Here is a 70,258-nt window from a genome sequence, read left to right on the forward strand (position 1 = left end):
CCCGGCATTTCTGACAGACACTCACCATTGTAGGGTCACCTTCGGGTGTAAATATGTCGTATCTTTTCCTTTTGGACTGTTGTAGACTTGCTCTGAATTGTGTCTCACATACACTAGTACTTTGTATGCTTTTAGGTTTTTGATTATTCGTACTTTTATTTTACTATCTTAATAGCTTCCGCACGCGCACATGGTTACGTCACCTTCGTGTGACGGCCAGCATGCCCTGATCTCGGTCGGGGTGTGTCAGCTTGGTATCAGAGCCTAGGTTTGGCAGTCCTGTGTCTTTGTGAGTATTCTAATAGTTGGTGTCTTCTGTCAGAATCATGCCGCCTCGTCGGGAACCACGTCGCTCAGATGAGCCTAGTTTTCCCGATCTTACTCAGTTGGGGGAAGTGATTGCGACAGCCCTTCAAACAGTGATGCGCCCTCCCCAGAGGACTCCTCTGGAGACTATGTATAATTTGAAGTTGGATAAGTTTAAAGGTAACGAGGGTCACGAAGGCGCAGAACGTTGGTTAGAACACATAGAGAAGACTTTCCGTGTGTTGCATAACCAGGGGAACCTTCCTATGGAAAGGTGGGTCGAGACAACGTCATGGTTTCTGGAGATGGAATCTGCAGCTTGGTGGGAGCAAGAACTTCGTATGTTGACTCCAGCTCAGAGGACCGATTGGAATGTTTTCAAGGATGTGTTTCAAAGGAGATTTGTACCCCCTGAGTATATCGACCGTAAGAAACAAGAATTCACTGAGTTGAAACAGCGAAAGATGACAGCTAACGAGTATTATCGTAAGTTCATTGATTTGTCTCGTTACTATCCTGATGTCGCTGGTAATCCGGCGGAGATGCTTCGTCGTTTTCGCTTGGGCACTAAGAAGAAATGGCGTTCTATGGTGACTACTACTCACTGTGAGTCCTACCAGGAGTTCTATGAGATATTGTTGAGGGTAGAGGACTCTGAGAATATGTCAAGTGATAGTGACGAAGAGAAAAACGGCAATCAGAAGAAAGACGACAAAGGAAAAAGTCAAGTGTCGCTTGGGCCTCGCCAAACTCAAAACTTCAAAAGGGGTGGTGCGAGTTCAAGTTCGTCTAGTGGTGGTTTCAGTGCCTCTGGACAAGGACGTGGAGGCAGGTTTTATGGAGGTGCTCGAGGCCAGAGACAAGGTGATGGTGGTCGAAACCGACTCCCATTTTGCCGTAGATGTAATAACCGACATTTCGGCGAGTGTAGGCGTGGCAACGGTGCTTGTTTCACATGTGGGCAGATGGGACATATAGCTGTGAATTGTCCCCAGGGTCAGCAGCAGAAGCCGCAGCAGACCTTTATGCCGCCACCTGCACCGATTCGGCAAATCCAAGGTCCGAGTAATTATGGTCAAGCAGGTAGAGGTGGTGCCTATCACTATCAGGGTGATGCTGTTCCCTATGCCCCGGGACCGTATCAGTACCCCCAGGAACCGTATTCACAAGGTGGTTATCCCCCGTATCCCAGCAACTACTTACCGTATCCTCCAGCTCCGATGGGTGGTTCTCAGTGGTACCAAGGAGGACAGTATCAGCAGAGTGAGAATGCTACTAGTAGTGCAGGGTCTTCGAGACAGATGGGTCAGCCCAGTCAGGGGCGTGGAGCTCAAGGTCGCGGTGTTCAAGCGAGCAGAGGTCGTGGCGGACGACAGCAGGGGCATGGGCGTATTCACAATGTTTCCCTGCAGGATGCTCAGAACAACCCGGACTTGATTATGGGTACGTTAAATATTCTTGGTTATTTTGCTAGAGTCTTAATTGATTGTGGAGCTACACATTCCGTTATTTCTCATACATTTGCTCAATTGACGCAACCTCGCCCCACACCTCTAGGGTACGATTTAGAATTCGCTATGCCTAGAGGAGAGAGATGTGTTGTAGATTGTATGTACCCAGGATGTCCAGTGATAGTAGAGGGTGTTGTTATGCCAGCTGATCTTATCCCGTTAGATATTGTCGATTTTGATGTGATTTTGGGCACGAATTGGTTGCACTTCTATCGTGCCAACATTGATTGTTACGGGAAAGTAGTTACATTTCACCGTCCTGGATTACCTGAGGTTACTTTTGTGGGTGAGCAGAGTGGGGTAAGACATGGTGTTATTTCGGCTTTGCGAGCGAAGAAATTGTTGACTAAAGGTTGTCAAGGGTATCTAGCTCATGTGGTGCTAGAGGAGGCCGTTCCTAGCAGAATTGAGGATGTGAGAGTGGTTAGACACTTCCCTGATGTTTTTCCTGAGGATTTACCTGGTTTACCCCCAGATCGAGATGTGGAGTTCAATGTTGAGTTGCTTCCAGGTACTAATCCTATTTCATTAACTCCTTATCGTATGGCTCCCGCTGAGTTAAGGGAATTGAAAGTGCAGTTACAGGAATTAGTGGATAAGGGATTTATTCAGCCTAGTACTTCACCTTGGGGCGCTCCAGTGTTGTTTGTGAGGAAGAAAGATGGGACTTTGAGGCTGTGTATCGACTACAGACAATTGAATCGGATGACGATTAAAAACCGTTATCCATTGCCTCGTATCGACGATTTGTTTGATCAACTGAGAGGTGCTTGTGTATTTTCTAAGATAGACTTGAGGTCTGGGTACTATCAGCTGAAGATTAGTAGGAATGATGTTCCTAAGACGGCGTTCAGGACTCGTTACGGTCATTACGAGTTTCTGGTTATGCCGTTTGGGTTGACGAATGCACCAGCAGCATTCATGGATTTAATGAACCGGGTATTCCAACCTTACCTGGATAGATTTGTTATTGTCTTCATTGACGATATTCTGGTGTATTCTAAGTCCAAAGCGGAGCATGTTCGACATCTTACTTTGGTGTTGAAGAGGTTGAGGGAACACCAATTGTATGCTAAGTTTAGCAAGTGCCAGTTCTGGTTAGATCAAGTCGCGTTTTTGGGGCACATCATTTCTGCTCAAGGTATTCTTGTTGATCCTCAAAAGGTTGCAGCTGTGGAGAGTTGGGAGCAACCACGAACCGTCACTGAGGTAAGAAGTTTCATTGGTTTGGCGGGATATTATCGGAGATTCGTTAAGGATTTTTCGGTAATTGCCTTGCCACTGACGAGGTTAACAAGGAAAGATGTTAAGTTTGAGTGGAATGATAAGTGTGAGCAAAGTTTCCAGCAGTTGAAGCATTGTCTTACTAATGCACCTGTTTTGGCACTCCCGGACGATAGTGGTGATTTCGAGGTTTATAGCGATGCTTCCTTGAATGGTCTGGGATGTGTATTGATGCAGCATGGTAGGGTGATTGCTTATGCTTCGCGGCAGTTGAAACCCCATGAGATGAATTACCCTACACATGATTTGGAGTTGGCTGCTATCATCTTTGCGTTGAAGTTGTGGAGACATTATCTTTACGGGGAGAAGTGTAGGATCTTCACAGATCACAAGAGTCTTCAGTATCTCTTCACCCAGAAGGAACTTAATCTTCGTCAACGGAGGTGGTTGGAGTTGCTCAGCGATTACGATTGCACGATTGATTATCACCCAGGTCGTGCGAACGTAGTGGCCGATGCACTTAGCAGGAAGTCACAGGGCCGTATTAATGCGTTGTACGCTAGTCGTATTCCTCTTTTGGTGGACTTGCGTGCTACGGGAGTAAGGTTAGAAGCAGAAGATCGAGAAGTGGCATTACTTGCTAATTTTCAAGTTAGACCAATCTTGGTTGATCGAGTGCTTGAAGCTCAGGTAGCTGATGAACAGACTCAAGAACTAATTCGAGCTCGAGATCAAGGAAGGAGGCGAGATCTCAGAGTTCGTGATTCTGATGGCATGTTGATGTTAGAAGGTAGAATGTTCGTGCCTAGTAATGCAGATTTGAAGAAGGAAATTCTCGATGAAGCACATATCTCGGCTTATGCCATGCACCCAGGGGCAACTAAAATGTATCATACTATTCGACCATTTTACTATTGGCCGGGTATAAAAAGGGAGATAGCTGAGTATGTGAGCAGTTGTGCTGTTTGCCAGCAGGTTAAAGCAGAAAGAAAGAAGCCGTTTGGATTGTTGCAGCCGCTTCCCGTTCCAGAGTGGAAATGGGAAAATATCACTATGGATTTTGTGTACAAGTTGCCGCGTACACATAATGGCTTTGATGGCATTTGGGTGATCGTTGATCGGCTCACTAAGTCGGCACATTTCATTCCCGTGAGAGAGAAGTATTCTTTGAACCGGTTAGCAGAGTTGTTTATCTCAAAGGTTGTAAAGTACCATGGTGTCCCTGTAAGTATTGTCTCGGATCGTGATCCACGATTCACATCGAAGTTTTGGGTAGCTTTTCAGGAAGCTTTGGGTACGAGACTACTTTACAGTACGGCATATCATCCACAGACAGACGGACAATCCGAGAGAACTATTCAGACCTTGGAAGATATGCTGCGAGCATCGGTGTTACAGTTCAGTGACGCTTGGCACCAGCGGTTAGATTTGATGGAATTTGCTTACAACAACAGTTTCCATTCGAGCATTGGCATGGCGCCATTTGAAGCCTTGTATGGTAGATCTTGTCGCACTCCGTTGTGTTGGTCAGAGGTTGGCGAAAGAGTCTTGGTAGGTCCGGAAATTGTCGAGGAGACTACTCAAAATGTTCAGGTAATTAGGTCTAACCTGAAAGCAGCTCAGGACAAGCAGAAAAGTTTAGCAGATCGACATGCTACGGACAGAACGTATGAGGTCGGAGATTGGGTATTTTTGAAGCTTTCACCGTGGAGAGGTGTTGTGCGGTTTGGAAAGAAGGGGAAGTTGAGTCCCAGGTACATCGGACCGTACATAGTCACAGAAAGAGTTGGTGAGGTAGCTTACAGGTTGGAGATGCCTCCGGAGTTGGCTAAAGTGCATAACGTTTTTCACGTGTCTATGCTCCGACACTATGTTGCCGATCCGTTGCATGTGATACCTCCTCAACCGTTAGAGATAAATCCAGATTTAACGTATGACGAGGAACCGTTAACGATCTTGGATTGGAAAGAAAAGGTTCTGAGGAACAAGACGGTGAATTTGGTGAAAGTCTTGTGGAGGAATCACTCGGTTGAAGAAGCTACTTGGGAGACAGAAAGTAGAATGAGGGATTTGTATCCTAGATTGTTTTTCGATCACTAGGGGTTATATAAGGTTGTTTTGAATTTCGGGACGAAATTCTATTAAGGTGGGTAGGTTGTAACATCCCGTCCCAAATTTCATTTTAACGTACGTGTGAATTTACGATTATACCCCTAATTCGTTTTATCCCATTAATGTGTGTTGTGTGGTGTGGTGGGACCACACACACTCATACATTTTCTTTTCTCCCGGGATTCCCTCCCTCATTCCCTCACTCTGTCTTTCTCTGTCTCTCTCTCTCTCTCTCTTCCTCCCCGAGTTCATCTTCTTCTTCTTCCTTCTGCAAACACACGGACTACACACAAACATACCCAAACCATCACTCCTCGAGGGATCCAAGACCACCATTGAACTCGTGAGGTGGTGAGGAGCACAACCATACCATTTTCAGGTAGGAAGTCCGACGTTTTCACGTCCATTTCACGAGCTCAGTTTTAGTTACTATTCATGCAAATTTGATTTACTTAGTTTTTGGAATTTCTGAGCTTGTAGAAGTGTTGGTGAAGTTCCCAGGAGCTTGGGAGTAGTTCGTTGAGTGAAGTTGGACGTCGGGAAGGCTAAGTTCGTAGTTGGCCGAGTTTTGGAAATTTGGGCAGGTATAATCTTGTCAGTTTAGGCCTTAAAACTTGTTGGGTCATGTTCTACTAGCTTTAAGGTGCATTTTGGTGCAAGAAACGTGGAAAAAGGTGCAAAAACGAGCGAGAAAATGCGAGTTACAGGTTTTCCGGCGACGGCGCCGGCGACGGCGACGGCGACTGGCCGGAGAAGAAAGGAGAATATTCCGTTAAGTTTAACGGAATATTCCTAACGGCAATGACGGCGTCAGTTAAGGTTAACGGAATATTCCGTCAGGTTAACGGAATATTCCTGACGGCGTCTGTTGACACCGTCAGTGTGCAGTGCACGTGGCTGCGCGTGGGGGCGCGTGGGTCCGTGACTGTTCAGGCGCGTGGGGGCGCGTGCGTGGTCCAAAAATTATTTTAAAAATATGGATGTGATCCTGAGGTTGTGTAGATCACGTTGGTATATTCAATTGTCCAATTTGAGCAATGTATGAGAAGTTATTATGAGAAGTTGCTTAGGTGCTTTTAAATTAATGTTTTCGTAACTTTGTTGCGTATAGGTGATTCGTTTTCCGAGGACGAGCGTACACATTCGAGGCAGGGGGGCTACGACCCTTCTAATTATCAGTGAGTGGGCTTTTGTTTTCCGTATATACCTATATACATTTATATTCCCAGAAATTAAATAGAAAAGGTTATTTGAGTTATGCCATGCACTATATTATTATCACTTACGCATTATCATATACATTGGTAGTGGCATACATTCATATTTGTGTATTTGGTGCTGTGGACGCACAGGTAAGTGCCAGGTAAGTGGTATTCTTGTTGTTATGCAATAATAGTTTGAGATGTTGAAAGAGCTCATAATCTGCACCCCCGGTGTTAGTGCTCCCGCCCAGGGCCAGGGCACAGTCCTTCACGTGATGTTCACCAGCACCACACGCTCGCCTTGGATCCAAGTTAGGTGCAAGCCTTGTCGGACAGACTACATTAGGTGGTTCCGGCTCGTAGGTGACCCGCGATTATTCGCACAGTCTTCACGTGATCGTAGCACTAGAGCGTATATATTACACCCAGTCCTGTCGGACAGACTACATTAGGTGGTTCCGACTCGTGTGCAGATTCAGATGTTGAGTTGAGATTGGAGCTCTAGATGCAGCGGTACATGTCACGTTAGGTGACTCCCGACTGCCAGATTATATGTTATTGATGTGAATTACGCTTGAGTATTTATAGTTGATTATGAGATTCTATTGTGGCATATTCTCAAGCATGAATGGCATATGTGGAGCATGATTGACATACCTATACATACGTTTATATGTTCATTTTCTGGGAAGTATACAGGTTTTACGGCGAGGGGTTAGAATGTATTTTGCTAAAGAGTTTTCAAAGAACTTTGTTTTTGCCCACTCACGCTTTTGTTTTTGCGCCCCTCCAGGTTCTAGTGGTCTAGCAGATTCAGTGGTTTATCCCAGAGGGCGTCCCGGCATTTCTGACAGACACTCACCATTGTAGGGTCACCTTCGGGTGTAAATATGTCGTATCTTTTCCTTTTGGACTGTTGTAGACTTGCTCTGAATTGTGTCTCACATACACTAGTACTTTGTATGCTTTTAGGTTTTTGATTATTCGTACTTTTATTTTACTATCTTAATAGCTTCCGCACGCGCACATGGTTACGTCACCTTCGTGTGACGGCCAGCATGCCCTGATCTCGGTCGGGGTGTGTCATAACAACCTACCATTCCTATCAGATATAATCGACATGAATAATGAAATTTACAGCTCGGCCCAGGGCTAGCTGGATTGGGCTAGCCAATTGGCCCTTTTTTCCGTGGGGCCCATGAGCCCTTTGACCTAAAAATTGTTGGAGACGATTTTCGGGCTATTTTCGGCCCTTTAATCCTCTAGACTTTTCGGTTAGAGATAAACTTAAAGGCTGTGTGTGTGTGTATATATGTATGTATGTATATATGCATGTATGTATATGTGAATCATGATTAGAACATGACCTAACCTAATAAGCTTTGATTTGAATATCCTTTTAAACATATTTCAAGCACCGCCGAAAGTAGAGACGCAAAACCACGTGCCTATATGATTAGGAGAAGAGATTTTAGATCTTTTCCATCAAGGTTATCGGATCAAGTAATTCGGACCTTTCAAATTTCATCCAACGGTCCACCTGTTTTGACTCCTTAAAAGTTGTAATAATTTTTTGCTGTTTGATGAAATTTGAAATGTCCGAATTACTTGATCTGGTGATCTTAGTAGAAAAGATCCGAAAATGATCTATTCTCTATGATTAGAGCAAAAACTCAAACAAGCATCTTCCACACCAGAAAAAGTGAGCAAAATTTTATTACAAAAAGAAAGGCAATGCAGTTCTTCAAAAAAAGAAAAAGAAAAAGAAAGGCAATGCATAGTTCCAAATTTTATAAGGAATGTCACTATAAAGGCGTTCCAAGCAAATTTCGCATTGTCATACGTTTTAATTTTTTAATATAATAATGATTGATTTGAAATATTGTTACACATTCTCGCCAATGGAAATTTGTTTTTTGACAAAGCGAGCATCTTCAGTTGGATCTATATGCTCTCTAAGCAGCAAATTAAGCAGAATATTGTTCCTCACTGACTGAATGCAGAGCCTGCAGGGGAATTGCTGAGACATCTCTTGCTTGTTGCTTAATTGGAAACTAAATCACATAAGATTAAATTAAACAACCTCAAAACTGATAATTATGGTTATGTTGCCTCTGCCCCTGCTTCAACAGTGTCAATACTAAGAGATTTTTTAGTGTGCCAAAAATACGATTTGGTGCACTAAAAAAATTTTCAACAAATTATATTATTATACTTAGAGTATAGAATTGTGTTCTCGAGACATTGAATTTTTTTTTTTCTCAACACCCATTAGGTATTCCTCGGCCCTCGGTCCAAAAATAATATTAGCTGTTATTAGACCACCGACTTTTGTCCTTAGCAATTATCTTGTTTTATTGGTTTCTATGTACCAACCAACCAGTTGTTTTATACTCAAAAGAAACGTCCTTGTAATATTGAAAGCGATGTTTCTTCGTATTTTTACATTACAAACGATGTTTTATCGTAAACTAATTTAAACTGCGAGATAGAACGAATTAAACATACATGAAAGAGTACATCTGGTCTACCTAGTATAGTTACGTTATGAATCTGCCACTCTCCTATATTTTATAATCATTTACATACATTCATCATAAACAATTATCAACTGTAGGCAACCTCAACTCAATAAGCCTTTTCGCTCTACAAGAGTCTAGTGGAAACGTCTGTCATATGCAGTCTTACTCTTGCAGTCTAGACAATCATCTACTATAAAACAAAAAACACAATACAAGGTAGCTCCAACAAAGTATAAACAAACACTCACTTTTATATACTTACAGATGGATACATATGGTATACAAGTAGTAACTCAACTTTGACCCCTCAAATAACAATTAATAAACAAATCCCATATGATCAAATGATGCAAATTAAAGACAGAAAGAAAATATAAAGGGGACTAGAAAATCCCCTCCACACTTTCTTTTCCTTTCCTCCAAACAAAACTTAGCAAAAGAGTGTCCTAATTCTGTCTGTCTAATAAACTAATGATGCTATGTACCTGGCACTGGAATATCTTTGTTGGATCTCGATCGCCAGCATTGCAAGCCAGGCCTTTTCTCCTCACAACGTACAGTTTGACAGGGTGGCTTCTCCACCTCACTATCCTACACTACACACACCAGAAAAACTTGGTAGGGACACTTTGGTCACGTCATCTGTAGAGCACCTCTCACATAAGAACAAGACCCCGTGTATTTTGGGTTCATTCCATGTGAGAACCGCTCTAGTAATGCATTCATAACGAAGTTTTCTCCTACACGCATACGCTTCTCATCCCCCTTTTCCTTCAAAAGGTGTTTTGATATAAGCGCTGCCCACAAAAAAATTGGACTTACTTTCACCAAAAAACTGAAAAACAAATTGGCAGACTTGAACTTGTAGTCCACCATGATGGCCAGGAAGAGCCTCCCTCTCCATCCAGGGAAATTCCCCCACTTGAAATTGTTCAAACTGCAGAATTGTATTTGTGTTCCGCTTATATTCGCAGCTGTTTTAACCCGAATGCAGCAAAATCTGCACTTGCAAAAGCGGACAAATTATGAATTAAAAACGAATGCAATTGTAATGTAGTAAGAACTTTCACACTTTGGAGCTAAAAGGCTTGTCATTTTACCTATGAACTCTTTATAGAATGCTGTCAGCCGTGGTCCTCAGACGGAGTTCTACACTTCGCAGATCGCGAAGATGTTCCAAAATTTCTTGGAGAAGAAGTAATCCCTTATCTCCTTTCCTCAAGGAGGAAATGCAGTGCTTCAGAAACTCCCTATCTGCTTCAAGTGCTTGTAGTCTCTCATACACATGATCAACCTCCTCCTCGATAGCAAGTTTCTTGCTCTCCGATTCTTGTGATGTAAAAGAATCGTACCCTTCTGTGTTTCCATTCAATTCCCAGTCTCTTGATTCCGTTTCGATGGCATCAAATAGTGGAAGAAGTCTCTTTGCCTTCAAGCCCTTGATTTTTCTATCTTGATCATGATTTCCATTCATTTCCTTGGAATGGCCATTTGCAATGCCATTGCCATTTACTTCACTTCTGACATCTGAACTTTCATGGTAACCATTTCCATTCTCCGAAAAGAAATGCTCGATTGGGTTTATATCCTCACAACATTCTTCTTCCTCTTCTTCGCTCAAGGTCAAAAGCTTCTCTTCCAACTCCTTGAGCTGGTCTAGAATGGACAACTTCTCTTCCTCAAAGACAGCCAAAGATTTCTCCAGATATAGAACTGCATCTGCCGGGGTGTTTTGATTGCTACTTTCTTCGTTCCCATATAAGCAATCTTCTTCCTTCAATTCGTTATTCAAATCAGTAGATAGTCCATCGCTATCCTCAGCATTGCTACAAGCACCGGATGAAGTTCTACTTTTCACGCTTCCATCTTTCAGTCTCCTCAAAATCATCGCTCTCTCTTTGGCCTCGTAATCCTGCAGCTTCTTTCGACATACTTCCAGCTCCTTTTCAAGCTCTTGCTTTTCCCTTTCCCGCTTCACCATAAGCTCGTTCAAGAGCTGCATCGCTTCCTGGTCATATTCAGACTGCTCTTCCATCATTCTCTGGTACTGCAAAGCTTCCATCTGCATTGCTGCCTTTTCTTCTTGTAGCCTATTTATCATTGCCATTGTCTGACTGGCTGCCACTGCAGAAGCACTCCTCTCTTCTTCAAGTTCCACATATAATTCGTTCAAAGCCTTCCGTTCAGTTTTCAACGCCGTCTTTAATTTCTCAACTGTCACGACTTCATCACCGCCTTCAATGTCACTCATAACACTTCCATCCAATGAGTCTTCTGTTACCAGTTCTCGTCTCTCAAATAGTAGCATTCCTTTATGCAACTGGTGGAGACTGTCTATTGAAGTAGGTGTGTCAAGAACATCATCTTCCTCATATGAGAAATGATTTTCGTTTTCTTTCTCACTCGTTTCAGCCAGCAAGGTTTTGAATTCAAGTAATTCTTCCTCTGGTTGCTCAGAACCTAACAATGTAACAAATTAAAATAATTTTCAGACATAAGTAAGATTTTGAGATTGTGAACGTGCTTAGGCCAGGATTCGAGGCTTACCATGACGATCACAAACATTTTGAATGGCAGAACTTGTAGAAGGGTCTTCCTGCTCACACGGATGCGAATTCAAAAGTTCTTGAGCCGATTGAACTTCGTGATTCAGTTCCTGATCAGGAATCTCTGTCCCTATTGCGACCTCCGCCTCAATCTCATCGTTGCCAGGAAGGACTTCATCCTCAATTGCTGCATGCATTGAATGCCACAATTGAGATTTTGTCATCCAAAAAAACAAAACATTGTCTATAAATTATAAGTGAATGAAATTAAACATGTTTACCTAGATAAACATCTGAAACAATTTCACCATTTGCTACAGCTCCAACCTGTTCATTTTCCTCCTTCGCGCTCCCAGTCTCATCCAAATCCTTCAAATCAAGAACCGAAACCTTACTCCCCTCTTCCTTACTCTCATCGAACGAAAGCAATGCCACAGACTCTTCTGAACTGCGCCAATTCTCCACAACCGGCTTCGCAATGTCGAAATCCAGTATAACATCTTCACAACCGCTACTATTTCCTTGGTCTTCTTCCACCTTCTTATACTTCTGATGACTCTGGTTTTCAATGGTGGCTGGAGAATCAATCAAATCAACCAGAACCAACCGGCAATCGTCTTGATCAATGTAGAACTCCAAATCCTGAGGTCGAATTTTTGGAGATACAATATCTTTTGTGGGTTCTTGTTCTTCTTCTATGTCTCTCACCACTTTTTCATCTCCAATGGCTACAATCTCCGTCTCCTTGCAGCCATAGTCACATACAGAACAAGCAGCAGAATGATCCTCTGCTTCAAAACCCCTATTTTCTCCCTTCTTTTCTTCGACTCCCTCTTCGTCTCCGATCACAAAATCCGATCCGCTTCGATCCGACCGATCACCTTCTTCCGTCTGACGATCATCCCCTGTTTCCAAACTCAAATTTTGTTTCTGAGTATAATCCAAAACCTCCCAAGAAGGTTTAATCACAATACAAGAAGGGTAAAACTTGTTCAAACTCAAACCGCAGCAAGAACAGTTCAACTTCTCCTCTCCATTCTCAGTGACTTTTTCATCGCTATCCCGAATCATCCCAATTTGCTTCATCCATGGAAAAAAAGCAAACTTCTTTGACCATTCTTCGCAATCCGGCTTCGATGAGCAGTCCTCGCACATATCTTGCAATTCTACAAGTTTCTGGTGATTTGAACAATAACCCAGATGGGATATCTCATTGGCATGAGATTCGCAGACGAGATCTCTATAAGAACTTTTGGTGTTTCTGGGCTCGAAGATATGTTCGAGCCTAGAACACCAGAGGCAGGGTCTTCTGAGGCCAAAGTAATCGGAGAACTTTATGATTAGGTAAGAAAAGAGGGAATTGAGAAGGAGGAGGATGATCAGAGTCCATTCGAGGAGAGCATAGGCTAGAACGAGAGTGATCTTGTTGGTGTTTCTGTGCAGCATGGTTGCAAACTTTTTGGCAGCCATTGATGGTGCTCTGTTTCTGGTATATACAGAGAGAGAGTTGCAGATTAGAAGATGAAAGAAAAATGGATGGGGAGAGGGAAAGATTCAGAGAAAAATAGAAGTAAAGAAGGCGGTTTGGAGTGGAATTTGGACAACAAAACAAGACACTGAGCTGAGAAAAGAAAGAAATATGTGATTGAGTCGAGGAAAATTAAAGAATCTTTTCAAGTACCATCTGTGATGGTTTTTTTTTAAAAAAAAAAAAAAAAGAATTGAGTAACCGTTGCTGTGGAAGTGGAACATACTACATAGTTTCTACTTTATATTAAAATATGCCAAGTATTCTTTATTCGTCATTTTATTTGCAGATGTGAAATAAATTGAATTAATCATAATACTATGTCTTGTTTGCACGAAGTGGTAGATTTAGAAAATATTATTTTAGAGGTTAGTAAGAAAAGCGTGCGCAGCGTGTAAAATTTGTTAGACGGAATAACATGCAAATTAGTATTTCATCGAGTCTTGGTACCTATCGACATATGCCAACAGATTCTGTGCGCAAACATGCCGACAAATGTTAGCGTATGCCTGGTGAGCCTATAAACAGATGCCCATAGCAATGCATACAAAGATATGAGGCTGGCAACTATCCAACCCAATGTCCATGAAGGCAATTATCGAGCAATTAAATGATAGTTGTAAGAGCATCTCATATTTTCAAAAGGCACTGCAGCTTTTCTATGAAAGATTTCTGAATTTGGATCAGCTGACCCACTTAACCCAAGGTGAATCTGCCCCTGCTTGCACACAAATTCTTTTATAATTTCATTTTTATATGATAATTAATTGGGGGTTTTGTAGTGAAACTAGACTATGGTGGGGAACAGGGGATATAACTATATGTATGAATACAAGTAGGAATCTTAGGCGGCCTTGGCAGCTCCCACACCAATTTTTTTAAATTTGAGCAACAGAATTGGGGTGGCCCATCAACCACACCATTGAGTAGGTGGACCACTCTCACAGTAAAGTGTGGGTCACAGTTTATATGATCCATCCAGATGCTCCACTTCCATAATCTAGCTCTCATCTCCCATGAAAGCTTTTTCTTATAAAACTCTTCTTCATCTTTTATGTACCTGGAATATAGGGTAGTGATTTCTAATTTTCTACGATCTCGTTTTTTCTTTCTGCATTCTTTTCCAGTTATTTCTTTGTCAACCTTGTCTTTGATTTATTTGATTCGAGTGGTAAAAGCCAAAAAAAAAAAAAAAAAAAAAGAGCTTAGAGTGAAAAAAATGTGAGTGTGTAGAATCCCTTCCATGTAATTTATTAACAGATAATGCTTGTGTCCTCCATGGAGGAACTTACTTGTCTCCCTCACTTATGATTAACGAACTTTTATTGCTTGAACATCATAATCTCAACTGTTCATTCTCTTTATCAATATTTAAAGATCATATCTCATTCTCTTTATCATCCTCTAACGATCATATCTGCAAAAAAAAATCGTCCAATTTAGATATGTTTAGTCATTTATACGTGTTAAACCAATAAATGATTTTGATAACAAATAACATTCTCATAATGAAACGTCCATTTCTTTTATATATATGGATGAACTTCTAGCTATATATGAGACCCGACTTTCTAGCTAGATTAGGGTTTCTTTCTTTCTGAGTAGTCTTTATACGTTCCAACAGATATGAGAGAAACAAATAGAATGCATGCAGCTGTAAACTTCAAATAATCCTTTAAGCGTATGTGACATGTTGGAAGCCTACCTAGGTTCTTCCAATCAATATTGATCTATGGGTTCCAAGCCCCGTCGCAAGCCTGAATACAAGAGGAGGGAGAAGGGCATCAAATAATCGATACGATTATATGATTATAAATTCTAAATTTGTCAAATATATAAATTCTACAGTGTGATATATGTATTACATATTTGTTTATAAATAAAAACTAAATAAAATTAAACAACAGCTAATTTTAGTTTCTTGGTAGAAACTTAATACTGTTACAATTGTCAAACTTTGTTTCAAAAGTTGATCACGAGTGTCGCTTTTCCTTTATTACTGTCTTTTATTTTTTGAACAAAGGGACAATATTAATCTAATTATCCCACAAAACTAAATAAAGATGATGAATTCAAATTTCATGACTGCATCCACCTTAATTAGAACTTTGTTTAGAAAAAAAGAATACCAAAATATATATTATATATGCACCAGAACTCCTAACTAATTCTGAAATCGAACATTTCAAAATTGACGACTTAGAAAAATTAGGTAGCTTCCGCATCCATGTATATATTTTGAAATATAGATTATATGAGGGTCCTGCGGGCATCATGTACATAACTTGCGTGGCTATAAAGATATCACTAATCATATAATTTTCACAAAGTATTTTGCTTAATTTTTTAAATTAATCATTTATACAAGGGACCCTATGCGCAATATACTGCCGATTGGGCATTCCAAATGATAATTCTTGAACCCTAATTTTAATTATTGTAGACTCCAAAGGACTGGTGCCAGAATTCGCATAGCCAAACAATTTTCCAATGTGCCGGAAATATGGTCCGACACACCAAGTGTCATATAATTGATTGGTTTTTTTCTTTTAGTTTCCAACTAATTATATTATTACACTTGGTATACTGGTAGTATTTTATTCACATCGAAAAATCTCTCATTGCTTTGTTTTTTCGTTTTTGTTGCGTGGATTGATTAACATTTGTAATTTGTAATTGGCGATGATGGACCCTCTCAGCTGCTAGATCTAGACTCGAAAGCGATCAACTTTGCATTTAGTGAAGGAAAATTATCATCAAATGTGGACTGTTGACAAAGATGTATACATGCCATCATATCGCCCCCAAAACTAACTATATATAATATTTTCCTACGGTACCATGGGGTAGAATTTGACTATATATGCATGCATGTGGTTTTATTTACAACACGGGTGGTAAATGATGAATTATCATGCATGTCTAATTATGTTCACACTTCTTTTAGCTAGCAAAACATAATAAAAAAAACTGTGACCTGCTTATGCGATTTCCTGTTCAATTTTCAAACTTTATTTTCCAGATCTATTTAATTTCCCTTGTTATTACCGTACGTGCATGCATGTTTGTCAATTGTAGTGTTTCAGATCACGGTTAAGCATCGATCTCTAATTTGAAAGATCGAAAGAATAATTAGCAACATTCGAGACATCTGTGATATTCTTTTGGTTCTTTCTTTTGGCAACCAAAGGTTAATTCTCGTACGAGTTTTAGGCTTTTTGCTTACAAGGCTGAGAATCCTATGATTAACAGCACTTAAGAAAGCAAATGAGAGAGAGAGAGAGAGAGAGAGAGAGAGAGAGGGAATCGACAGGAATTTAGGGTTTGTGATGGTAATGATGGTGGTTTGAGAGTGTTTGAAAATGTGGGACAGTATAAGCATGGCCCCTTCTTCTTTTGCTTTTGTTGCCTGCCTGCCTGCTATGCCGATCTGCTCTTTCACCCTCTCCTCCTTTAACTTTCTGCTTCCATTTCTTTGGCTTTTAATAAAATTCCCCACAAGCTCCCACGCTCAACCCACGAACACATAATGCATAATAATAATAATAATAATATTCTGGAAACCCCTTCATTTTTAGGCTCCTATCTGCTACCGCTTGATTTACAACTCCAAGATTTAAAACGCATGTATATATGTACTTCATATGATAACCATATTATACGGTTAAAGCATTAACCGGTTGGTAAAGTAATATGACGTTATCTGTCATCTGCTTTCACAATGCGATAATAAGGATTATCGTTAAAATTTTGCCTGAACCGAAAGTCGTTAGAAGTTTAATTGTTGTCGTGAACTATAAGATATGTGAATGCACTTGGTCAAGTTTCAAATTTCATGCGCAGGGCGCACGACTTAATCGTAGACGGTGAGCCTGCCTGCCCAAATTCAGATATCTTTCTTTGACTACTTGAACCGAAAGCAAAGATGAAGCGGTTTTGGTAATATGTTTACATTTCTTTCACGCATGCATATTGCATGATATATAACGTTACTGATTTTTTTTTCCTGAAAAAAAAAAAAAGAAAAAAAAAAAAGTTGAGGTTCCACCATAAATTCAATTGGCAATTTAATGAGTAACCGAATTACTTATAAGCACTACAAGGTCCATTTCTTTCTCCGATGTGAGATTCATACTCTCAACACTCCCGCACATGTGGCAAAATTTTCAAGCCTAGCACGTGGATACGCGGACAACACAAATCAAATGACGTGGAACACGTATATATCCATTGGGCTTCACACATGAGACAACTTTCTCTGATATCATGAAGAAAATTGAGATTCCACCATAAAAGCAATATGGGAAGTATCCCAATCACTTATAAGCTCGTGTAAGGTCCCTTCTTTATTTGATGTGAGATTGATACTCTCAAAAGAACATTATTAATTTTTAGACTAATCACATTCATTGGACAAAAAAGAAAATATGGAAGAGGATCCTCTCCGGAACGATTTCCACATCCTAACCGTTCATTGTACATTGTGTGACCAGTTTTTGTTAGATACTATTTGTTTTTAATTTTAAATAAAAAAAAGTCAAATAATTTATGACTGCACGATACACGATGAATGACTAAGATGTGGGGATATCTAGGATCCACACAAATACAACTCCGACCGACCATGAATTTGCTAAAATTGTGAATAAAGGAAAAGAAATTTCAAGGGATATTAACGGGGACATTATTAGGTATCCAACCAAAATAAAAAAGTCAAAAGGTCACCAATTAATAATAATTATACAATTTACCAGCAGCCTCTACTCTACTTATCTCTATTATAAGGAAAGAGATCATCTCCGGATTCCTTCAACTAAATCCATCAAATCACCTAATCCGGATCCTTGAAATTTGATCCAACAGTTAAAGTTAGGGCTGGGCACGGGCCGGGCCGGGCCCAATTTTGAAGGGACCGGACCGGACCTAGGTTCAAAGAAAACGGGGCGGGCCGGGCCGGGGATTACATTTTCTAATATAAGAACCGGACATTACCCGGCCCGGTTGAAACGGGCCGGTTCGAGCCGGGTCCACGGGTCCTTTATTTTTTTTTTTGGTTGTTTGAAAAAAAAGAAAAATTTGTACGGGTCCACGGGTCCTTCTCTCTCTTCAACCGCGCCGCCGTGTCCTCCAGTTCCAGCAGCGCCTGCTGCTCTCTCGGTGCCCCTTCGAAAGTGCTCCCAACGAAAAACGAAAACGGCGTCGGAAACAGGTTCCGTCGCAGGTCCTGCACATCCTTCTCCGGCTTCCCGCCCAACCGATTTGACAACCGAATCACATCCTTCATATACGACTCGACCTCGCTGGCCAACACCTCCAGGTCCTCCTCGCCGTCGTTCGACGGCCGGTCTTCGAGCCATTGGACCTCCGCCACCAGGTAAGGTTTGGTACGGACGAGGTCAGTGACCCGGAACCGCTCCTGGCCTTTGCAGATGAGGAAGAACCGGTCATCGACGAGGCGCTCGTGCTTGACGACCTCGCCGACGCAGCCAACGTCGGCGGTGCGGCATCATTGTAGATAACCCCGAATCGGAGATCGGTCTGGAGGAGGGAGTGCATCATGATACGGTAGCGGAACTCGAAGATCTGGAGGGGGAGGATGGCGCCGGGGAAGAGGACGAGGGGGAGGGGGAAGATGGGGAGCTCGAGCGAGGTCTGAGACGAGAGAGGAGAGGAGATTTGGGGAGTGGGGTGTTGACTGTGGGAGTCTGGCAGGCAGAGTCTGAGACTCTTACTTGGAAGGTGGAAACGGTTCGGGTCGGGGACCCGTTTCCTCAGCAATTAAGACCCGTCCCGCCCCGCAAATGACATGGACCCGCCCCGCCCCGCCCCGTTTCAAGATTTTAAAAACAGGATCCGCCCCGTACCCGCCCCGAATCGCTCGGACCCGCCCCTACCCGCGGGTCCAGGCCCCGTTTGCCCAGCCCTAGTTAAAGTTATTATAACTTTTAAAGGGACCCCCTATTTGTAGCCGTTTGATCAAATTTCAAGATCCCAGATTGATTGATTGGGTGGATTTGATGGAAGGGATATGAAGAGGATCTCTTTCCCTCTTATAAATCAGATAATACATGATTTACAAATCCCGAGCAACAAAGAATATTCAGTAGGACAACCTGGTCGGAGAATATTCAATAAGCAGCTTGACTAACCACTCGTAAGTCGTAATCGAGAATAACTTTTTTGAAACTAATATATTGTCCAAATGACATTACTGATGACATAGATGATTGTCGTGTATTCAAATAATACAATATATGTCTGTTAAATAATTATCATGTGATGTCACCGGTTGCAAAAGATAATACATCCTCGTAAAGAGTGAGACTTCATACATTTTAAGTTGTATCAACTTACAGCCGGATTGCAGAGTCTCATGCATAATGGAACCCGTTACTTGTAAGTTGTATCTACTTACGGCCAGATTGTACAAAGTCTCATATATAATGGAACCCGTTCCTTTGTGAGAGTGTAATCGTTACAAAAACTAAAGATTAAAAATAATAGAGACACATGAGAAAAAGAGAGCTCCAAAAATACAGTAACCTTTTCTTTTGATTTAAACAAAATTACATCAATTTCTAAAATGTGTCAACTAATTATTACATTCTTCACTATTCGCTCGCCGGACTTTTAGGCTGTTTATGTTCATGCCGAACACCGTTCATTCCCAAAAACCAAAACCAAAAACCCATATGTGCTATGCTCACCAAATACACCAAAACCAACTTCACTGCGTTGCGCGGATTAACACTGTTTCAGATGATCAAACCATGTGTACTCACAGAAGGCCAGTGCTTCCAAATGGATTGCTAGATTGCGGATGAGGCGCAGCACTTGGAGGAAATGTCCCAAACCCAGTAGTATCCCCGAAAGGATTTGTTGCACCCATCATCACATTCGGCTGCGGCTGGTGGTAGGTAGGTTGGAAAGGACCAAAGGGGTTGGACTGCTGCTGGGCCATTGATGTGATTTGAACTGCGGGTGGGGGAGCAACATTGTTTGAAAAAGCAAATGGGTCTTGGACCTCAAATGGATTCGGGGCTGGAGCTCCATAGACAGGCTGCTGAGACACCCTATACGCTCCTTCATCGTATAAGCTGTTCAGAGTAAGTGAGTCTAACCCACCAGCCTGACAAGAACCAAAAACATGTATCAATCAAATTGCAAGCCACTATCAGGACAAAAATCCTACAAGGTGATGTATAAACCGAAGCCCAGTAATATCTTTGCATATTATGGAAGCAAATCAAATATAGTGAGAAAAATCATTACTTCATACTGTTGGGGACGTGTACTTATTAGTAAAATGGTCATCGACAACAGGTATAGTAAACGATAAAAACTATAAATTTTGAAAGCAAGGGATGGGCCTACCAATTGCCTCTCATTAGGTGCTGAAATGTCGGTACTTGGAGTGGAGACCAGGGCAAGTTCCCATCCAGTAGGATCAAAACCATTTGCTTGGGCTGCACCAGAATTGAATGTTGGAGCTGCATCTGCAAATAAAAGCAGGAGAGATTTAAGAGTCATGGAACTATGGAAGTCAGAAAATGCCAAATAATAAATAAACAAATAATATAATATAACAAAATGGTACCGGCTTCAGATGTAATTATAGCTAGAGCTAAAGCATTTCTGTCCTCAATCGCAGATACATCAGCTGCGCTATAATCCAATCCCTGAATCCACAGAAAGAGATTGGTTGGGGTGAAAAAACAGAAAGAGATTGGTTGGGGTGAAAAAATGGAAATCAGTGACACAGAGAATGTGTAGAATAAAATAAACAAAAACAGTGAAAATTCATAGAAGGCAGAACTCGTAATCTACCAGTAAATCTCCAGTGGCCATGCTACTTTGAGGAGGTGGCGGTGGAGGTGGCAGAGGAGCTTCCGTCTCAACATTAGACACAGGCACAATGTCTAAAGCTGGTGGCTCAGATTCATCACCAGATAACTTTGCGTCTTCTGAGGGTTCTTCTGGTCTATATGTCAAAAGCTGTTCACAATGAGCAGATATAAATTATCTATAATTGTTTTTACAAAATAAAATTCCATTGGTAAAGAACCTAACTGATCAAAACTCAAAACGCTTAAAATTCCATAACAAAAAAAGAACAAGAATAAGTACCAACCAATGTCTCACTTGGAACAGTTACAGCCCGCGGTGCCTCTTTTATATACTCTTCCATCGTTATGAGGAAGGATTGTGGAGGCTGAAAAGGTTAAAATAAAGTACTTAGCATAAGCTGAGAAAACGGCAAGAAAGGAATATAAATAAATGCGCTGGAAACCTATAAGACCTCTCTCAAGACTGGAAACTGGAAATTCCTAGCAAGTTCCAATCCTTTGCAAACATCATAAAAATCAGAAAGACCTGCAGCCTGCAGCAAATACCAAGATATCTTTAGCAGAGCAGCAAACTTAAACTAATAACCGATACTATAGCAAAAACTCATGAGAACCCAAGATGATTGCGGATGTCTACCTGCTGACCAGCTCGTTTATAAACATCCAGGGCTTTAACTGCTTCATGTCTTGGCATCTCAAAAAACTGCAGCAAAATCGGATTTGAGAAACATATAGCCATTGGTAACAAAGTATTAGCTTGAATGATATAATATATTTACCTTATCAACAAGATTTATGATTCCATCATTAATGGAACAATAAATTTTAAAGCTCTCTTTCAATACCTGAAAGTAGGGACTCAAAAGGTCAGATATGAAATAAAAATAGCCTTTATCTGTTATTTGTTAAACTGACTTTAATAGTATAAGGATTAAAGCTTGCTTTCAGCACTTGATACTCCATTTATAATTTAAATAACATTGTCATATGTGAGAGAAAACAAAACTAAAATGAAGATGTGGGACATACCAGGGCCAGAGCATACTGTATAACGTAATTGATGGAAGCTGCTCCTTCTGGCTGCAAATTTAGAAGCAAAATCAATCATTTTGCACAAATGTATAAAAAGGTTGTAATATTCTCTCTATATATAACTTTACAGAGATATAATAATGTATCACGAAATGAATATTTATACACATGTTTGAGTGCAACAGATAAACCACAAGTTCCAAATATGTTACCCGGCAACCAATAAGACGATACAGAAGCTGCTGTAAGGCAGGCAACTGCTCCAGCAGTTCTTCACTATCCAGTTCTCGGGTTCTACTATATCCCTGTTAGTAGTTAAACACAGGAAAGAAAAGATTGTGAATCCTCATAAAATAATGACTTATGTTTGAGGCAAAAGAAAGCATCTTTATCACCAAATCCTAACTAGTAATGAACCATGAAGATTTGGTAAAGTACCTTCTCTTGGCCCTCGGCAGGCCTTGGAAGACGTTCAGCTTCAATGTCATACTTCAGAACCCTAAAGCATTCGAGCCGTTCCTCCAAAAACAATGCATAAGTACGCACCCAGGCAGAGCAATCCCAAGCTGCAGAAGAGGAAAAGGCAAACAGAAGGGAATATTATTTATCTTTATGTTACAGATGTGTTTGCTTTTCTTCAATTTTGCGTTCAAATAAATGTCATAATTTCAATCAACTAATAGCTAGTAATGACAATTGACATGCAAAAGACGAGAGAAAATTCAGAGAATTCAAGAGATTAAGGCATTTGAAATTCACCAATGGGGCTGGATTCGTCTTTGAAATTAGAAAGCTGGAGAATTCTTCCCCTCTGCGAGAAATTTAGAAGTTCTTCTCTGAAAGTAGGATCGCCCTCCCTCAAGGTCCTATGGATAACTATCAATGTTTTTAAAGCTACCTGCCAATCTCAAACGCAAAAATAATACAATCTAAGTTTAACAGAAATCAAAACATATGTATACATATTACATACGCATATTAATCCATAAGAATGAGCCATATACAGCCAAAAAGAAAACAATCAAATAAGTGTTACATCATACAACGTAAACTGACACAAAATTGAACCAGACCAGTAGAAGATCACTGATTTCACTTCAAAATAGTTAAAAGCACATAAACTTACATCAAAAGAAATCCTTTGCACAAAAAGATTAAAAAGAGGCATCTAGTGGAGCAAATAAAAAAATGAAGAACATTTACGTAGGAACCTAATGTCAGTATTTCACTGTACTGTTATTGACTAACACCACAATACTATGAGTGATTAACTTAGACACATTTACGCGGTTTATTAAAGCAACCAACTATATTTCCAAGCAAACTCAGTAGGCATGATAAACAACAATATTAAGTAAACCCCACTTGAAATTCAAGGGAAATAGATACATATTAAGGCCAATAACCATCCAATACAAAATCGAAATTAAAATGTATGGCATTGCAAATTTTGCAATTGAATGGGGAAGCACGGCATACCGTCCAATTATGGGTCTTGCTTAATCTTCTTGAAAGAGCATGAATGCAATAAGCAACATCCGCCCGCGGTCGAATTGACGATGTGGCAATCAGAATCTCTGCATCCAACAAAACCCCAAATGTAAAAATCACATCTTTGGATCAAAATCCAACCACCCATTTGATAGAACAACGGATCTGAAAAATTAGAAACTGACTTCTGAGGTGTCTCTCTTTGGGCGGGCACTCGACATGGTTGGTGGCTTTGACTATCGCAACATCCAAATCCTATTCTTAGAAAACAAACCCAAATCCAAAATCAAAATCCAATTCCTCCGGATTACCAAAATCTAATCTTTATGTTTTTGCTTATAATTAATTAAGTCAACGGAGATTAAAGAAAAGGAAAGGAATTGGCACCGCGTAATCGCTGTTGACGTGGGCAAGGCCGACTTTGGTGGAGTCTTTGAGAGCACCGTAGGCTTTCCTCCACGTCTGAAGCGTCCCCATTTCTCTCTGCTTCTTCTTCTACTGCACCACGCCAATTCCTCCACCGCTCAGATCGCTCTCTCTCTCTCTCACTCTCACTACCACTTTCTGTCTCTAGAATAAGACACGGTGACCTGGCTTACAGACCTTGTTTCTCTCTCTTCTCTCTCTGTGGCTCCGATGGGTTGGAGGAAGAGAGAGGAAAGCGAAGGACTTTGAAGAAATTATGCGATGAGAAACGAAAGAGAAGAACTCAAGAACGACAGGCTGCAAAGCAGAAACAATGCAACGGTGTCGTTGTGATTTCGATTTTCCATTTTTATTCTTTCCTTTTTATTTCATTTTTTCCTGAGGTGACGAGTCACTTTTTTTTTTTTATTTTTTTGCTCGAATTTAATTATTTTTTATTGGTTGGAAATTATGAAATTATGACCGGCTTTTGGTGTGCGTCATATCACACATATAATATGATTAGTGTCCCACGTTCACCACCATTACAAGCAAGGAACATACCCTCCTCCTCGTCTCGTAGGACACAGTCACGGAACTACCTAATTCCACCATATATTGCAAAGAATTCTTCGTTTTAAGAATATGTGAGGGTTAAATTCATATTAATCATAAGATTATACTATTTTTTTTCTCCTCAGTCCCACAATTAGGATAATTTTCTTCATTTTAAACTGTTTTGCTTTATTAAGTTGTCAAATATTTAAAAATTTTAAATTCTTAACTAATATAATTGTATTACTGATATAAATTTGGTCCGTACAGATCTTTAACATGAAGACCTTAAGAAAGCAGAACCGTGTAAAGAGATTTATTGAAAAAATAGACTTTTAGGCTTTGTTTCCAAAGATTCTGCATCCAGAAGTTTAGGACTGTTGAACAGAAAATTATCCAGTAAACAAATAAATATTTGAAAAGAAAATACTTAGGAGGTCCGCCCACCAGCAACTTGATTTTTTTTATGTCAAAAGAAGAACTGTTAATAACTGTATTAGGTATAAGCGTGCCCTGCCGCTTGCACCCAAATCCGAATATTTCTTTTCGTAAACTGAAACTGTTTAGAATATCGCATTGTAAAATACAGAGTCGGAGGAATTGTCATGGAAGTAAAATTTAACTGACAAGTTTACATGATGAGGTCATCAAGAAGTGGAGAGTTGAGCTTGATGGCCCCAGCGGCCACTAAGAGTGAGAAACTCCAGATAGGTAGTAACCAGAAGAACACAAACTTGAGAACGTTTTTGCCTGCAGAAGCAAGCAAACACACAAAAACCAAAAACATATAAGTTCATCGATGATTTACAAGGTTGCAGTTAGCAGCAGATCATGCACAAATTAACAAATGATCGCATTGCATCAATCAGGACCTGAAGTTTATCGATGGCGGGCGGGATTCATGAATTCAGGACGACAGATGGCGAAAGATGTAGAAAGGCGGTATGAGGTGGTTATGAAGAGACAAGTGATACAGAAGCTCTACTAGTTCTATCTAACAATAATAGCAACCAAGCCTACTTTCACTAAGTACGGTCGGCTGTATAAATCCTCGAACGTCAATGTGTTCAGTTTTGCGTCTTTACTAGTCATATCGGCAGATAAAATAGTTCACTCTAATTGAAAGATAAATGCATTTGGTAACTCACATGCTTCATTTTGTTATGGCCAGAATATTACCATTTAGACGGAAACTCTTTTCAGTTTTATCGGTCACCCACTCTCCAGTCTCGCGGAGCTTCTTCTCCACCGGCCCTTCAAACTTACTAGGAAAGTTCATCATAGACATGTCGAATTTCGCATTCTTCTGTTCTTCCAAGTCCCTGAATGTTGTAGCACACAAACCGTATCAGTTTATCAACTATCGACAAGAAAATGGAATTCGAAGAACGCAGCGGAAGTTAAACAAACAAAGCATTGTAACCTTAAAAGCAGCTAAAAAAGTGGATAGCAAGTCGAGAAATTCAGCGAAGTACATATATGAACAAGACCAGTAGTATAACTGTCACATACTTTGGGTTTGCATCGCGGAACCTTCCGCCGCCAATAGCTCGTTCAATTTCAATGACAGAAGGCTGCCTCGGCTTGCTTTGTAGCTGGTTTTGCTGCTTCTTTCTTAGAATCGTTGGTGTATTGTTTCTGCTGGGCAGAGGAGGTTTGGTGGTATTGGCTTGGAGAGATGGCCGCGGTGGTGGCCGCGGTGAATCGTTGTTGTCGCTGGAAAGAGAAGCATGGGCAAGGTTTTTGGTTAGGGAAAGGCAAGAGGATAAGCTACACATGGTGGGTGGTGGTGGAGCGTCTCAAATACTGTCTATTCTGCTGTTGGACGGTTATAAGTTATAACAGTTGGCCGGGTCCAACTGATAAATATCTCCACAAAACTAAAATAATGTAGCAAGAAAATAATCCACAGTTCTACAAAAAGAAAGGGTCTTCAGACCTAAAAAACCGACGAAATTTCATCTCATGATCATCTCGGGACAGAACTAAACAGTGTAGTGCAAAACAAGAAAAATGGCGTCAAAAATTTATCTCACTTTTAACCACCAAATTTTTACATTCCTGTGCTTGTACAGAAGGGCAAGGAGCTTGATTACAATCCGTACATATACTAACGGCATCAGCTGCCCCAGTACAAAATTACATTCTCCACGGGAGTTACCTCGCCCTTCAATATAAGGGTACATTCATAGCTTTAAGTTTGGCAAAAATGGAAAAAATTATCTCATAACCATAAGGTTTGGCACCATCTCCTTATGTGGGTAAGAGTCCTCAGCAAATGAAATGCCCCGTTCCACTGTGGTCTTTGTGATAGGACAATTCTCCTCAAAACGGGAACTGCTCCAGCAACTACAATTGCCGAATGATTCTCACTGTCCATGCTCAGATTATACAGTATCACCAAGCTTGCTTCAATGGCCCTCTCACTCCCTTCTTCAATCAGTTCGACCAACAGAAATATACCACCTTCGGAAGCAATGGCTCGAGTGCAATCAACCACCCCTTCAAAGATTATTTTGTTGAGTTCTACAACCGCAGCTTCCTTTTCTTCTAGAACGAATGAGGTTTTTAACTGCTCCACGAGTCTCGGAATGGTCTCGTGGAGAGTTACTTCCATGTTGATTTGGTCCTTGAATTCTAGTCTGGGACCAGAAAGAGAACCAAGTTTCACCAAACAAGCAGCAACCCAATCTTTGTTGTGAAGGGGGATATTAGACTACAGGATATCACAGAGAAATTTGGTGAAATGTGCGGAATCTATTTTTTGGCAGAACTTCTTAGAGTCGAGCAGTTTTGTAAATAACCGGGATGCTGCTGATATAGCAAGACCAGCTTCTTCAACTTCAAAGGCATATTTTTCTGGCTGCTGATTATATACTTCTGATTCCGTGTCTGAAAATACCACATACAGAAGTTAATAAAATATCAAATCTGTGAACAAGCACTGTTATTACTTACCTTCAAAGCAAAAGCGAAACCAGCGTATTCATATATTTTACTGTTTTACTAGAAGGAAAATAATTTCCAATACCTTCACGAATCTTTTGTTGGAAAACAATATCCAAACCAGATTCAATATTCACTGAAACGATGGTGTCCATACTTGGGTCAATAACTGTATAGAACTCAAGGATTGAAGCAGCTTTTGTTTGCAAACTTGGGATTGGTGTCTTTAATGTCTCAACAAGGCGAGCAATAACCCCAGAGTCGAGCACATTTTCATACTGACAGAACTTTACTCAGTCTTTTTTTTTCTTGTTTTTTCAAAAAGGACCAGAAAATTATGCACTCAACACAGTGAAGCTTAAACATTTGCGTTCTGCCCTTTTTTGTTCTTTTGCTTTAACATGGAAAAGTATGTGAAGCTACACTATAGTACATAAATTTCGCCTTTAACATGTGACATAATGGAGAAAAAGAACAGGGAGGGAGGGAGGGAGGGAGGAGGGGGTAATGAACCTGGTATTAGTTTTTGACATCGGCATATGAGCTGTGTCTCCAGTTATTCCCATGGAACCATAAGGACCCCTTCCAGCCTCCAATCCTTTTTTCTATCCGTTTACTGGTCCATCATAAAACTGGAAAGAAAGCAACATACTTGGTTAGCTAATTGATAACTATAAGGTTTCAAACATGTTATCAAGAGACAATTGACCAACCTTTGACTTCATTTTTTTACTAGGATCTGAGATCCGGGCAAGAATATCCAAGGCCTGCATTACAACAATCATTCACGTGATAAACTTAAACTGGAATCACTTGCCGTAAGAATTGGAGATTGGCAAAAAATAACATGATGAATGACCTTTTCCCAACAAGATGTCAGGGACCTCCAGACGCTTTAGAAGGTCAGTCAAAGGATCTCTAACACCTTCGGCTTCAATTAAATGGCAAACAACATTGCTGCATCAAGCAAAACAAGAACTTTGTCAGCTAAGTAGAGAGGCCAAGTTATTTGTTGCCTCATAAATTGCGCCTGTCAATTTAATTTTCAAAAGGGTTTGCCTTTCATTCAAAACACCCAAAACAAGAGACTTGAAAACAGTGAAAGATTACTTACCTTACAGACAACCTCTCTAGTGCACGAGCTACAGCCAGTACCACAGCATCATTCTTACCGTGTAGAAGCTGTACTAAAAGCTTAACTGCCCCAGCTTCTCTGAATGCTATCCTTATATGTTCATTGATAGATGCATCAGCAATTGCCTCGGCAGCTCTTGTTATTGCAGACTCATCTTCAAGTCCAATAATCAAAACCAATCTAGCCACACCATCTGTCCATGGCAAAAGTGTGAGTTGTTTACCGGTGGTTAATTCAGATTGTTTTTTATCATCTTCCAGTTCAATGGCCCCCATACGAGCAAGAAACTGCTGCTGCGTCCGTCCAACAATCGCATTCATCTTGGCTTCCTCTATATTTGCGTTTTTGTCATCAACATGTAACCCAAGGAGTAATTCAGAGGCACCAAACCTGGAGGGAGTTTTATAAGTCTGTTCAATCTCCACACCACCTGGTAAACTAGGCCATGAATACAAACCCGGCCTGAAGGACTTATAAGCTGAACCAATGATGGGGACGGGAACCAGACCTTCCTCCACAATAAGAATTCTAAAGTACTCATCCTTACACAGTTCTAACAATGCATTTCTTGCCTCCTTTCTAATTACCTTAGATCCTTCAATCTCAGTTCTTAAGAGCTTTGCCTGCATTATTAATAAAGTGAATTAATCTATAAGTATCATAACAAAAAACATTAGAACAGGGGGATTCGAAACTATGATATAGTGATTGAAATGCTTAATATTTTGTTTCACATGCGATGGATACAAGATAATCCCAAACCAACTACTACGTATCAAAAACCATTGAAAATGAAAACCAGTACACTTAGCTAAAGCCATCCGATCCAACTCGAAAGCTAAATCTACTACCGACAAAAAATGGAAGAAGAAGTCTCACCAATTTTGGTATAACACCTGCTTCAACCATAATGCTGTGACTAAAGTGACTTAATGCCAAATTTGCCAACACCCCTCCAGCTGCTTCCTTCACCTTTATGTCCTCATCATCCACGGACTTAACAAGTAATGGCAACACATCAATGTTTGTAATTTTCTCTCTGAACTTCTCATCGACGGACAAGTTCCACAAAGTACATATAGCTTGCTCCTTCACCTGCAGAAATGTTATAACAATCTACCTCACTTTTCTACATCAAGAAAAATGTGGAACGCGATTCCACAAGCGAGATATCCATCCTATACCTCAGGATTCAAAGACGGTCGATTTAGCAAACCCGTTATCTCTTCATTTGCTCCACTCTGTGAGACCACATCTCTATACAAATTAACAAGGGATATCGATCTTAAAAGTCCAGCAGCAGCTTCACACGCAGAACTGGATTCCGATCTCAGCAAGTTTACAATCAGGTTTATGCAGCCAGGAAACTTCATAATGGCATCAACATATTGCTGTAGAATTGATATCATATCTTTATTATTCAATCTGATTGCTTTATATACATCTTACACACGCACACACAATAAACTAATGTACACACAATAAACTAATGTGGCGTGCTTGCTATCCAGGTTGTATTCCACGCATGCTTACTGTCCATGCTGCACACATCAGAGCACATGTGCTGCTGTCAGGAATGTTGCAGTGCAGTTGATGGAGCAGATGCTTGCTGTCCAGATTATATTCCACATGTGCTGCTGTCAGGGAATGTTGCAGTGCAGTTGATGGAGCAGATGAACTGAAGGACTAGATCTAACATCCCCCCGCAAGCTGAGAGGACGGGACACAACTGGAAGCTTGGAAACCAGAGTCTTGAACCTTGATGACGACAAACCTTTGGTGAATATATCAGCCACTTGATCTTGTGAACAAATAAAGTTTACAATAAGCTCACCACGCACCACTTTTTCACGTACGAAATGATAGTCAACCTCGAGGTGTTTGGTGCGGGAATGGAAAACAGGATTAGATGCCAAAGCTATCGATGAAATGTTATCACACCATAGTTGTGGACAAAGAAAAGGCAACTGTAAATCACGAAACAAAGAGCGTAGCCAAGAAATCTCTGCTGCTGTATAGGCCAGTTGCCTATACTCAGCCTCGGTGCTTGATCGGGAGACCGTCTTTTGTTTCTTGGAACTCCAGGAGATGAGGTTCGAACCCAAATATATACCATAACCTCCCGTAGAATGGCGTGTATCAGGATCTCCTGCGTAGTCTGCATCTGAGAACGCACTGAGCTGCATGCTGCCAGGTTTGTACAACAAACCTTGTGCGTAGGTAGATTTAACATACCGTAAAATGCGTTTCACAGCCATCCAGTGGGTTGTAGTAGGAGCATGCATGAACTGACACACTTGATTAACGGCATATGAAAGATCAGGACGTGTGATCGTAAGATACTGTAAGGCCCCCACAACACTTCTGTAAGTGTAAGGATCAGGATGTGGATCACCCTCATGTAGACTGAGTTTCTGACCTGCACAGACGGGCGTTGAAATAGGCTTGGCATCAAGAAAATTGGTCCGCTTCAGAAGATCCAATGCATACTTTGCTTGACTAAGATGCATCAGATTATGCGAAGATGAGACTTCCACACCCAGAAAATAGTGGAGAGGCCCCAAGTCTTTCATTGAAAATAATGTGCGTAGCTGCTGGATTAAACGATGCATTTGTTGTGGATGATTGCCTGTAAGTAATATATCATCGACATAAATCAACAGAAGTAAATAAACACCTTGTTGCTTGAAGACAAACAACGAATAATCACACTTAGATTCCTGAAAACCCAAATGAAGCAGGAAATCCGAGAAACGTTGAAACCAAGCTCTCGGTGCTTGTTTCAAACCGTACAAGCTCCGTTGTAACCTGCATACATGATGTGGGTATTGGGAATCAACAAACCCAACAGGCTGCCTCATATACACCTCCTCCGCTAGATACCCGTGTAAAAAGGCATTCTGAACGTCAAGTTGACGAACTGGCCATTGATTTGAGACTGCAAGACTAAGTACTAATCGAATGGTACTGTGCTTGACCACTGGACTGAACGTTTCGCCATAATCCACGCCATGTTGCTGATGAAACCCATTGGCAACTAGCCGTGCCTTATATCGGTCGATGGAGCCGTTTGCATGTCGTTTAATCTTATAAACCCACTTGTTTGGGAGCAAATTCATATGAGGTTTGTAGGGAACAAGATTCCACGTCCCAGAACGCTGTAAGGCATTAAATTCTGTGACCATAGCATTTCGCCATTCCTGTTGTTTCACGGCTTGACTAAAGGACGTAGGTTCAACAGGTGTATCAGTGGTGACAACATGCAAAGCATATTTGGGATTAGGTTTCTGGATGCCAGCTTTGGAGCGTGTTTGCATGTGATGTACGGGATTAGGTGCACAACTAAGGTCCGGTTGCTGTTCAGGTTCACTGATAATTTCGTGCTCATTGGGCATTTCTAAGGGCACAATATCAGGGTTGAGAACAGGAGACACACTAGGGTTGGCTATGGAATCCACAGAAGAAGTTATATTTGTTGGGGGAGGATCATGGGAAAGAAGTTGGGCAGTGCTAGGAGAGGCGATGACTGGGGAGTGTGATGGAGATAAGGAAGGGAAAAAAAATAAGAGATCAGATGAAGGAGAACTACCTGTGGCATGGACGCTTTCCTTTTGAAGTGTGATATCCTTGAATGGAAAAGAGTCCTCATCAAAGAGGACATGGCGAGACAAGTAAACTCGTCGTGTAGATACATCCAAACATTTGTACCCCTGATGATCTAGCGAATAACCTAAGAAAACACATGATTTGGACTTAGCCTCAAGTTTGTGTTGTGTGTAGGGTCTCAGCCACGGGAAACACCTACACCCAAAGACTTTAAAAAAATCATATTTTGGTGTTCTTGTAAACAATTTTTCATAAGGTGACTTATTCGACAGAACACGAGTAGGCAACCTATTGATGATATAGGTGGCTGTTTGACACGCATCAGGCCAAAAGTTTGAGGGAACAGCAGCATGAGACAACATGACTATGGCAGTTTCGACAATATGACGATGTTTCCTTTCTGCAAGACCATTTTGTTCTGGGTGTTTGGGACAAGAAAACCTTTGTGAGATGCCATGTTTATCTAAAAACTCTCGAAAAGCATTACTCTTATACTCTCCTCCTTCATCACATTGGAGAAGCTTGATAGAACGCTGAAACATGTTTTCAACCTTGGTTTTGAATTTTAAAAATATTTGGAACACCTCAGACTTATTTTTCATAGGAAAAATCCAAGAATATTTGGAAAAATCATCGACAAACAATAAGTAATAACGATATCCTTCATTTGAAATAACGGGTGAACACCAAACATCCGAATGTAAAAGATCTAAAGGGAATTTCGAAACAGACTCTGAAACTTGAAACGGCAATTTGGTACTCTTGCCTAATGGACACGAATGACAGAAACGTACAGCAGAGGTGCCACTAATTTGCACTTGATTATTGGAAATTAAAGATTTGATTATTTTAGACGCAGAATGGCCCAGACGATCATGCCATTTCTGTGCAGACACTCGGACTCCTAAACACGCTAGAACGGGATGATTGGATGATCCACCGCCATTAGGAAATGGGTATAACCCATTCTCACACTTCCCTCGGAAAAGCGTCCTCCGGGTCTTGAGGTCCTTAACAAGAAAGAAATGTGGAAAGATTAGTATATAACAGCTATTGTCAAGTGTAAAACGATGGGCAGAAATTATACTGGTGGAGGCCGAAGGACAATGTAATATGTTGTTAAGTTTAAATGAGCAAGAGTCAGTCATGATTTGATTTGAACCAGAATGTGCAATAGAAAGACCAGTATCATTACCTACTCCACCAATGTTTTCATTACCATTATACTCCTTGGGATTGACAAGGTTCTGTAGCTCAGGAGTAATATGGGCGTTTGCCCCAGTATCAAGTAACCAGGAGCCATTTTGCTGACGATTCAGTGTGGTTGGAGATGAAGCCATAGCTGTTAGACGGTTGGTTGGAATACGACCTTCGTAGGCTGCATTCATGCGATGATAACAATCAAGGGCGGGATGCCCTTCTCTTCCACAGATTTGACAAGTTATACGACCACCATAGGAAACAGACCTTGCAGCGGATTGTTGTCTGTGGGCATTGTTGTTGCGAGAAACAAACCCTCTCTGATTTACAGAGGGACCACGGTTGGACGGTCCAGCGCCTCGCCCAGTACCTCGAAGACGTCCACCACGTCCTCTTGCAGCCACATACACATTAACGGGAGTAGTGTCTGTCACTTGAACAGTTTGCTCCGCCATCCTTCTCTCAGTGGTGAGAAGGAGAGACTCTAGAGTGGGATACGTGATAGGAGAATCACGTGCTTGTGCGGCATTCACGGTCATTTCAAAAACAGGTCCAAGATTATTGAGAATAATCTGAACAAGCTCATCCTCTTCAACTGGTTTGCCAGCTAGGGCTAGGTTGTCAGAAATAGAATTCATCTTGTCAAGAAAATCAGCAATTGAAAGGTCACCTTTTTTGGTTTGCAACAGTTCGTTGCGCAGAAACAGAATTCGATTCTGAGAGGATGATGCATAGCGCTGCTCCAAAGCTTCCCAAGTTGCTCGAGACGTGCGCTTGCTTGCCACAGTTGACAACACAGAAGCTGTGAGCGAGCCATTGATCCAACTGAGGATCATTTGATCATGTTGCATCCAGGTAATATACGACGGATTGACTGCAGTATTTCCAGGAAGATTCATAGGAGGACAAACACAGGAGCCATCTACGTACCCCATTAGATCACGACTCCTCAAGATAGGAAGAATCTGGGCTAACCACAATGGGTAGTTAGTTCGATCGAGTTTGATGTTGACGATGGTGGTCATGGCGGAGGAAAACGGGATGGTTGTGTTGTTGCTGCTAGTATCAGACGACATAATGAAAGATAGTAGATGGGAGAAAAAAAAAATATTGGATCGATGTCGTTGGACTTAGAGAGCTCTGTGTACCATGTAGAATTGATATCATATCTTTATTATTCAATCTGATTGCTTTATATACATCTTACACACGCACACACAATAAACTAATGTACACACAATAAACTAATGTGGCGTGCTTGCTATCCAGGTTGTATTCCACGCATGCTTACTGTCCATGCTGCACACATCAGAGCACATGTGCTGCTGTCAGGAATGTTGCAGTGCAGTTGATGGAGCAGATGCTTGCTGTCCAGATTATATTCCACATGTGCTGCTGTCAGGGAATGTTGCAGTGCAGTTGATGGAGCAGATGAACTGAAGGACTAGATCTAACAATTGCTTCCCTCCAAGTGAGTATTTCCAGAGTGCCACTATAGCCTGCTCTCTATCAAGGGAATCATTGTCCAGCCCGAGCATCCGAATAAACAAGCCGACATACCCCTCACCCAAAGAACTACTCTTTATCTCTTTGTGTCCTACAAATCAAAAGTGGCGAGAATCGGATTATCAAAGTTCACATTTCATCCTCATGAAATATAATTTTGTGGGTTTTAATCCTTATGAAATATAATCTTCTGGGATGAATCTTAATGAAACATATTAAAGACTAAAAAGATTAGTTCTTGATAATAAATGGACGAAATTGAAAACTTACAGTGGGTGGTTTATATTGTTGTGGGGGTGGCATAAGCCGCACCGCCGCCGTCGCCACCGCTGACCCTTGTAAGAAATTGGCGGGGAGAGAATGATTTGAGGTTGAGGCATTGGGAAAAAGTTGAATGGAAGAAGAGTGCTTTCCTTCTGTTTCTGGGTCTGGTGGGTTTAGCTGCAATGACTTCCATGTGGGTGTTTGAGATGCAGGGTGAGGACTGGTGGAGATGAGGCGGTTTCACCGTTAACGGCGGTTGGGCTGCCGAGGCCAACATTTTTACCTGATTGAGGCAGAAATTGGAAAGTTGCAGAGTTGCAGTGAGCTTTTGGGGTTCGGAAGAAGCTTTTCCAGTTGTGGGTTCTATTCAAGACTCAATCTTTAAGATTGTCTGGGGTTTTGGGGTTTTTTTTTTATTTTTTTATTTTTTATTTTTTTCTGTTTTTTATATTCATTTCTAGTGGTAAAAGTATAATTATAAGTTTGATAATAAATTGTTATTTATTAATTATTATTTGTTATGTATTTTAACTTTATTGTCAAGAAATGCCATGCATTTTCTGCCATGAAACGCAAACCTTAGGGATAAGAAAACAGAAAAAAGAAGAAAGAGAGCTCTAAAATGAGCTGCTCATTCAGCTTCCAAATTCCCCCGGCGCTGCCTTCTCTCAGCCGTTCCCGGCGTTCTTCTTCTCTTCCAGTCACTTCCCAACACAGACATACCATCAATGTCAAGCCTGAAAAGGTACAAGCTTTCTTTCTCAATCTCCAATTTCCATTCTAAAAAAATTATCCAGATCGTTAAAAAAGATCCGAACTTTAGCCACTCATCATCTCTGCTTCTCCTTCTAATCTTGCTTAACCTGTAAACTTTAAAAGTATTTCCGTTAATAGAAGCGCTTTTTGAAGAAGCATTCCCAACTGTATAGGGAAGCATTTGGATTTTTAATATAAACTTCAATGTTTTTCTAATAAAAGCACTTTTAATGTAAGTGCGTGTGAGTATAAGTGTTTTCTAGATGAGCGTTCCGAAACAGGCCTAATCATGAACTGTCTTAGCAGATTGAGCAGCCTGCGTTGGCTGTCATTGGTATAAACTACGAGGAAGATTTGACATGGGTTTTAAGAGCAAGTCCACCCCTAAAAAATGAGCTGGCCTAAAGTCCATTTAATCCACCCAAATCAACAGTAATTGACTTCATTGAATAGTAATTGACCAAGTGCATCTCTACCCCTAAAAAATGAGCTAGTCCAAAGTTTAATTAATTCTTATTAAAAAATAATTTTATTTTGAATTTCAGATAGAATTTTTAACCAATCTTGTCACGTCACGTATCATTTTTCGAAAGTACAATTTTTGTAGGAGATGGTTAGGTATTTATATATATAATCGTTTAATTTTTTTATGTATTTTTAAACATTTTTTATAATTTTTTTATTAAATTAATTAACCTGGACTGTTAGATTTCAAAAAGGTTAAAATCCAACACCTCAAAAGTGGACGCATGGTCCACGGTGAGATTTTGACATTTTTTTTTTGAAGTCTGGAACAAGCACCCACGAGCGCGTGTATCCCAGGCGCCAATTGCAAAAAAAAAAAGAATCAGCCATTGTTAACGGACTCATACTAACATTAGATAGGCCGGTTCCTCACTTAGCCTATTTTGGACCGGCCTAGAGACTAGGATGGACTTTGAGACGGTGTCCAAAGAAGAGGTGAACTTGCTGTAATACAGTCAGGAGTTGTTGCCTTCAGGTACTTCCTTGTCATGCCAGTAAGTACACGTCACCTTATCTTTGTACTTCCTTTTGTGACATGGAGCTTTTCAGAAAAGCACTTTAGCGTGATTGCAGCCAATTATCATGAACTGGCTTCGGATTAGGTGGTACAAGAGAAATCTCCTAGAGACGTACTTTCAGTTCATGTTTGTCTTCTTGTTCTTCCCTTGTTAAGTGCCCTTTTGTCTTCTTGTTCTTCCCTTGTTAAGTGCCCTTTTTTAATCATTTCATTCGGTTTCTTCTTGATTATCCTAAACGAAGCACCAAAATTTGGGGAAGTGATTCCGCACACTTCTGCTTATTTCTCGTCTTCGAAATGAAATCAAAAGTGAGTCGAAAAACAAAGTGCTGAAAGAAAAATGAACCGTACGGAAATCATCCCCTTGTCGCTGTTAAGATTTAGAGTAGAAAAAGCAGTGATTCAGTTATGCTTATCCCATTGTGCAGAGTACTACTTTGGGCACCATTTCTGAACTTCAGGAAGTTCCCAGGAGATCCATCCATGAAGTATCCTTGGTCGAGCCGGACGATCCTGACCAAATAAAAGCTGGCTTTCTAAAGTACCCATTTGCAGAACCTGAAGAGTACTCGTAGAAGATGCAGATCCTCTATAAGCTTCTTGTAGTACATACGTACTTCCGAACGCCGTGGCAGATGCAGCTGAACATGTACAATGTTATACCCCAATGACAGATTTGATACATATGAACTTAAATCCAGAACTCTAATGAATATAATGAAGAATCAAACCTCAAATTCAAAATTCCTTTTCAAACGAAACACTAATCAGAGAATACATATTTCTATCGGTCTCTGAGTTCTCATAAACATATTGCTGGTATTTGTAGATGTTAGCGGGGAATACCTTCAAACGAATCTAAATAGACATGAAAGTTGAACCGAAAACAAAAAACTCAAACCAAATCAAACCTTCAAGCAAGTATTGACCTTCAACTACGTCTAGTTCTGTATCCCGTCGGGATAAAAGTATAAATAGAACTTCCTGTTTGTCGCCACCTTATTCTGGAGTAAATTAGCAGAACTTTTCTTCATCGTACTCTATTTTGTAAGAGAATAAAAGTCGGTACTTTGCACCGTCAGCTTCTAAACCGGCTTCGCTCATCCTGCTAAGGAAAGATTCTCGGAACTGGAAATCACAGTTCATTCAAAGAAAGAGCTGATAGTCACTGTTAGTTTCTTCAACTCCGATTCCCAAGACTCCACGTTTGGGGACATGACAGCAGCACCAACAGCCAAGGCAACAACTGCAAGGGCCACAGTTTTCTTGCACCCGCTTCCCCGTGATATCTTCCCCAATAATGTCTTACAATACTTGTCTGCTTCCTTGTTGAGCTTTTCTTGGCGTGCATCCTCTGCCTCACCAGCCAATGCCTTCTCATTCTACAAGCATAAAACAAGTTATACTTTGCCCATAGCTAAATCATCTATAAGTTCTGGTAAGATCAAGAAATCCAAAAAAAAATGTTACCTTGCGCCTAAAACTTTTAAGAGCTTCCCTCATAGGATCAAAAGGAGAGAGATTTGCAGAATGTTCTTTCCATTGGTTAGAAAGTTTCTTCAGAACAGCAACACTCGCTTCTAAGTTTTCCTCGTAGACCTTGTCCTGTTACCATTTGATGCACAACACCGAAATCAGATTGATAAATTCACCAACGGTGCAGTTTCAAACCCCAAAGATGAATGCAACGATGCTAATGAGAAGTAGAATATCTCACCCACTGCTTAAAGCAATCAGAATGTTGGGTCAAACACCAAATGAAAATTCCAGCTGCTTCATCGGATAGCTCTGGTATACCTGCAAGAGACAGAATTATCTCAATCCCATTTTATGAACCTACGATTTCTCCCTACTTAGGAAACAAAAACTACAATACAAAGGAAGTCAAAACAAATTACGTACTTTCTCCTGCAGCTTTGACAGCAAAACTCAATATATGCTGTGAAACTTGTTTCATTGCCTTGCTTCCAGGGGTGCCAGCTAGAGCGACCGCTTTTAGGGTTGGATATATAGCCTCAAACCTTTCAGTGGCCTGTAAAATTATCATGCTTAAGTACAGTGCAATAAAATAAATTTAGTGAATCTTCCCTTAAAACTAATTATCTTTACTCTAGCTGAATGTGCAGGGAAGGTAACTCCCATAAGTATCTCCAATGCAGAAGGTGGCACCAAACGCTCCCCCTTCCTAACAGCACTATTTACTAAAATAGTACGAGCTTTGGGCATAGACAGAATTCTGCAACCAAAGTAACAAATTTCAGTGTTGAAGAATGTAAAGGCAATAAAAAATGTTTGAAGCGATAACTATCTTTTAATACCTCTCCACTAGCTGCAAAACAAGGTCTCGGGACTGTGGATTACTACTTTTTCCACAGACTAAAGGCAACACATTGCGTGCCCATGCATGCAACCCAACGGCGAGGTCCCCTTGACTAGCCTAAACAAGACATATTTGACATCGATTAAATTTAACATTAACATAAGAACTAATGTTCTTTTTTCCATGAAGAAAGATCGTTTAAACCAGTATTATATTGTTAACCACTTACCTGAACTATCATCCATATAGTTATTGGAAGCTTATCTTGTCCTTGATACTTTGAATTTTCTCTCAGTGTTGGCAATACAGTAATCAAGACATCGGGTTTTCTTCGCAATACCATTGCTACAACCACAAATATTGCAACCTGAGAATTCAACAAAGTTCAAGTTTTTATCAGCAGTCAACAAGTACATATTTGTAACATTAACAATGAATCTATCAACCAATTCCTGGACAAGTAAAAGATGAAAGTGAGGAGAGGTGAAATACCTGAGATTTTGAAGACACATTCTGCACAGCCTTCTTGCCCTTCGTGCCAGAAACTTGGCTCGCTAGGTCTGCAAGAATGCTGTCTAAGGACCATAATATAAAAGACCCAAGGGCCTCAACGGAACGCTGGTTGATCCAGTCAACTGATGTCTTATAAACAGCTTCAGAAATATGAGAAAGGGGGATCTGTTAAAGAAAACACCACTAAGTGATTAGGTTGTCCAGGAGCATGCACACTCAAATTGCTTCCACCAATAAGTTATTAAGCCCATAAAATAGAGGTCACAAGCCAGAGAATTAGTAGAACCAGATAAGTTACTTGCCCTAATTATCCATCTTGCAAATATCAACCTTATCATCACATGCATGTATATTAGAATAAAACGTTCTTTCAACAAATTATAACATTATCCACCAACCGATTCACCTTTGAGGCCATAAATACCACCTCTACCATTACCAGAAATAATACGCACAATCGTTTTCAGGAAGAAGCGAAATTATATTCAGAAGGAAGTATGCTGAAAATCGTAGGAATGATATGGAGAAACCCCAAAAACAACAGACAAACAGCTAATCTCAACTAAACATCCAACAAGATCAAACAAGGATCATATTTGTTCAAATATATATCTAAGGGGAGAAGGTTTCCACAGATTTGTTCGAATATATATCCAAAGAGAAAAACTTTTCGTAGATTTATTTGACTATATATCCAAAGAGAAAAGCTTTCCACGGAATTTTGATCTCATTAATATAAATGACATTAGTAATATGGAACAGAAAAGAGCATCATGCACAATGGTAATGGTTCACAAGCAATTCAACCCCAGGTATATAAATGAATAAATTTCAAAACTTACATCGGCAAGCTTGGCCACCGATGACTCCTTGAACATCTTCACCCATGGAAACTGAGAGGCAGACACCGCAGAGAATGCGCGGCCGAAATAGTCCGCGAAACGCATCAGCTGTATGTCCTCCTTCGACTCGTATGAAGCCTGTTGCAATTCACAATCCCCAAATCAATTCAAATTTTTGGAAATTTAAATCGCATTCAATTGAAAACGAATAGATCAAGCTAGATCAGAGCATAAAACTCACCGAAATGTCAATGAGGAATGCCTCGAGATCGTTTGCCTCGTCGATCTTAGCGGCCGCCTCAGCCACCGTGACCTTAGGCTTCTTCGGCTTCTTAGGCTTGGATTTCTTCGCCTCCTCGGCCTTAACGTTCTGCGCCACAGCTTCGTCATCGCTATTATCCCCATCCTCGTCGTCAGACCTGAGCTTCGATCTCGCCGGAGCAACATCGTCGAGGTCGACATTGGCCCTCTGAGCTTCGAGAATCCGCCGGCGCCGGTCCTCCGACTGTTTCTCCAGCGATCGGAAAACGCCGTTTCCGTTGGCGTTCGCGACGCCGGGGACCAGCTTGTTCTGATTGTTAATTGTTTCCGCGTTCGATTCCTTCTTCTTCCTCGGGCGCTTCGCGGTGACCTTCTGCCAACCGTGGTCGTTGTTGGTGGTGGTATGATGGGTACTGTAATCATTGGCGGCGGTGGATGAGGCGTCGTAATGGTCGCCGTTCCCGATTGATTCGAAAGCTGCAGCGTGATTTTCTTCCATGATTTGATTTGGTTGTCGGTGCTGAATTTTCTCGGGAAAATTGAAAGAAAGAAATCGGAACTGAGAAAATCGAGAGAGAGACGGAGAAGGGAATTCAAGTTCGGTTGGTGGTAGTGAATTTAAGGGCGTTGACTTGATGAATCTGACCCTTGTTTTATATGGAATTACATCGTTACCAACCGTTTGGATTTTGTATTACCAATCTGAAAATAACTAGTAAATTATAAATCAATTAGTCCTAATCTTATTCTTTGTCGGATCAAATCATCCCTAATCCGAAATTAATAGGAATTTGTATACCATACGAACTCTTGCTTAAAGTTGAAATTTTATGAGTTGTACGGTTTAATAACTTTTTTTAAGTAAAACATATATAAGCAAGTCACTTTCACGATGTGTTTTTTGGAATAACAAAATTAATGATGGATGTTAGTTTTCTAGTAAAGTATTTTTATCTTTTTGTACTGGTGAAATAATTTACATTACGTAATTTTATATTTTTTAGATGTAAGATTAAATCAACGAAAATAATGAATTTGTTAAAATAAACATAAATGTGTGGAAAAAAATAAGGCTTGTAATGGTGTAAGATGATTTTTTTAGCAATATTGGGAAAAGAAGGTGTTGTGTTGTCTAACTGTGTGTAATTGATGGATGGTTCATGGCACAATGCAATGCTTGTGGAGTAATTCATCATCTCTGAGTGACAGACTGTCACGTGACTAATTTGGAAATAAAACAATTTTCCAATTAAATGGAATGCTAATTTTGGTATTCATTATTACCATAACATGCCTAGGGAATGCATATCTAAACAATTTAGTTTTTTTTTTTTTATGTCCCGTGACTCGTGATACCTGAGATGGCGAGAATGACCGGAATGCTCATAGCTTGTGACGTTCAGGCGATCAGATGATCAAACTGAAGGGACTGGTGTGGGTCAAAACATGTTACTCTAATAGGTATCTTGACTAGTTAGCCTTTTTAGTCAGATTGGACTATGCCTTGGTCAGATCAGATTACGCTTCAATCAGATCAAACTACACATCATTCAAATCACACTTTGCCTTAGTCAGATTAGGCTAGTTAGATGAAGTCAAAATACCAAGCGAAGTTAGACATATTAGGCTGGAGTTCATTAAAGATGTTACTTGTCTCCAAACCTAATTCAAGTCAAATTAGGATATTTTGGGGATTCAACGTAATCATAATCTCCTGATTTAATTGGAAACACTCTTTCAAGATATCTATAAATACTCCAACCTCGTATTTATCAGGGATCTCTGAGATCTTCTCGCTGAGTCTCTCATGGTGGATATACAATTCATATTCTCTACGCCCAACATAGGCTCACATATTATCTCTGCAACCTGTTCGTATACGCATAGACATAGAAAAGCATCTCTTACATGCCTAAGCCAAGGCACCTTCATCAAGAATGCATTATAATAATGGGAGTTTTAACGAAACACTCTCGATACTGTTCACTTTTAACGAAAAATGACATTTTTACCTTTCTTGATACTATTCACTTACACCTTTATTTGTCATTTTTCATTAAAACTAAAGTTTTTGAGGACTTTCGTTAGTTTTCCTTATAATATATTGCACATCATACATACTCATTCTCTGTAACTACATCAGTGATTTGATTCTCTATCATTAGATACAGTCCGATCTGAATTCAATCACACACCATCCAATCAACCCCATTCTCTCCTCGCTGGATTTTCCCTCCGCCCCCAAATGTAGGCGCATTTTATTCCAACATCTACTATTCAAAAAATGAACAGCTTCTTAAATAGATTTAACTTTTTTATTAATATTATCGCACGTGGATGAGTGACGTAATATGACTACTGATGCGGGAGGAAGACTTGGAGAAAACAATTTGAAACTATTAATATGCTTTGGAATAACAAAGGTTTTGTACTTAAATTAATTAAGAATTTCTTAAGTTATTTTGGGAGTTGTAAGGGTGTCATGGAAACTTGAGGTCTATTAATTTGTAAACGCTTATAAATATTGTATTAGAAAGCCTGGAAGGACAGATTTGAATGAATTCAAATATATTTTGCTTTGTGCAATTGAAGTGAGTGATTTCTCCTTCCCTAATCAAGCATTTGGCTTGGTCGTGTGAGTGAATCCACGATTAGCAACATGAGCGAGCTCCGTTGCCCCTGGTGGTAGCGCTGTGCACATCATTTGTGTTCGTCCTCAAAATCAACTCAGTTCCTGTGACTTTTATCTAGAGAATCATACATCACTCGAAAGCTGTGGAAGTCTAGTTTCCAACACAACAAACCGTGCATCAAACCGAATTTTGTGTGTGCAGATATCGACAAAACACCATAGAGCATCAATGCTGTCGCGAAAACAAAATCAGTTTTCTTGCGGGTCAGTTTTCAATTTGGTTAACTATTTCTCGACCTTCATGCCATATATCATTTGAAAGCCCTTCCAGTCTAGTTTCTAATTTCTCAAGCGATTCCTCAATCCATTATTTCTACAAAGCAATATCTACAATTTACTAAAGCATGTTGCTGCCTCTAGTAAATGAGGTTAGATGGGTTCTAGAAACGACTGTCTTCGATTTTTCAGGTGACGATTTTCTAAATCTCAATCTTCCTCCAAATTTTGATCGTTGTCCAGATGGTGCATGTGAGATTTGTTGTGCATGTAATGAGGTTGAAAAACGTTCCAACATGGAGTTTGGCACGAAAGGGGAATATACAGAAAGCAGTGATGTAATCGATAACTTGGCCGAATGGGATTCCGTCCCAGTTTATGATCAATACGAGGGCAATGAAGATATGGTTGAAGAGTTCCATGGACAACTATATAATGGAGTACAAGCTCTTAATATCTGTAGCATTCATGATCCTTTTTGGGACAGTTTCATTGCTCAAGATATGAGAGGAGAGCCCTTTGATAGAAGAACTTTTCAATATGATTTGAAATCTCTCCGCTCATTTGAAGAAGTGATTTGGAAGCACTATTCCAAGGTGATTATTTTCACGAAGAAAACATTAATGTGTGCATGGTCTATAGGAACTTGGAAAATTTTGGTGCTAAATTGGGTATTGTGGAACATCTTGGTTGGACATCCAATAGATCGACGGAAAAAAAAAAAAAAAAAAGAGACCAAATGAAATTCGAGGACGAATTTTCTTCGATAAAGGGAGAATGATGCGGGAGGAAGACTTGGAGAAAACAATTTGAAACTATTAATATGCTTTGGAATAACAAAGGTTTTGTATTTTAATTGCTTAAGTTATTTTGGGAGTTGTAATGTTGTCATGGAAACTTGAGGTCTATTAATTTGTAAACGCTTATAAATATTGTACTAGAAAGCCTTGAATGATAGATTTGAATGAATTAAAATATATTTGGCTTTGTGCAATTGAAGTGAGTGAGTTCTCCTTCCCTAATCAAGCATTTGGCTTGGTCGTGTGAGTGAATCCACGATTAGCAACGTGAGCGAGTTATGTTGCCCCTGGTTGAGTGAATCCCAGGTTATCTATTCCCCTCTCCTCGATACCCTTGGTTCTGTCCTGCATCAAGTGGTACCCTAATACCCCATAATTTCTCAGAATTAACGAAGATTTTAAGGGATCTGTGTTCGGTGTGATCAATTTGTAATGAATTTGATGTATATATGTCGATTTCATTTTGGTAATTAATTTGCTAACAATAGCCGAATTTTGGACAGTTGGATTGATGTAATGGGGGACAACCTTAGCTTAAGTGCCAAAACGGGTGGATAACCTCGCAAAGCAACTCTCGATTGACAACAATTAGGTAATCTTCCCTTTTTTGGTTATTGATTTACTAACTTTTGGACAAAATTTGTAAAATAGTTTAAAAAAAGATATAACAATTTTGATTGAATAAAGTGAATCAAGAACAAACAACACAAGTTAAAACTCCTAATTCAAGTTCAACTCTCACGAATGTATTTTTTGAGATCACCGACTCGACCGAATAATGAGTGGTGTGATACTTACTGGATGCATATTATAAAAGTCGGAATCGGAGACTTTGAGTTGCTGTGCGACTTTGTTGTGTGCTATGTCGGAATTGGGGGTTCGATGTCGTTTTTACTTGTGTTGTCCTCCTTTGTTGTTGTCGTTCGTTTTTAATAACTAAATTATTCATCTTTCGTTAGCAATGTAGCTCTCTGTTTAGTTGGTGAAAGATCTGGGAGAAATTGTTTGAATCAGTTGGTTTATATTTTTTTCAGCTTTTAGGATTTAGCGTTTAAGGTTTAGGAAAATGCTTGGTTGAACTAAGCCAAATTGTTGCCCTGTCCGTTTGAGCTACAATTTATTCATTTTTCGCCCCAACGCTGTGAATGCGGGGAAAATTTTCATTGTGATCGGAACATAAATAATACAGCACATGTTTTTATATAAATGGTGAAAATTTTTATTTTTTAAATTATAAACTTTTTAACACACATATCTCACTATTATATAGTAACACATGATGTATCACTATGTGTACCCGATCACGAAAAATCTCTCGTGAATACGAAACAAGGCATTGCCGGTATCAGCTTCTGACTTTTCCTCCATTTGCTCGTCACATCGCTCACGTTGTCTCCATCAGCATGGCCAACTACCGAAGGCACGGCACGGACCTCCCTAAAAATTCACCACCTACCTCCACAGGTACTACCACGTACATGGGCGTACTTTTTACTCCTGTTATGCTTTTTAGCTAACGGTTGCGTAAAGAAAACTTCGGAAGCCAAGAAAGAACAGTCCGAGTCTTCTGATGAAGAAGAGTTTGATGCGAGTAAATTCTTCTTGTACTATATTTCCGTGATAATGGATGGGAATTCTCGTAGTGCCCATTATTCATACTGTATGTGAATATGAGGATAACTGAAATACAGAAGTGATTACTCACTCATATCGTAACGATTAGTATTTTTATTCTTATCTTGGAAGGGAACTGTCCAAGCAGATTTTGCTTTCTTTGATCCAAAACCTGACGACTTTCATGGAGTGAAGCCCTTGCTTCAGACATACCTTGATGATAGGAAGAGGCATAGTCCCGTTTTGTGGTGGTTAGCTTGCTACGCGATCTAGCGGTGCCATTTCGCTATAAATATCTGTAAAGAATGGAATTTGAGTGGTTTTGCAGACAATATTGGAACAGGCCACTGTAGCCTGTAGGAACTGTTGTTAAAATAGAGGCTGATGAAGATAATGGAGTTTTCGCTCTTGCTACTGCCCTTAACTTGGAAAGATATAAGCAAGTGATCCATATCTTGTATTCCAGTTATTCTGATATCGTTCTGCCATTTATCCATAGATTGGCGTGTTCTTAGCTTTACGTAGCTTTTTTCCTTCTTTTTTTTTATCTTTTACAGGTGAAAATTTATCTTTTTGCTCTTCCTCTTCCCACTATTTGGATCCTTCATTGTGTTTATTTGATTCTTATTGGGGCCATAAATGTATTACGGAGGTTAAGGAGTTTCTCCTTAAAGTTGTCAAGAGAAGGATGTGAAAGATGACCTGGGATCGCATTTGGGAAAGGAAGAAAAGAGTGTGGGTCATTTGGTCTCTCAACGGCTGACGAATTTACCACTGCAGCTCTTGCCACCTCTTTATGATGCGGTCTTTGATGAAGTCTCTTGGGATACAGAAGATGACGTTAGATTCAATGATATGGGACTGATAACTTGTGTCTATTTTCATACATGCTCGGAACAAATTCTTCTACATAACTAACATTTATTGTTTCACCAGTTGTAGCCAACAGCGGAGCTCCGGAATTTCTCTCGCTTACATCTATTTATTTTGTTTCTGATGCAAAATTACGGCTGAGGAATGCACACCAGAAAAAGGGTGTGAGTCAGTGACGAGGCAATAATATTTATAAAGCCAGAAGATGACATCTTTCACAAGGTACTGATCATTTGACATAAGCACTGTTTCATGTTTCTTGCGTTTTCGCTAGCTGTTTTCTTAAATGCATTTCAGCTGAGCTCTTGGTCCTTCGAATTTCCCTTGCACACTGAGCAGCCAACTCTTGAGGCAAGTAGTAGTATTGGCAACCTGTTCGTAAAACTAATCCACTAATGCTTCACTAGCACACCACTAAAGAAATAAAGGGATTTGGACATTTCAAAATATATTCTGAAGAGACGGAAGATATCCCACGGCCAGTTAATCCAATCAAGGGGAAGGGAATGAGCTGGTGGAGAGAATGCCCTTAGCTATTTCATCTGTTACCCTCTTGCTGAAATAACCGGTCATACTGAATGTCTAAGCTCTGCTCTTGTTCGAGAATTAACTGCGATGCAATTGAATCACCCAGCGCTCGATCAAGGACTGGCGGATGGACCAACCCGGCCAACCTACTTGTTGACATGAGGGCGGACATTTCAAAATATATTATGAAGTTACTATATGATATGTAACGAGGATCGGACAGAAAAGGAGGAAAACTACCTCGTTGGTATTATGTCCACACTTCGCTCAAATAGGTCTTGGCATTTTCACGACATATATACTAAAGTACCTTATGCTGAAGACATTCAAACTCTAAAACAAATATGTCTAGCTATTGGTGGTGCAATTAAGGTTGATTTCGTGGTTGCATTGTAGCTAAGAAACTATCAGCAAATGGGGTTGGTCATGGATGTTAAAGCAGACCAGATCCAACGTTCCGACAACAGTTAAATCTGTAGTAGATGAATCACGATTCTAACCGAAAGGTTAAGCAAATTCTTTAAGTAAGTGCCTTATTTATCATCTCTAAACTCGTCTTTAACGGATGCATGGTTACTGAGATCATCCTAGCTGCATTATCTCGTTGCATGTGTTGCAGGTGCCAAATTTTGATGTCTTTCCGCGGGTGACTGAGACGGTCCCTCGCCAGGTTTACCAAGAAAAGGTGAAGCAATGAAGGGTAGACATGCATTGAGGAACTTGTCATAGACTCACTCTTCATTGAGATTCTGTATGAATCGAGAAGGAAATGGCAAAACTACGAAACCATCTGCATTTTCTTGGAAGTGGAACTTAGGTATAAGACCAAAGATGAGCACCATTTTCCTACAAGTATTGTGTTAGTTTGAAATCTTTTGGCGATGAGAACAATATACATGGATTGTTTTGTTTGAAGTTCTATCCACATAGATAGCACATAATTACATACACAATGTAGTCGATGCCTTCTAACCAAAAAAAAAAAAAAAAAATCCCTTACTCAATTATTTTTTTCAAATTTAATTTAATTTTTTATATTATTATTCGAAGCTAGATTAAGAAATTGAATATGATTTGAACTTGGAATACAGTGAATTAATGATGGAGAAAGATTAAGTAAAAAGTTTTTAACTAAAAATAGAAAGCACCCTCATCAATTATGAGCACTCGAATGCAATAATTTATTTTGAAAAGGGTAGTGCTTCACATGGATGCTCAATTGATTTTAGTGTATGATATTGTATACATGAGTACTCATCAAATGATTAAAACTTTATGTTACGTCATTGGTTTAATGAATAACGTATGTAATCATAAAATGATTTTTTTTTTCTTTTTACATAAAAAATGTACTTAAGGAATCGATCCTTAATTTTCACATTTACTTGTAAAGTTAACTCAAATGGGCAACGTTTAATGTGTGCGACAATCTATGTCAATCAGTAAGTCGAATTGAGACCTCAAATTAAATAGTGACAATTATCACTAGGTCAAATGCTTGATACTATTTTACGAGCATAACTTATATGAATTCAGTGTAAATTATCTTATTATTTATATATAAAAAAAAACCAAAAACAAATCTAAATAAATTATAATTATACAATCAATAATTGAGTTTTCTCTGCTGTGCCTGCATTATTTGGGCACATCTGTCGTCCCTTCTTCTTGTTTTTTGGCCGTAATTCAATCCATGCGGTTCTTACTCAATAATTGACCATTGGCAGTTGAAGGAATTCATAATTTTCTTTGCTGGGCCTCTTAATTTTCCGAAGTTTATACTTATTGGAGCGATAATTATTACAACATTTTTTAACAAATAGACTTAAATTTGAATATTGAGACATGGCACACTGTCTTAGCCCAACTTATCTACATCAGATCTTCACGTATCACAAGGTTAAGTTTCCGTCTTTCTTAATCATAGTTTTAAGAACCAAAATCACCCATAAATGATAAAACATTTCACATTGACGCAAAAACTTGCACCTTGGGTTTTTCCAGATGGGTGACATTTATGAGAAATTTTTCATTGTGATCGGAACACAGGAGGTATATCAGTGTGTTTTTATATAAGTCGTAAAAAAATTTATTTTTTAAGTTATTAACTTTTTAACACACATATCTCATCATTTGTATAATGACATGTGATGTACCAACTCATATACCGGTTAAAAAATATCTCCACATTTAGTGAACCTCATTGGCTGCACGACTTCAAAGCTCGACAGCTTTCTAGTGATCTGGCTTAAGCGTTATTTGGTGTTATTAATTCTAAAGCAATCATAATTTTACCTAAATTTATGTACCATGCATATGATTGTATCCGATTCGGCCACATTAATTATGAAAACTAATAGAAATTTTTACTGCGTTGAGAAACATTGTTTGGAATACCAAGCGATAATGTTACATCCCACATCGTTCATAGGAGTGAATAAGCTTATATGTATATTCACATCTCTACTTAGCACGATGCCTTTTGGGAGCTTACTGGCTTCAGAATTTATCGGAACACTGACTTTGAAGCTAGCGAGTTCGCGCGAGAGCACTCTTATGATGGGTGACCTACTGTGAAGTTCTCGTGTGAGTTCCTAGAAACAAAACCGTGAGGGCGTGGTCGGGATCCAAATCGGATAATATCGTGTTACGGTGGAGTCGAGTTCGGGATGTGGCGGGGCCCGAGCTGGGATGTGACAGATAATACAATTGGTTGGAATTTTTTTTCTCTCTAAGTTTTTAACCATTTGTATTATTACACCAAATATAATCGGATCGTATTTTTGACACTCTAAACAATATTTAGTCAATTAATAACAAACCACGACCAAATTAAGAGATGCATTAACTTTTCAACGCGGCAATCACTTATCTTAATCCGCGTAATCTCATCATGTCTACATCTTAATTCACTTAATTAAGTGCACATCAAGCCACCAAAACAATAATCAACAGCTTTAATAATATACTTAATGGACGTGTCCTTGTTAAATGAACAGTGCTCTCTTCCTTTGACCTTTAACTTAGTAAAAGTAAATCCCAGTAATTAACTAATCTTTTAACTCAAATGACATAACGTGCCTTTTCTTTTCGATGTGACAATTGCAAGTTGCAACTAGAGAGAATGTCCTAAGCAAAAGATAAACTATTAGGCGAGTTGGATTACACATCAGAATTTAATTGTTAAAATGGTAAAGTAATTTATCATTTTTCTACACAAAGTGATTAGAAAAGCCAAACCCTAATAGAATGCTCCATGCCTGCGTAAACAAAATGATCAAAATGATAATAATATCCTTAATTTAATAGTTTAAACATTCTTCACAATGTAATAGAAAAACCAAAATGATAAAAGTACTATAACTTTAATAAATAATGGATCAAAATACTTTTGACAACAGTTGCAAGTATTTTTGTCGTTTTATCCTTATATAATGAAAATCTTTTACAAGAAGACCAAAATAATTGATGATAGATAAACTCAGAGATTACTTTTATTAATTTCAAATCTCATGAAACTAAAGTGACGAGTTATATATATATATATTGCTTTCATGTTTTCTATCAGTTTGATTTTCTTTTGACTTGTGTTGAAACGTGAAAGTAGTAAAAAGTAAACCCAAAAATTACTATCTTAATAATAAATCATATCTAGATGGGAGGATCCTTGAACCAAGAAAAATTTGAAACTGCCCCCAACTTACAACCAAATCACGTGCCTGTAGAAGTAAAAAAGAATCAAAGGCAGCAGGGGATCACTAGAATAATAAGAGGCTGCAGAGCCTGCGATCATTTTTTTATTTTTCCCAATAAATAAATAAAAAGAAAAATTAATGAAAAATGTTTGAAAATTTTGAGATTTAACGATAAAAATAAAATGAAAGATAAAGTAAATAGTACCGTAATTGATTTTTTTAGTGTAAAAATATGATTTTTCGTTAAAATTCTCTAAATAAAAAGAGGTAAAAAATGTAAAATAATTTTGTTCAAGTTTACCTGTTTGTGTTTGAGGTGTAGTACTGATGGTTGTTGTTGGATTTGGATTGTCTGCCCTCCTCATCCCATACTTTTCTCATCTTCTCTTATGTATGTGATTATGGTTAAACCACGTCAATATTTTATATTCATATTGATTTTTGCCTTATTATTTCTATAAAAAAATCAATATAAAATGTTAACGTGGTTTAACCGTGACCATAAAATATGGAAGGGATGAGAAGGGTATGGGATAGGGATGGAAGACAATCCAGGTCTGGTTGCGAGACCTGGATTGTTTTCCCTCCCTATCCCATACCCTTTATGTCCCTTATTTCTGTGGTCACGGTTTGACACATTAACATTTTATATTTTCATTGTTTTATGTTTTATTATTTCTATAAAAAAATCAATATAAAATATTAACGTAGCTTAATCGTGATCAAAGAAAATAAGAAAGGATGGAAAGGGTAAGAGATAGGATGCCAGACAATCCAGGTCCAGGTCCGGTTGTTGTTTGCCCGCGTACTTCATTGGAGGTCGCGCCCCCATCACGGAGCACCTTTTTTAATATTTATTTTTCTAATTTTATATTTATTTCAACATTCAAAAAATAAAGAAAAATTAGAAAATAAAAATATTATAACTGGCGAAGAGGGCTAGCTGGTAGTGGTGGTAGTGAAAAACCAAGCAAACGCCCCTCCTTCTTCCCCAATCCTCAATGCTCAGATTCCTCGCCCATTCCTAGCGCTCTTTCATTTCCGAGCCCTACCCATTCCTCGACTCGGAATTTGTTGCAAACCCAATTCAACAAAATTGGAAATTGATTCAGAAAAATGAAAGGGGAGCATCAGATTCATCAGCTGAATCAGTATCCGCTGCCGCAGCAGCATCCAGACCCGTCCATGGCTTCCGCCTCTGCCGGGGTCGACTTCGGCAAGGCCAAGATGTGGCCGGACGAATCCCAGAGAATGGACGGTGGGATGGACGAGCTTCTGGCGGTGTTGGGGTACAAGGTTCGGTCTTCGGACATGGCGGATGTTGCTCAGAAGCTTGAGCAGCTTGAAGAATTTATGGGTTGTGCTCAGGAAGATGGACTCTCTCAGCTCGCTTCTGACACCGTTCACTATAACCCGTCGGATCTGTCGACGTGGCTCGAGACCATGATCTCCGAGATTAACGTCCCGCCGCCTAATTTCGAACCTTTAATGGGCGGCGCCGTCGCTGGGATACAGCCTAGTCAGCAGCAAGTCCAGCTAGTTGACGACCCGTTTTTAGCTCCGGCAGAGTCGTCCATCACCACTGTCGATTTCCCAGATCATCGGAAGAGCAAATCCGTTAGCACATCACCCACCCAAAATGTATTCGAAGACTGCAACTCTTCTTCCAGCTACTACGACTTCAAATCCATCCCCGGAAACGCGGTGTTCACCAAAACCCGCCTCGATTCTTCCTCGCGGGAGCCCAAGCGTCTCAAATCCTCATCCGGGTCTTCTCCCTCCGACCTCCTCTTTAACCGCCCCGCCGCCTCCTCCCTTCCACAACCACAACAACCCATCTCCCTCCCCGCCCCCGCCGAGTCATCATCAACCCGCCCAGCCCTCCTGGTTGACTCCCAGGAAAACGGAGTCCGACTCGTCCACGGCCTCATGGCCTGCGCGGAAGCCGTCCAGCAGAACAACTTCAACCTCGCCAAAGCCCTGGTGACCCAGATCGGCTACCTGGCAGGTTCACAAGCAGGTGCCATGCGTAAAGTCGCCACCTTCTTCGCCGAAGCCCTGGCCCATCGAATCTTCAGAGTCTACCCTCAGCCGCCGATCGACCACTCCTTCTCCGACATGCTGCAGATGCACTTCTACGAGACCTGCCCCTACCTGAAATTCGCCCACTTCACCGCCAATCAAGCCATCCTCGAATCCCTACAAGGCAAAACCAGAGTCCACGTCATCGATTTCTCCATGAACCAGGGGATGCAGTGGCCCGCTCTGATGCAGGCGTTGGCGCTTCGACCCGGCGGCCCGCCCGCTTTTCGGCTCACGGGTATAGGGCCGCCGTCTTCGGATAACTCCGACCACCTTCAGGAAGTGGGATGGAAACTCGCCCAGTTGGCTGAAACCATCCACGTTGAGTTTGAATACAGAGGATTTGTGGCAAACAGCTTGGCCGATCTCGACGCGTCGATGCTCGAACTCAGACCGAGTGAGGTTGAATCTGTGGCGGTCAACTCGGTCTTCGAGTTGCACAAGCTGCTAGCCCGACCCGGCGCGATTGAGAAGGTGCTATCAGTGGTGAAGCAAATGAAGCCGGAGATCCTGACCGTGGTGGAGCAGGAGGCGAACCACAACGGTCCTGTTTTTATGGACCGGTTCAACGAGTCGCTCCACTACTACTCGACCCTGTTTGACTCGCTGGAGGGGTCGGCGAACAGCCAGGATAAGGTGATGTCGGAGGTTTATTTGGGGAAGCAAATCTGCAACGTAGTGGCGTGCGAAGGGTTGGACCGGGTGGAGAGGCACGAGACGTTGACCCAGTGGAGAGCCCGGTTCGACTCGGCAGATTTCGTCCCCGTTCATCTCGGGTCGAACGCGTTCAAGCAAGCGAGTATGCTGCTGGCGTTGTTCGCCGGCGGAGATGGATATCGGGTGGAGGAGAACGACGGGTGTCTGATGTTGGGCTGGCACACTCGCCCGCTCATTGCCACCTCGGCGTGGAAAGCCATCTTCCAACTCGGTCATGGCTCACTGAGTCGAGTAGCGAGCTGGGTCAACTTTTCAAAAACTTAGATCCTTTTTTTGGGTGCCAACCAAACAAACCCTAGTGATGGTGGTGGGGTTACCAAATGTGACATATGTCTGTGGTACTGAGCTGGATGCGATCAGGAGATTGAGATTGGGACACCCAAAGAGGACCACCATTTAGGCCCATTAGCAAAATGTTCGGCTGAGAACACCATCAGCCTCTTTCTTTTTACCTTTTTTTTTTTTTTTTACTTCAATTTGTTAGGGGTTATTTCTGTGTAGCAAGAGGTGGATGTGTACGAATGTTTATATTTCATACATAGGTTGGTGGTAAAAATAAATTCAATTACTCTTTTTGACAATTATTGCCTCACATGGGCACGTCAAAGTGGTTAAGAGTATTTAGCTTGTATTTGAAGTCACTGTGTTTGAAACATGCTTCGTTGACATTGTATGTGTTGATTTGGCGAGGCTAAGAGACTTATAATTGAAGTAGTGAAGCGTGTTTAGTTTGAATCTCTCCAAAGTCCTATGTTTGAATCAAGCTCGACGAAGTGACGGAAAATGACTTATAACTCAAGCGATTAAGAGTCCTTAGGGTTAAGTTGCTTGTGGCATGGTGATGGAACTAAAATGGAAAAAGGTAGAAGAGCAAAACACTATTCGAACCCTGAGATTGTGATCTATCTAGGCTGGATTCCACCACCCACTGCCTATTATTGTAGGGTGGGGTACGGTTGTACCAACTGTCAAATGTGCTTTGATTTCGTACTAGGCTACTGTCGCACTTCTATGTTATATGTTAGGTGCTTCAGTAGTTTTGACAAATTTTGAATTTGTATTTTACACAATTCATTTTGAATTAGACTCTTGATATTGATGAATCACATTATAATTATTAAAAAAATGTAGAAATATCTCTTTAAGTTTTTTCAACTTCAAAAAAAATAAACTGACCTAGCCTTGCCGCCTGTTGATCTTAGAAAAGAAAGTTGATAAATATATGTGTGAATTTAACTAAAGTGTCGCAGTAACTTTTTACATTTGTGGAAAATCAGTGTTGAAGAATCCTGTTTTATTAGGTCCTGCAGGGAACGGGAAAGAAAGCACAATCATCATGAGAAAGTGAAAAGGCAGGCCAACTTCAATGTCAAACTTTTCTTCTTTTTTGTGACCACTTTTCTCGAAAAAAAAGTTGCCTTTTATTATGTTCTTTGCCGCGATCCATCTCACTTTTTCTCCAACTTTACCTGAATTAATATTCCCTTTCTCTTCGGTTTTCCTCAAATAACAGGTGCAATAATTCCATCTCCCCTTTTGTTAGATTACTTCCATTAGGGGAATACGTATATATACACATATATATATATATATGTAATGTTGACATGAGAATTGACGTTCGATTGTAAGATAACAGATAGTTCATAAATAATTTTATTTTGAAGAAACTCCCTTAGCATTTTTTTTTTAAGGAAAAGGGAACTTTATTAAATAGAGAAACTGAACACCTAAGATCTCTGACATCATACAAGTTACAACAGAGCATTTCTAGCTTGATAAGGAATACAACCATCTCAAATATACAAATTGTTGCATCTGTGACCTAAATATGTATTGTTCACTTTAACGAAAAATCACATTTTTACACTAAAAAGTCAAACATGGTACTATTCACTTTACCTTTTATTTTGTCCTTATCATTAAAACTCAAAGTTTTCAAACCATTTTCATTAGTTTTTTTTTTTAAAGTTAGCTTACCAATAGACATAGTTCCACTCTACCGAATCAAAAGAGGAAGCAAGCCATTTAATGTGCTCCGCACAATAGTTCTAATTCTCCAAGAGATCACACGTCTTCCAGTGATAACATATAACAACCTTTGAGTCCCCTTCCACCATGGTTCTCCGGAGTTTGCGTTGTTTTGCTAGATTTAAGGCATTTCGAAGACCCATAGCTTCGGCCAACGTGATAATATAAACTATAGTACACGGGATGAATCGTGATGTTATAGAACTCAAACTTTTTGATTCCCAAACTCTTACTTCCATGGGGTGAAAACAATACCATGTGCATGTGCATGTGCTCACTCCAATGTATATCAAAGAGATCATAGATAAATTTATTTTTATTTTATATTAAAAAAAAAAAAAAAAGAACGAGTTAGGCTCTAAAGTGCAGAGAATATCTTCGGTAAGGGGGGGACCGTGTGAGTTTGGGTGAAATTAATATTTAAAGATGTCATATATTTTTGTAAAAAATGTCGTATAAAATTACGAATGATATGATTTAGGAATTCTTACACAAATTTCTCTCGTGTATTACTCCTACCGTGAAGGTAGAGGGCGTTCCAACCAATGGATGAAGTTTGGGGAGTGCTTTAACTTCATTATCTCCTTCTCTTTCAAATGATTAATACTACTTAGCAAAAGTTACCATGAGTTAGTAAACGCTAAAGCAAATGTAACAAATCTATATCTTTTTTTACTTGCATACTTTAATAATTAGTTACTAGCTACAAAACATATGGACTGCACAATAGTTTACTATTTAATTAAGAGAATTGTTATTAGCACTTCAAAAATCTCATTCTACACTCCAAACTTTCTATACTAGGAAAGAAAAATATACTTGTAAGGAGTGTAGAATGAGATTTTTGGAGTGCCAATAACACTTCCCTTAATTAATTTGCTTTAATTATTCACACTCTAATGAGTTGAAGACATGAAGTTAGAGAGATTTTCAGTGTGCTGAAAACACAGTTCAATATATCATATGGACTGCACAATAATTTACCATTTAATTAATTTGTTTTAATTATTCACACTCTAATGAGTTGAAGACATGAAGTTAGAGAGATTTTTCAGTGTGCTAAAAATACAGTTCAATATATTAAGTGTCATGATACAATTGGTAGAATTTTTTCTTTTTCAAGTTTTTAGCCAATTTTTATGACATTTAGTATACCAGATTATATGCCTAGCACACTAAAAAATCTCTCATGAAGTTGAAGGAGTTTACTACTACCTTTTCAACTTGAGATTCTAAATTTTGTAAAGGTACAGTTAAAATAATATTTTCTGTAGTCTAATTGTTGTCTGTAATGGCCGGGCCAGCTAATAGTATATGAGTCATTGAGTAAGACTAAGCTCGATTGCATGGGAATATCAGATGAGGTATGACATAATTCAAATTTAATTTGCATCTCTTTCTCAAATGGTATGCTATACAGAATACATACAAGATTTCATGTAGTATATTACTAATATTTTGTGTCCCAAAAGGAACCCACCAATAATTACATAGAATACAACTTTTGTTTAAAAAAAGCTATGATAAATTGGTGACTTCGTCATGGTAGTCGATCATTTTGGAGGTTGGAAAGACTCAAAGAGGTATTTCAGCTTCTTCCTGCCACCTCGTGCGATTTACCGACGCCAAAAATCGAACTCAATACGTGTAGTATAGGATACGTGCCTGAAATTCTACCCTAACCACTGAGTCATCCCTTAGTGATTTCATAGAATACAACTTTAGGGCTCTCTTTAATTTGAAAAACTTCAATAGCGTCACATGTACGATACCGCTTATATAAGTACAATACTATTTGCGTTTTGGTCACTTCATACTGATCATATACAATGTGAAAGTTGCTCTAATCATGTTATATGCCAAAATTTCTCTTTAAAATGTTAGTTGGATTAAGCTTGCACACGTTGAAATTTAAAAAGAAACATATCATAAATTATGACTGGGGAATTCGTATAGCACCTAAATTTCCTTTCATTTTGTGCATTATATCGTATTATATTTTAGCCACCTAGATTGGACTTAAAAAGTTTTGTAATTATATGCATGTCACTAATGCTGCATGATAAATAAACAAATAAAACAAAATATCCCCTGCCCTATCAATACCATGTAAGATACAATCAGAACATAAAAAAAATCCAGATTCCCGTGTGGTCCTGCCCCATCTCTTAGTAAAATATAATTTTAAAATGAGCAGATCCGTGATATTATTTTTTTTCATAATTTTTCCATAAGTTTGGTAGGGTTCACTCTGTAATGTATTTTCACGATCTAAACCACGTACCTTTTAAAACACCATTCATAGATCATCCTAGTAAAAAATTAGACAAATCTAAAATCGTTAAGACATTCATTTATAGTGAAGAAAATAGACGAATATGGTTTTATAAAGAAACCCTAGACTCTTAATCCAAATATCATAGGGTTTCAAATTTGGGTGATTTTTTATAAACATGATTTTAAAAGGAAGACTTAAAAGATAGAATACTCAAATCATTAAAATACATTATGAAAAAAATGTCCACAAAACAATATGTCAAGGGTTGTGGAAACAAAAAATAATGACATGGATCCGCGTATTTGTTATTTGTTAATTAACATTTAAATCATAATTTGATTAAAGGAAATGGTCAAAAGCTTTTGGTTTTTGGGTGTAAAAAGGAGGAGATTAGTGAGAGAATGAGAGGGAAGCACTGATGGCCGCCCGAGCCATCTTAGTCGTAGGGCATTGGACCAGATAATTACGTACATTATGTGACAAACCCACGTACATTTTAAATAATCTTTGATGTTTAAATTACATGCAATAATATATAATGGTGCGCTTATAATTTTTTTTTTAATATCAACTTGTTCGAATTTAACTAAGGACTTTTTTTTTTTTAATTACAATTTTATTTTTAATTTTTTTTGGAAAACTTAAATTATAATTTATTGACCCCTTGTACTAGAGATTTACTTTTATTCGAAACCCTTCATCATGCTCTTTTCTCCATCCCATACTCCAATTACTTTGTCCCCATTCCGCAAAGAATCACTAATATCAGTTTTTTTAGTTAAATTAGCTGTCTGAGATTGACATAACTCTTCATATTACTCTCTGATAATGAAAATCGATAGAAATGATACATGAGTTTATCCATCGTAAATTGTTTTGGTCATTCCGTCCGTCATTCTGTGAAAAATTTGTCAATATCCTTGTAAAGTGAAGGAGTTGGTTTGACGAAAATACTTTTAAAAAGATGGTCACATGGCCGCTCAATTACAATTTAATAAGGATATTGACAGATTATTTACGGAAAGACCAAATGATTTACTGTGGATAAACTCTGAGACCATTTCTATCAATTTTATTGTTAAGGACCACTCTAAGGAGTAATGTTAATCTCAAAGACTATTTTAATTAAAAAGTCTCAATACTATGGGGGCCGAAAATATTAATCTAGCAAAATGCAGACGTGAGACTTTAGCTTCTTCTTCTTCTTCCTTTTTCCTTAAAACAAAAGTATTTGTGCAGGAAGTTGGTATTGCCGATCATTTTAAATTCTCATATTGGAAAGTTTTATAAAATAGAATGCAATATATAATAAATTGTTCGTCCTACCATACATTGCAGCGAGATATTTTGTTAAGAGAAAAATTACTTATAAATATTGATTGATCTCCTGCACATTCCTTACCTTTATTTTTTTTTCTTAATCAATCAATTGAACAGATCAAAAGAGAATCAACAACTAAAATCAAGGGAAGCGGGCAAAAGGTAAAATAGAGCGTGTAGAAATTACTTTCTTTTGAGATTGAGCGTTGTATGTGTTCAATGTTTTGGTAGATAATAATATGCAAGTTGAAGACAATATCGATGCTAGTGAGCTATTGTTCCAATCACCTAAAATATTGATGAGTAACAGTTATTTATTTTACGAGGAAGCCAAATCAGACTAAAATAGCTAGCAACTTTGGGTTAAGAAGCCAAGTGAGAGTAATGATGGAAGCTTGGAGGAAGTGATTGGTTGCCATCAAATTCTGCAGGGTTAGCCGCATTTGTCAACAGTCACCAGCAAATTTGCTTCACAAACATCTATCAAACTCCATGGATAATGAATTAATGGATGAGATTTTATACGTGGGAATGCAAGTAATGAATAATATGGTGTCGTTGTTAAATAGTCGGAATCACTCGTGCGTTTGCGAACAGTTGTTTGCATGTCGGGACATCCTGAATACGACGTGCTGCATGCCTTAATTCCTGCCTCTTTAAGCATGGTTTCGAGAATCTTTGACCATTTTGCTCTACTCTCCTTCCCTCCTTTCCAACTTGCCAATTTCTTCACGTTTTTCCTTCTTCCAATCTCCTTCTTGCTTGGATGTTGTGAATTGATTGAGACCAAGTAAAATTACTAATCTAAGAGTAATTTCAACTCCGTAGTCTTACTTAAAAATTGACCCAAAGATTAAAGAAGAAGAAACTTTCTAAAAAGGAAGTGGCTTTGGCCTAAAGACTAAACCATAATGGAAATTGAAGTGACTAAAGTTTGAAAACAAGGGGACTACTTGAACTTTTATTCACGTTCGAGATTTTTTTATTCAAGCGATATCTTATGTTACATTAAACTTAACTGTAAAGAGGACATTCAAAGTTGATTGGGCTCTAGTCAATTTGACTAAACTCAGGTTTGTTTTATCCACGTTCAAGCTTTCAAAAAGGGTAGTTCTATTCACACACACCTTTGTTAATTTTGTTCAATTATATTCTTCAATTCATGTGATCCGACGGTCGAAAATTGAGAGGGGAGTGTGGATAGGACCACCCTTTCAAAAAACATAGAGGAGTGTGATTTATGAAACTTTATGCAAAATAAGTTGTCCTTATATCGCACTATATAGATGATTGCATTTCAAAAGAAGCCATCATTTGGAGACTTTACCTTAAATCTTCTGTAAGACAGTCCTATTAGAACACCTCTCACATTTAGTAAGATTATATGGGATCAAGAGTTCCATACTTGTGTTAAAAAAAAACTTCCGATTTAACATGGTCGGACAATCCTACGCAAAATTTTCCCAAAGATAAACTTTAGGCTACAACCACAAGTAGTTTGGGCTTCGGTTGATGTGTAGTATTTCTAGGTCATTACCGACCTTGTGAGCCCAATTTTACATAGTCGTAAGCTGTGGCCCAAATTCAAATTTGAGCTCATAATACTTAAATGTACAGTAGTAATGATCAAAGAAATTGGTGTGCTTGATTGCACCGCGTGTTGAAAGTTGATGCAGAGAAAGGAGCCCAGCCGAAACTGCGATTTAAAAAACAATTTACATTGAACAGATTTACCGTTATATATTATTAGATCAAAATGTTAAAAAAATAATGAACTCGTTACATGTAAATCATTCTTCAACAGGACAAGATTCGTCCACTTTCTTGTTGATTAAGATTTGATGATCAAAGAGAGACACCATAACCATAAATTGCAAATCATCTGAGTCTGTGTTTGGGCCCGAAATATTATTGCTGGGCCGAGCAGCAGGATGTGCTCGGCCCAAGGAGATGATAAATACTATGGGCCGAATAATAAGGCCCGGGCCAGCTGGCAGGGTCGGCCAAATCCCATCAGAGGTAATCCGGATAAATAGAAAGGTCGAGGAAATCCTGATGCAATTAGGATTCTCGACCAGCAAGGAATGAAGTCCCGAAAAGAAGGAAAATTCAGAATCCCAGTAGGAGTAGGATTGTTCGAGGAAGAGGCGAATTGGGAAAAGGACTCCCGATCCAAATCGGAGTCAGATTCAAGGAATGGGGGACTATAAATACAAGAAATCATGCAACAGAAAAGGACCTTCACAATCAGCATACAATTGCCCTGCGCAAAACCTCTCAAACACCTTGAGTTTTTTCCTTTTCTTTTCCTGCCGACACACCTTCAGTTTGGATAAACAGCACTGTGGAAGCGCCCGGCGAGCACCTTCAGTTTGGATAAACAGCACTGCTGCCGCAGAATCAGCCGACCGAGAAGCACCTTCAGTTTGGATAAACAGCACTGCGTCGAGGTCGACCGATTATCTATCCAAGTCTCGGTCGAGAAAGGTTTTCGAACCTTTGTTGGCAGAGGTCACCTTGCTAAGCTTTCTCGGCATAGTTAGGTGTTACGAATCACATTGCTCGGCGTACAGGACGCCGAGTGGTTTTATGATTGGATACTCGCAAGTAGGTTTCAGGGTTCGGCATTCCGACGGCCGAACTACGTTTACCATCAAGACATACATCACGTTTGAGTACTTGTGCCCATACACCTTGGTCTCGATTCGACGTGCTTATACTCTCACGAATATAATCACGGTGACCGAATCGGGCTCCGACGATTATTGAACTCCGCAGAATTAGCAGCCTTGTCTTCAGGCTGTAGAACTCAGAGACCGAGAGCGTTCCTTCCTCGGTCGCAATCGCAAGATACAGAAGTCAACGACGCGCTCCAAGCGACATCAACAAATTGTACTCCTCGGCCGAGCTCGGCCGACGAGTTGGCACGCCCCGCATTCAACCGAAGGACGTAGTTAGCTTACTAGTTACTCGGCCTGCGCGCCACGTAGGTTTTGTAATTATTAGGGTCAACATTTTGGCACGCCCAGTGGGACCATTTGTGCTAAACCTTCGGAGTTCATGACCATTGAGACACGGTCTACGAAGCAGAAAACAACCATGGGAAAGTCAACGACTGACTTGCCAGTGCAAGGCCTTGGGCAGGATTTGCACTCTACAAAAAATCCGATCATAATAGCGCCGCCCGAGGCCACAAGTGTAATACGCCGAGAGAATGAAGTCTGTCTCGGCGGGCAACCTTACAACCCCGCAGTCCCGAATCAAACAGCTGGGATGTTCATGGAAGGGATTGTGGAAGATTGTGATGACGATGGTGGGGAAGGTTCCGATCCACCAACTAGGACATTCCTTCGGAGACGACTAGATGAACAATATCGTCAGGTCGAGCAGTCGATTGGTCAGAAGATGAATGATTTGCTAGACGCAATACGTAGTAACAGCGATACACAGACCCGAATGCTTGAACTACTGGTTAGTAAAGCCTTCGAAGATGGCCAGGTCGGCCAGCCTCGGCAGCTCCCGACGAATTTGCCCATCCCAGCCGAGAGAGGGTCCGCTCGGCCACAACCAGTCCTCTTGGAAAGAAGAGGACCAGGAAATAGAGCCGAGGGACCAAGCCAGGGAGAAGAAGCCGCTTCCGTAAACATCACCGAAGTCCAGAGAATGATTGACTCGGCCCTGAAGAAAGGGCCGAAGTTTCCAAAATTTATCCATCCATACCCAGCTTATGTAGAAAGGTTTGAATACCCACGAGGATTTAAGATCCCCGATTTCAGCCTCTTCGCCGGAGAATCATCTTTATCCTCACTAGAACATGTGGCTCGGTTCACAGCGCAGTGTGGGGACGTCAATAGCGATTTCTACAAACTACGGCTGTTTAACTTTTCACTGACAGGCTCAGCTTTCGCCTGGTACATTAATCTTCCACCCAACTCCGTGCAAAGTTGGGAAGAGTTGGTCGAAAAGTTCCATGAACAATTTTATCGGCCAGGGATGGAGATGTCCGTATCATCGTTGGCCAGGATGGCTCAAGCATCTGACGAATCTCCAATGGAATACCTAACAAGGTTTAAGTCGGCCAGGAATTGGTGCCGAGTACCACTCCCGGAGGTGGAGTTCGTCAGGATCGCCCTTAACGGATTAGACGTGGAGTACAAAAAGAAGTTTCTGGGGGCAAATATTCGAGATATGTACGAACTTGCTCAACACGTCGAACAATATGAGTATCTGCTCCGAGAAGAAAAGATATCCAAGTCACCATCCCGGGGGACGTTGTATAAGAACCCCACGGTGAGCTATGCATCGGCCGAAAGTGAAGACCCTCAGTATGTTAGTGTGGATGCGGCCGAGATAATAATAGACAAACCCTATGTTTGCAAGGCCTTGGCGCAAGTAAATACCAAAGACGCCAAAACCCGTTTGGCCACCGAGGAAACGAGTAAGTTATCAAAAGTATACACTTTTGATATCACCAAGGCTGATGCAATTTTCGATCAATTATTGGCAGCGAAAATCATCAAGCTTCGGCCGGGACATACTATCCCTAAGGCCGATGAATTAAAAGGAAAGATATACTGCAAATATCATAATTCTAATAAGCATGCAACCAATAATTGTGTTGTGTTCCGGGACACAATTCAAAGTTGGATCGAAAAAGGAAAGTTGAAATTTCCGGAAAAGATGGCGGTCGATGTTAATCCTTTCCCTTCCACAACGATTGGTATGGTGGATGCTCACCTTCCCAGAAACAAAGGGAAGGCCGAATATGTCCCGGTGCAGCATATCCGTAAATGGAATGGTCAAACAAGACTAAAGCTTGATATATTTTCAAATGCACCACCAACGGAACAATCGGTGCGACCCGCCGATGAGCCGATGACGAGGTCAAATTCCGACGAAACTTGTGGATCGAAGGTTTTATGTGACCATTGTAAAACAACAGTTGAACCTGGGAAGAAATCTTCAACCCCACCAACGGCCCCTACGGCGTCATCAAAGGGATTAGGTCCACGACGTCAAGTGTTCGACCGACTCGGCCCACAAGTAAAGCCGAAAGAACAGACCTCGGTCAGGCGGCGTCTTGACTTCGCCGCACCCTTCTATAATGAGGATTATTATTCGCGCAATGCCAACAGTTCGGGCTCGCCAGTTGATCGCAAAACTTTCAAACCACCAAGGACATCGGATCAACGCTGGTACAGTTACAATTCTCCGACAGGTTTGTATACGGCGCTGTCCAAATCCCAAAAACGTCGTCGTCAACGGATAGATTGCATGGCTCGGCGACGAGAAGCGCAGGCCAGCCCGGCCAACCAATGGCAACCAAAAAAGGCCGTGGAAGATAGTAGCGAACGGCCAACCCCGACTATCATGACCGAGTTAGCCGAAGGCAAGAAAGTAGCGGATGCTGATTTCGAAACCACCATTGAGGAGGCTGAGAAACGTATTAAGATCCTTCTCCGGCCTGGGGAAACGAGAGCTCGTCTAGAGTACTTTACACAAGAGGCCGAAAGGAAACTGTCTCCGTTACCACAGCGCGAGCCGTTTATCAAAATACGGCGCAACTTACACCCTCCATTCCTCGGTGCATCCATGGAATACATGCGAGAATTTCCTAAGAAATACTCCGCAAATGATTTGTACGGACTCCCCAAGGCATGTCAGGAAGCCCTCGACTTAGCGCTGACTTGTCCCGATGCCGAGCAAATTATCCAGAAAACTTCTGATCCAGCCATTAAAGCTCGGTTTCAACATATACGGGAGGCTCGGGTCCTGGGTTTTGAGGTCGATCCTTATACAGATATCGACACCGCCGAATTACCCTTCTCGCTTGAAGACCTCCAGCATTTACGTTATCATTTCGAAGTTTTCTCGGCTGTATCGCTTTTCGGCCTCACGGCCGACGAGGAACAACGGATAGCACGGTTGGATACGTATCTAGACACGAGGAACGCCCGTATTGCCTATGAAGAACGAGCCCGTGTAACCAAGGATCAACATGAATCTTCGGCAGTCAACATTGTCGAAGGAAATCGCCCACCCACATTCGATTTGGTTCCTACTTCTCAGATACCGGCTCTTACCGAAGAACTCAAAAGTTTAATTCAGGATGTTCCGCCAACTACTACTGAGGCTAGTTCTGCAGACGACGATGACCACGAGCCAATGGGTCCCTCGGTCCTCGAACATATGGAGATCAGTATGGTCCACGTCCTACCAGCCGAATTCCAGCCAGGTACCCACCAGTCGAATTTCTTGGACGGGGACGTAGTTACCGAGGAAGCAACGCAAGTAGACTTCGTCGCAAACGACGACGATAGAGAAAACCGAAGCGGGGACAACCTTACGGCAGCTTTGGCCGAGCTATTTCCCCGCTCCCCTTCGGTTAATCTCCAACACCTGAAGCCGTTGTATGTCACGGCTCATATCGAAGGATTCCCCATTTCTAAGGTGTTCGTCGACTGCGGTGCCACAGTCAACATTATGCCAATCTCCGTCATGAAGGCTTTACGCCGTTCTGATAGTGAACTCATTCCGTCAGGGATTACTATGAGCAGCTTCGTCGGTGACAAGTCTCAGACCAAAGGCGTACTTCCGTTGGAAGTTAGCATTGCCGGTCGTCAACATATGACAGCTTTCTTTGTCATTGATTCCAAGACCGATTATAACGCATTACTTGGTCGCGACTGGATCCACCAAACCAGTTGCATTCCGTCATCACTCTACCAAGTCCTCATCTTTTGGGATGGCAAATCGGTCGTGGTCCACCCAGCCGATAACCAGCCATTTGAAACCAACATGATTCAGGCTCGCTATTACGATGATCACGTCGGCTACATCACCCTCCAAGGCCTTAACGAGGATGGGCGGCCGACGAGAATTTCGGTACAGAAAGTAATTGAGGTCGGCGCCGAGACTGTCCAACAGGATTCGGCGAGACTTGGCTTGGCAGATCTAGTCACCAACGCCGATGATTGAGCACACCACGCAAGAAAGGCGTCAGGCCGCGGTTTCATCTACAATGGAACGTCTGCTGGCCCATTGGTACGCCATTACCAAGCAACCGCACTCGGGCGTCAATTTAATCGAATTTCTGGCCGAAGCAGATAACGGCCCCGTTCTATCTTTCGATAAAGTTCAGGCTGCGCCGGCCGAACTCGAAGACCATCGGCCTCAAGTCAAGGACCCGTTGGAGGAAGTTAACGTAGGCACGGCCGAGGATCCTCGAACATTGTTTATTAGCGCGTTATTCCCACCGTCCATGAAGGTCGAACTACGGAAGTTACTCCACGAATTTAAAGATTGCTTTGCGTGGAGCTATCATGAAATGCCCGGCCTCGACCGAAACCTTGTAGAGCATGAGCTACGCATCAAGGAGGGGTGTAAACCTTTTCGACAGCCTCCTCGACGATTTTCGAACGAAGTACAGCTCGGCATTAAGGAAGAATTAGTTCGGCTTCTGAAAGCCGGATTTATTAGGACCGCACGGTATGTCGAATGATTGGCCAATATCGTCCCCGTGTTAAAGAAAAGCGGTGCCCTTCGCATTTGCATCGATTTCCGTAATCTAAATCTGGCTACTCCCAAGGACGAGTATACAATGCCGATTTCAGATTTATTAATTGATGCCGCAGCTAATCATGAACTGCTCTCTTTTATGGACGGTCATGCGGGTTATAACCAGATTTTCATCGCCGAAGCTGACGTCCACAAGACGGCTTTCCGATGCCCGGGGGCACTTGGTACTTATGAATGGGTCGTCATGCCTTTCGGCCTCAAGAATGCCGGCGCCACATACCAACGAGCCATGAATATGATCTTCCACGACTTAATCGGTACAATCGTCGAAGTTTATATCGATGATGTGGTCGTGAAATCCAAACGTCGTCAAACACATCTGGACGACCTGAGGCAAGCGTTCCTTCGCATGCGCAAGAACAACCTCAAGATGAACCCGGCCAAGTGTGCTTTCGGTGTTTCGGCCGGTAATTTCCTAGGATTTTTAGTGCACCACCGCGGTATCGAAGTCGACGAAAATAAAGCTCGCGCCATCATTAGCGCCCCACCACCAACGACAAAGAAGCAGCTCCAGTCGTTACTCGGGCAGATAAATTTCCTCCGTCGCTTCATCGCCAATTCGGCGGGTAAGATGAAGGCATTCTCTACGCTCTTGAAACTTAAGGATACCGACAAATTTGAATGGCGCGAAGAACATCAAATGGCATTTACGCAAATCAAGGTGGCTCTTTCAACCCCACCCGTGCTCGTTCCACCATGTCGCAACAAACCCTTGAAATTATACATTTCGGCAGCTACTGAATCCATTGGTTGTCTCCTCGCTCAAGACAACAATGGAGGGCGTGAACAAGCGATCTTTTATCTTAGCCGAAATCTGAATTCACCAGAGCTCAATTACTCCCCTGTCGAAAAACTGTGCTTAGCTTTGTTTTTTGCTGCGTCCAAGCTTCGGCATTACATGCTCCCATCAGTAACGCAGGTCATCGCCCAAACAGACGTAATTCGATACATGCTCACTCGGCCTATTGTCAAAGGCCGAATCGGGAAATGGACGCTCGCGTTATCCGAGTTCAGCCTTCAGTATGTACCCCAAAAGGCCGTCAAGGGGCAAGCTCTCGCCGATTTCTTGGCCCAACACCCTTCTCCTTATGGTTCTGAGGGAGACAACGTCGATATCGGTTTCATCACCACGCGCGATAGTCATTGGACTATGTATTTTGATGGTTCCAGCACTTCGACCTCGGCGGGTGTGGGAATTGCAATTCAATCGCCTGACCACTGCCGATGGTATTTTTCCCTCAAGTTAGATTTCAGCTGCACCAATAATCAGGCCGAATATGAAGCCCTCATTATCGGCCTCCACGTTTTACACGATCTACGGGCCTCCCGCGTTCTCGTCCTCGGTGATTCCGAACTTGTGATTAACCAGATAAACGGCCTGTTTCGTTGCATGAGTTGTACTTTAGCGCCCTATCACATGGTCGCCACCTACCTGGCCGAGTCGTTCGAACGGATCACATTTGAACACATTTCACGCATCCACAACACAGACGCCGACGAACTCGCCCAGATCGCCTCCGGAGCACAACTCAAGGGGGGCAAGCTAGGCCGAATTGCAGTCACAAGTCTGCGCTCATACTCAGCCTTGATTAATCGGCAAACTCTCCAGCGCGCACACGTAATACGCACAAGGGTAATGTCTCTCCCATCCTTACTAGAACGAGGAGATCCCGTGGAAATATGTGCCGTCGAAGTAGAACCAGATGATTGGAGAAGGACGATGTTACGATACCTCGATAACCCCAATGGGAAACATGACCGAAGAACGAAGGTCCACGCCACGAATTACGTGTCGTACCAAAATGAGTTATACCGCAAGGGCGAGGACGGGTTACTACTATTGTGCCTCGGCCCACAAGAGGCCACCCAAGTAATGGCCGAGGTACATGAAGGAATTTGTGGGGCACATCAGTCCGGACGAAAGATGCGTTGGTTGCTCCGACGACACGGTTATTTCTGGCCCAATATATTAAAAGATTGTATCGAATATGCACGGAGATGCGTCCCATGCCAAATTCATGGACCTGTACAGAGAGCCCCGGCCGAATTACTACACTCGGTCACTAAACCTTGGCCGTTCAGGGGTTGGGCAATGGACGTAATTGGCAAAATCACGCCATCATCAGGGGCAGCGAAACACGCGTGGATAATGGTAGCAACTGACTATTTCACTAAGTGGGTCGAGGCAAGGTCATACGCCGAATTAACTGCTAAAGAAGTATGCAACTTCGTAGAAGAGAATATTGTGACCAGATTCGGCGTGCCAGAAACGATCATAACTGATAATGGCACTATATTTACGGCCGATAGGTTTAGGGAATACGCGGCAAGTTTGAATATCCGACTGGAGCAATCTACGCCGTATTACCCACAGGCAAACGGGCAGGCCGAGGCAAGCAATAAAGTGTTGATCGGCATCCTTGAAAAAATGGTAAAAGAGAAACCAGGGTTGTGGCATTTGAAGTTAAATGAAGCATTATGGGCATACCGAACTTCACCCCGGTCGGCTACTGGAACCACTCCCTACGCGTTGACTTATGGACACGACGCTATGTTACCAGTCGAATTGAGTATAAGCTCGTTGCGAGTAATTGAGCAGAATGATTTGTGCAGTATTGAATATAGTCAAGCGATGCGACAAGAGTTAGAAGACTTGGAAGAAAGTCGAATCGACGCGGGTAACTTGTTGATAGCACAAAAGAAAATTGCCGAGCGAGCATATAATCAGCGTGTAAGACAAAAAACGTTCGGCGAGGGAGAACTGGTTTGGCAAACTGTGTTGCCTGTTGGAATAAAAGACCCCAGATTTGGCAAGTGGTCGCCAAATTGGGAAGGGCCATTCATCGTTCACAAAGTCCTCGGCAAGGGGGCATATCATCTAAGAGATCGGACGGGTTCAGTTCACAAATTACCGATTAATGGAAAGTTTTTAAAGAAGTACTATCCAATTACATGGGAAATGCAAGAGTAAGACCATTGTATTGAGAGCAAGACGACCATTGTATAGCAAAACGACCATTGTATTGATAACAGAAAATCATTACAAGTACAAATGCAATGATGAACTCCTAAGGGGTCGAGGGGAGGTAAGTCTCAAGGGCAGCTTTCAGCTCCAGCCACTTCGCCTCGCTCAAAATTATCTCAGCCTGCCGCGTTTTCTTGTTG

At 40.7% G+C, this 70,258-nt stretch overlaps 7 protein-coding genes and 3 pseudogenes across 8 annotated transcripts; 4 read left to right on the top strand and 6 right to left on the bottom strand.

The window, feature by feature from the left end:
• Positions 1–611: 611 nt before the first annotated feature.
• Positions 612–9,906, top strand: LOC125471938 (heterogeneous nuclear ribonucleoprotein U-like protein 1). The gene is made up of 3 exons (XM_048572914.1): positions 612–827; positions 927–1,594; positions 9,852–9,906. The coding sequence occupies exons 1-3, from the start codon at positions 612–614 to the stop codon at positions 9,904–9,906; spliced, it is 939 nt and encodes a 312-aa protein (XP_048428871.1).
• On the bottom strand, positions 9,109–13,117 carry LOC125472000 (myosin-binding protein 2-like). The gene is made up of 4 exons (XM_048573022.1): positions 11,705–13,117; positions 11,425–11,610; positions 9,978–11,337; positions 9,109–9,877 (listed from the first exon to the last, which is right to left on the bottom strand). Exons 1-3 carry the CDS (start codon positions 12,891–12,893, stop codon positions 9,989–9,991), a joined length of 2,724 nt encoding a protein of 907 aa, XP_048428979.1. The 5' UTR covers positions 12,894–13,117; the 3' UTR covers positions 9,109–9,877; positions 9,978–9,988.
• Positions 13,118–16,650: 3,533 nt separating this feature from the next.
• On the bottom strand, positions 16,651–19,285 carry LOC125471939 (annotated as a pseudogene).
• A 200-nt stretch (positions 19,286–19,485) lies between these two features.
• LOC125472014 (putative clathrin assembly protein At2g01600) lies at positions 19,486–23,875 on the bottom strand. The gene is made up of 15 exons (XM_048573041.1): positions 23,709–23,875; positions 23,507–23,576; positions 23,310–23,407; positions 22,590–22,728; positions 22,269–22,396; positions 22,043–22,135; positions 21,828–21,878; positions 21,578–21,643; positions 21,436–21,501; positions 21,251–21,331; positions 21,083–21,163; positions 20,779–20,946; positions 20,549–20,630; positions 20,326–20,447; positions 19,486–20,080 (listed from the first exon to the last, which is right to left on the bottom strand). Exons 1-15 carry the CDS (start codon positions 23,796–23,798, stop codon positions 19,730–19,732), a joined length of 1,686 nt encoding a protein of 561 aa, XP_048428998.1. The 5' UTR covers positions 23,799–23,875; the 3' UTR covers positions 19,486–19,729.
• A 945-nt stretch (positions 23,876–24,820) lies between these two features.
• LOC125472015 (probable NAD(P)H dehydrogenase subunit CRR3, chloroplastic) lies at positions 24,821–26,106 on the bottom strand. The gene is made up of 3 exons (XM_048573042.1): positions 25,794–26,106; positions 25,461–25,603; positions 24,821–25,031 (listed from the first exon to the last, which is right to left on the bottom strand). The coding sequence occupies exons 1-3, from the start codon at positions 26,057–26,059 to the stop codon at positions 24,913–24,915; spliced, it is 528 nt and encodes a 175-aa protein (XP_048428999.1). The 5' UTR covers positions 26,060–26,106; the 3' UTR covers positions 24,821–24,912.
• A 189-nt stretch (positions 26,107–26,295) lies between these two features.
• Positions 26,296–35,735, bottom strand: LOC125472016 (annotated as a pseudogene).
• A 756-nt stretch (positions 35,736–36,491) lies between these two features.
• Positions 36,492–37,324, top strand: LOC125472017 (NAD(P)H-quinone oxidoreductase subunit L, chloroplastic-like). The gene is given in 3 exon segments (XM_048573043.1): positions 36,492–36,886; positions 37,167–37,232; positions 37,235–37,324. Coding segments are annotated over 3 exon segments (228 nt in total). The 5' UTR covers positions 36,492–36,801; the 3' UTR covers positions 37,312–37,324.
• Positions 37,325–37,470: 146 nt separating this feature from the next.
• On the bottom strand, positions 37,471–41,305 carry LOC103941062. 2 transcript variants are annotated; one of them, XM_048573040.1, is made up of 10 exons: positions 40,653–41,305; positions 40,412–40,549; positions 39,549–39,734; positions 39,286–39,423; positions 39,055–39,173; positions 38,846–38,972; positions 38,639–38,768; positions 38,454–38,533; positions 38,207–38,341; positions 37,471–38,118 (listed from the first exon to the last, which is right to left on the bottom strand). In XM_048573040.1, exons 1-10 carry the CDS (start codon positions 41,169–41,171, stop codon positions 37,879–37,881), a joined length of 1,812 nt encoding a protein of 603 aa, XP_048428997.1. In that variant the 5' UTR covers positions 41,172–41,305; the 3' UTR covers positions 37,471–37,878. The 2 variants fall into 2 exon arrangements, with proteins under 2 accessions (XP_048428997.1, XP_009349518.2); XM_009351243.3 differs by having other exon boundaries at positions 38,840–38,972; positions 40,653–41,303.
• Positions 41,306–45,669: 4,364 nt separating this feature from the next.
• On the top strand, positions 45,670–47,874 carry LOC125471940 (annotated as a pseudogene).
• A 4,317-nt stretch (positions 47,875–52,191) lies between these two features.
• LOC103941058 (DELLA protein GAI-like) lies at positions 52,192–54,624 on the top strand. The gene is given in 2 exon segments (XM_048572976.1): positions 52,192–54,081; positions 54,083–54,624. Coding segments are annotated over 2 exon segments (1,908 nt in total). The 5' UTR covers positions 52,192–52,206; the 3' UTR covers positions 54,116–54,624.
• The last annotated feature ends 15,634 nt before the right edge of the window (positions 54,625–70,258 follow it).

Source organism: the organism of the source record quoted next, unplaced genomic scaffold (genome assembly GCF_019419815.1).
Source record: "Pyrus x bretschneideri cultivar Hongxiangsu unplaced genomic scaffold, Pyrus_bretschneideri_v1 Contig63, whole genome shotgun sequence".
In the NCBI taxonomy this organism is placed as follows: domain Eukaryota; kingdom Viridiplantae; phylum Streptophyta; class Magnoliopsida; order Rosales; family Rosaceae; genus Pyrus; species Pyrus x bretschneideri.

Bases quoted from the DNA above. Each gene is read 5' to 3' on its own strand.
- LOC125472014 (XM_048573041.1), bottom strand. From the start codon at position 23,798: ATGGGGACGCTTCAGACGTGGAGGAAAGCCTACGGTGCTCTCAAAGAC. The intron at 23,408-23,506 runs GTCAGTTTCTAA...TGTTGGATGCAG, and splicing joins CAAAGAGAGACACCTCAGAA to AGATTCTGATTGCCACATCG. The intron at 21,502-21,577 runs GTAAATATATTA...ATTTTGCTGCAG, and splicing joins TCATAAATCTTGTTGATAAG to TTTTTTGAGATGCCAAGACA.
- LOC103941062 (XM_009351243.3), bottom strand. From the start codon at position 41,171: ATGGAAGAAAATCACGCTGCAGCTTTCGAATCAATCGGGAACGGCGAC. The intron at 38,769-38,839 runs ATAATTAGTTTT...ATAATTTTACAG, and splicing joins CACATTCAGCTAGAGTAAAG to GCCACTGAAAGGTTTGAGGC. The intron at 38,342-38,453 runs GTGAGATATTCT...AAATGGTAACAG, and splicing joins CTGATTGCTTTAAGCAGTGG to GACAAGGTCTACGAGGAAAA.
- LOC125472000 (XM_048573022.1), bottom strand. From the start codon at position 12,893: ATGGCTGCCAAAAAGTTTGCAACCATGCTGCACAGAAACACCAACAAG. The intron at 11,611-11,704 runs GTAAACATGTTT...CAATGCATGCAG, and splicing joins TGTTTCAGATGTTTATCTAG to CAATTGAGGATGAAGTCCTT. The intron at 11,338-11,424 runs GTAAGCCTCGAA...TTACATTGTTAG, and splicing joins AAATGTTTGTGATCGTCATG to GTTCTGAGCAACCAGAGGAA.
- LOC125471938 (XM_048572914.1), top strand. From the start codon at position 612: ATGGAATCTGCAGCTTGGTGGGAGCAAGAACTTCGTATGTTGACTCCA. The intron at 828-926 runs GTCGCTGGTAAT...GAGTCCTACCAG, and splicing joins TGTCTCGTTACTATCCTGAT to GAGTTCTATGAGATATTGTT. The intron at 1,595-9,851 runs GTCTTCGAGACA...TTATATTCGCAG, and splicing joins AATGCTACTAGTAGTGCAGG to CTGTTTTAACCCGAATGCAG.
- LOC125472015 (XM_048573042.1), bottom strand. From the start codon at position 26,059: ATGTGTAGCTTATCCTCTTGCCTTTCCCTAACCAAAAACCTTGCCCAT. The intron at 25,604-25,793 runs GTATGTGACAGT...TACAACATTCAG, and splicing joins TTCCGCGATGCAAACCCAAA to GGACTTGGAAGAACAGAAGA. The intron at 25,032-25,460 runs GTAATATTCTGG...TTGCTTCTGCAG, and splicing joins AAAGAGTTTCCGTCTAAATG to GCAAAAACGTTCTCAAGTTT.